Genomic DNA, 72,089 nt, shown 5'->3' on the forward strand with positions numbered 1-72,089 from the left:
TATAGGTCTTTTATGTACATAAAGAAAAAAAGTGTTGGAGAAGAAATAAATGAAAGTAAATATTACTATTTATTTTAAATTAATGTAATATAACTATTCAAATATTAATGGTAACAACATACTGTCTGATAATAACCTCTTAATCAGTAAAATGAGTTTTATAAGGCATAGTGGGGAGGAATTGAGATTTCTCTGTTGTAAGCTACCTGCACTACAGGTAAATCCATGTAATGTTATTCAAAGGTGAAAGGACAGAAGTGTGGAAATTTCTACATTATGAGGCACATGCACTACATGTGAATCTATTTAATATTATTTAAAAGTCTGCTTAGATTAATTGTAAATGTATACTGCAAACTCTAAGGCAACTACTACTAATATGTTAAAAAAGAAGCATAGGTGAAAAAAGAAGCATAGGTGATATTGTAATATCAACTCACCATTGATGTGAATTGAGTAATGTGATTAGTCTAAATATACATATTAAAAGAACAATGAATAGGAAAAAGTTAAGCATAGTAAATGTTATTTCAACTTATATCAGTAATTATTGTAAATGTGAATGGAATGGTCTAAATACACATGTTAAGATGGTGATTGTGATTGTGGATTTTTAAACAATTGCTCAACTATAGGCTTTTTATAAGAAATCTGCTTTAGCTATAAAGACAAAGATAAATTAAAATGAACGAGGTAGAAAATATACATACCGTGTTGATACTAATTGAAAGAAAACTGGAATAATTGTTACATTTAGACAAAACATATTTCAAAGCAAATAAAAAGGCAGGGATAAAGACAGACATTGCATAATGATAAGGCATCCATTCTCCTAAAAGATGTAACATTTCTTAGCATGTATATGTCTATCAAAAGAGTATCAAATTACAAAAGGCAGAGAGAGGTGGAGGAAGATGTTGGAGTAGGAATCTCCAGCGATTATCTCCCCTACCGCCACAGAAACATTAATTTGAACAACTATCCATGCATGAAGTTTTCACGAGAGCTAAGAAAACCAGGTGAGACATTACAGTACCTGGTTTTAGCATAATAATTAGAACAGACAAACTGAAGATGGCAGAAAATACCATTTAATAAGTTTTGCATCACCTGTTCCCCAACCTCAGGCAGTTCAGTTTGGAGAGAAATACTATCTACTTGAGGAAAAGGAGGAAAGCAAGCATAGGACTTTACATTAGAATCCAGTACTGGGTCCACTACAGTAAAGCCCAGCGCTGGGCTAGACCCCTCTGCTCCTGGCACCAGGCCAACATACATGAACAAAGCCTCTAGACCTGCCCCTACATGAGACAAAATTTTGTGGTCCCAGGGCCAGATGGGAACCTGTGGCCCTGGTAAGGCAAACTTGAGATCTGACCCACATGACCACCAGCTGACTGCAGCAGCCTCAGACCCTGAAAAAACCTTGGTGGTGGGAAGACTATAGCAGCTGTGGGTCTTGGGCACACTCCAGTGCTGTGCTGGTCTTGGCAGTCACAGTTTCTGGTGTGACTCAGCACTGCATCAGCCTCAGCAGCCAAAATATTATGGACCCAGCAATTCTAGGCTTTAGGGCACCTCAGGGAACTGCAACTGCTGAAATGGTAATGGATTTAAGGATACCACCAGTCAACCTACATTGAATCACCGGACAAACCTGCTGCTGAAGAAAGTTACCAAACAAAGCCAGGCTGCAAACACTGGATTAGGCAACAATATCAACATGCAGACATTGACATATGGCCACAAGCATCAAGATCAATAAGAAAAACATGATGTCAGCAAATGGACAAAATAAAGCTCCAGTGATGCTGAATGGATTAAAGACTTAAACATAAGACATGAAAATATGAAACAACTAGAAGAAGAGGAAAAAGCAATTTTTTTTTTTTGGATATGACCTCCAGAACACAGGCAGCAAAAGCAAAAATAAATAAGTGAGACTAGATCAAACTAAAAAGCTCTGCACAGCAAAGGAAACAATCAATGGAGTGAAGAGACAACCTAAAGAATGGGAGAAAATATTTGCAAACTGCATCTGACAAAGGGTTAATATCCAATATATGTAAGAAACTCAGGTAACTCAGCAATAAGAAAACAAGTAACCTGATTAAAAAATAAACAAAGTATTTGAATAGAGATTTCTCCATAAAAGGAATACAAATGGCCAACGGGTATATGTAAAAAAGAATCAAAATCACGAATCATCAAAGAAACACAAATAAAAACCACAGGGAGATACCACCTTATACCATTTGAAATGGCTATTATCAAAAAGATGAATGAGAACATAAAGATGTAAAATAAAGGGAGACATTGTACACTGTTGGTGGAAATGTGAGTTGGTACAGCCATTGTGGAAAGCATTATGGAGATTAGTCAAAAAATTAAAAATTGAGCTGCCATATATCCAGCAATTCCACTTTTATGTGTGTGTGTGTATGTGTGTGTGTGTGTGTGTGTGTGTATATATATATATCTCCAAAAGAAATGACATTGGTATATTGAACACATATCTTCATTTCTATATTTATTCCAGCATTATTCACTATATCCAAGGTATGTAATCAACCTAGTTTTCCCTCAACAGATGGGGTATATTGAAAAATATATGGTATATTGATATGGTTTGGCTGTGTCCCTAACCAAATCCCATCTTGAATTCTAACTCCCACAGTTCTCATGTATCATGAAAGGAAGCTGGTGGGAGGTGATTGAATTATGGGGGCAGGTCTTTCCTCCTCTGTTCTCATGATAGTAAGTCTCATGAAATCTGATGGTTATTATAAGGGGGAGTTTTCCTGCACAAGCTCTCTATTTTTTTCCTGCTGCTATCCATGTAAGATGTGACTTGCTTCTCCTTGCCTTCTGCCATGATTATGAGGCTTCCCCCGCCATGTGGAACTCTAAGTCCACTATAAACCTCTTTCTTTTGTAAATTGCCCAGTCTTGGGTATGTCTTTATCAGAAGCATGGAAACAGACTAACACAGTAAATTGGTACCAGGAGAGTGGGGTGCTGCTGAAAAGATACTTGAAAATATGGAAGTGACTGTAGAACTGGGTAACAGGCAGAGGTTGGAACAGTTTGGAGGGCTCAGAAGAAGACAAGAAAATGTGGAAAAGTTTGGAACTTCCTAGACACTTGTTAAATGGCTTTGACCAAAAGCCTGACAGTGATATGGACAATAAAGTCCAGATGGAGGTGGCCTTAGATGGAAATGAGGAACTTGTTGGGAACTGGAGCAAAGATGACTCTTGTTATGTTTTAGCAAAGAGACTGGTGCCATTTTGCCCCTGCCCTAGAGATTTGTGGAACTTTGAACTTGAAAGAGATGATTTAGGGTATCTGGCAGAAGAAATTTCTAAGCAGCAAAGCATTTAAGAGCTAACTTGGGTGATGTTAAAGGCATTCCGTTTTATAAGGAAGCAGAGCATAAAAGTTCCAAAAATTTGCAGCCTGGCAATGTGATAGAAAAGAAAAACCAATTTTCTGAGGAGAAATTCAAACAAGTTGCAGAAATTTGCATAAGTATCAAGGAGCCTAATGTTAATCCCCAAGACAATGGGGAAAACATCTCCAGGACAAGTCAGAGGTCTTCATGGCAGCCCCTCCCATCACAGGCCTGGAGGCCTAGGAGAAAATGGTTTAAGGGCCAGGCCCAGGGTCTCCATGTTGTGTGAAGTCTAGGGACTTGGTGCCCTGCATCACAACCACTCCAGTCATGAATAAAAGGGGCCAAGGTACAGCTCAGGCTGTTTCTTCAGAGGGTGGAAGCCCCAAGCCTTGGCAGCTTTCATGTGGTATTGAGCCTGAGGGTTCACAGAAGTCAATAACAGAGGTTTGGGAACCTCCACCTAGATTTCAGAAGATGTATGGAAAGGTCTGGATGCCCAGGCAACAGTTTGCTGCAGGGGCAGGGCTTGGGCCCTTATGGAGAACCTCTGCTAGGGCAGTGTGGGTAAGAAATGTGGGGTAGGAGCCCCCATGCAGAGTCCCTACTGGGTCACCACCTAGTGGACCTGTGAGAAGAGGGCCACAGTCCTCCAGACCCCAGAATGGTAGATCCAATGATAGCTTGCACTGTGAGCTTGGAAAAGCTGCAGACACTCAATGCCAGCCTGTGAAAGCAGCCAGGAGGGAGGCTATACCCTGCAAAGTCACAGGGGCGGACCTTCCAAAGACCGTGGAAACCCACCTCTTGCATCAGTGTGATCTGGATGTGAGAACTGGAATCAAAGGAGATCATTTTGGAGTTTTAAGGTTTGACTGCCCCTCTCAATTTCAGACTTGCATGGGACCTGTAGCCCCTTTGTTTTGGCCAATGTCTTCCATTTGGAATGGCTGCACTTATCCAATGCCTGTACTCCCATTGTATCTAGGAAGTAACTAGCTTGCTTTCGATTTTACAGGCTCATAGGCAGAAGGGACTTGCCTTGTTTCACGTGAGACATTGGACTGTGAACTTCTGAGTTAATGCTGAAATGAATTAAGACTCTGAAATACTGTTGGGAAGGCACAATTAGTTTTGAAATGTGAGGACATGAGATTAGGGGAAGGATAGTGCCAGAATGATATGGTGGCTGTGTCCCCAACTAAATCTCATCTTGAGTTGTAACTCCCACAATTCCTATGTTTCGTGGGAGGAACCCGGTGGGAGGTGATTGAATTATGGGGGCAGATCTTTCCTGTTCTGTTCTTATAATAGTAAGTCTCACAAGATCTGATGGTTATTATAAAGGGGAGTTTTCCTACACAAGCTCTCTCAAGCTCTCTCTTTTTGCCTACTGCTATCCATGTAAGAAGTGACATGCTCCTCCTTGCCTCCCACCATGACTATGAGGCTTCCACAGCCTTGTAGAACTGTAAGTCCATTATAAACCTCTTTCTTTTGTAAATTGCCCTATCTCAGTTATGTCTTTATCAGCAGCATGAAAACAGGCTAATACATATATACACATACAATAGAATATTATGCAACCTTAAGAAAGGAAATGCTATCATTTGCAACAACGTGGATGAAACTGGAGGATGTTATGCAAATATAATAAGCCAGACACAGAAAGACAAATACTGAATGATCTGACTTATGTGTGGGATCTAAAAAAGTTAAACTTATAGAAGCAGAGGGTAGAATGATGTTTGCTGGGGGTTGAGGGAGTGAGGAAATAGAGGGCTTTTGGTCAAAGGGTACAAAGGTTCATGCAGGATGAATAAGTTCTGGAGATTTAATGTACAGTATGGTGACTATAGTTAATAATACTGTGTTGTATACTAGATATTTGCCAGGAGAATAAATCTTAAATTTTCTGAGCATACTCAGACACAAAGATGGTAGCTATGTGAGGTGATAGGTCTGTTAATTAGCTTGATTGTCATAATCATTTTCCAATGTGTATACCTATCAAATCATCACTTTGTACATTGTAAACAGGTACAATTTTCATTCATTCATTATCCCTAAATAAAGCTGAAAAATAAAAATAGAAATGAGTAGATAAAATTTTACAAAAAATAATTTGGGAGAATTTCTGGGTTCATGCTCGGTCAACAAAAATGGATATTTTTTCTGTATATTAACAAGACTCTTAGAAATTATGATACAAACAATTTCTTATTATAATATCATATACACACATTATTTAGGAGTAAATCTAATAAAGTACACTCATGATCTTGACAAGGGAAGTAACAAAACATTGAGTGATGGTAAGGGCAACCTTAGATAAGCAGAGATGTATCAGTTTGATGGATGAGAAAACAACATGAAAAAGATATTATTTCACTTTTACAACAAATTTAATGCAATTTTAATCAAAGCCTCATTATGAAACCGTATATGTAGAATTATAAAGGTATAAAATATTCTTCAAAAATATAAAAGCATTTATAAAGTACTTTCATTTTAAACCCTTGTAGTTAAAGTAACAGGTGAAGAGAGAGGCAAATTAATCAATATTTTAGATGATAGAACTCAGAAATTGATCAAGGTGTATACAACAATTAAATATATAATAGAATTAACTTTCTGCATCAGTGGGGAAAGAATAAACTTTCAGTATATTATGTTGGGATAAATTGTTTTCCAATTGAAAAAATTACAATATTAGATCTTTACCAAATATCATATGCAAAAATTGATCCCAGACAAATAAAAGAGACAAATAAGAAAACCTTCAAAATTATTAAGAAAAATTATTCAGTAAATTTTTCTATCTATGATAAAATTTCTTAGATAAGGAATAGAAAACCCACAAATAAAGAAGTTACTGAAGTTACTAAAAAACAAATTGAAATGACAACAATATACTTAAACATATTTAGCAAACAAAGTGTTAATATGGAGTATATGGAAACAATCTTTCTGATCCCTAAGTCAAAAATATATAAATATTAAAAATGGGTAAATTACATAAAATTGAATTCAGCAAAAAGGACAACTGAATGTACAATAAACATTGAAAAATTGAAGTTACCTTTTTGCACTGTACATATAGGACAATTTAAATTATAAGCTTAATATTACCAAGAAATGGTGAGCATGTGTTGCAACAGGAAGGTTCATATACTCCTTGTGGAAATATAAAATTGGTATCATAACTTGAAAGAGCTATTTGGGAAAAAAAATGTTAGTTTGTAAATATGCATACCCTAAGGCCTGGAAATTTTATTCATCAAACATGATTGTGAAGAAAAGAATTAACAGGTTAAAATAATAAAATAACTTCTAAAAGATACACAGAAACGATTGTAGAAATCCAAGTTAAACATAGTATGAAGCCCAGAAAGCAGAGAAAATATTGCGATTACAAATTAAATTAATGAAATTAACAATAAAACAAGTGTTGAAGAACATATTCCTGTGGTCAAAAAGAGCCAAATATGATTAATGCAAGTGTGTCTCATGAATTAGGCAAATAATACAAAACAAGATTTAGACTTATTTTTGGAAAATTCTTGCATTTGTAAGACTAATTTTTTATTCCTACAAACAGTTCAGTTGAGAAAAACAGATTGACAGCAAATGATCAAATTCAGTTCTTTTTTTTTCCTTTTATTTTCATTTCTGTAATTTTTAAACACTAGAGGAACCAGATCTACAGATGACTGAGAGAGAAATTTTTGTGAATGAGAAATTACATACAGAGCCAAATGGCACTTATGAAAACAACAACAACAGCAAAACTTTATTTTGCATTTATTTTTATTTTTTTATTATTTATTTATTTATTTATTTTTTTGACAGAGCCTTGCTCTGTTGCCCAGGCTGGAGTGCAGTGGCATGATCTTGGCTCACTGCAAACTCCACCTCCTGGGTTCAAGCAATTCTCTGCCTCAGTCTCCCAAGTAGCTGGGATTACAGGCTCTCTCCACCAAACTTGGTTAATTTTTGTATTTTTAGTAGAGACGGGGTTTCACCACCTTGGCTAGGCTGGTCTTGAACTCCTGAACTCGTGATACACCTGCCTCAGCCTCCCAAAGTGCTGGCATCACAGGCTTGAGCCACTGTGCCTGGCCGATGTTGAGCATTTTTATATGCTGTTGGCTGCTTGTACACCTTGTTTTAGGAAGTATCTGTTCATATTCTTTGCCCATTTTAGGTGGATATTTTTGTTCCTTGCTTGTTGATTTAAGTTCCCTGTGGATTCTTGATATTAGACCTTTATCAGATGCATAGTTTGTGATTATATTCTCCTGTTCTGTAGCCTGTCTGTTTACTGTCAGTAACTTCTTTTGTTGTGCAAAAGCTCTTTAGTTGAATTAGGTGCCACTTATTACCTTTTATTTTTGTTGTAATTGCTCTTGGGGACTTAGCCACAATTTCTTTGCCAAAGCTTGTAAAGAAGATATTTCTTAGGTTTTCTTTTAGCATTTTTATAATTTGAGCTCTTACATTTAAGTCTTTAATCCATTTTGAGTTAATATTCATATATGATAAGAGGTAGGGGTCCAATTCATTATTCTGCATATGACTAGCCAGTTATCCCAGCACCATTTATTGAATAGGCACTCTTCTTGTCAATGCTTATTTCAGTAGTTTTTGTGGAAAATTGAATGGTTGTAGTTGTGTAGGTTTACTTCTGTGTTTTCTATTCTGTTCCACTGGTCTATGTGTCTGTTTTTGTACCTGTACCATGCTCTTTTGTTTACTGTAGCCTTATAGTATGGTTTGAGGCTGGATAGTGTGATGCCTCCAGCTTTGTTCAGCAAACTGAATCCAACAGCATATCAAAAAGTTAATTCACCATGACCAAGTAAGATTTATTTCTGAGATGCAAAGTTAGTTCACCACATGCAAATCAGTAAATGTAATTCACCACATAAACAGAATAAAAAACAAATCTCATACACTTGTCTCAGTAGATGCAAAAACAACCTTCAACAAAATCCAACATGGCTTCATGATAAAAATCCTCAACAGATTAGGCATTGGAGGAATGTACATCAAAGTAACAAGAGACGTATGTGACAAAGCCACTGGCAACATAATACTAAATGGGCAAAAGCGGGAAGCATTGCACTTGAGAACTGGAGCAAGACAAATATGTCCACTCTTACTACTTTTATCCAACATGGTAATGGAAATTCTATCCACACACAGCAATCAGGAAAGAGAAAGAAACAAAGGCCATTCAAATAGGAAAAGAAGTTAAACTATCTGGTTGCTGACAATAAAATTCCATACATAGAAAACCCTAAAGACCATACCAAATGGCTTCTAGGGCTGATTAATAGATTAGGTAAAGGTTCAGGATACAAAATCCATGTAAAAAAATCAGTAGCATTTTTATATACCAGTAACATTATAGCTGAGAGTCAAATCAAGAACATGATCCCATTTACTATAGCCACAAAGAAAATGAAATACCCAGAAATTCATCTAACCAAGGAGGTGAAAGATCTCTACAAAAAAAAAAAAAAAAAAAAAAAAAAGAAACTACAAAACACTGCTGAAAGAAATCAGGGATGACACAAATAAATAAGAAAAATTCTATGGTCGATGTAGTTAAAATGGCCCTACTGCCCAAAGCAATATACAGATTCAGTGCTATCTCAATCAAAATACCAACAGTATTTTTCACAGAATTAGAAAAATCTACTATAAAATTAATTTGGAACCAAAAAAAGAGCTTTAATTAATAAAGCCATCCTAAGCAAACATCTTTTTTAAAAAAAAAAAAAGGAAGGAGAATGAATGGACCTTTGATGAACAGGATGACAGACTATGGCAGAAACAATGTTCCTCACCTTACAACACTAAAAACCCACATTTCCCAACACCCTCTCCCCTTGCATCTCAATGAAACCTTGTGAATATGTTTTGGTGAAGGAAATGTTCTAGAAATGAGGTATTGTGTTCAGAAATTGAGGTTTCTTAGTTGTTTCGGAAAAAAAAAAAAACCTATCTAGACTAATACATAGAGAAACACATAAAACATAAATTTCAAAGAAAATTTAGCAAAACCTAGGCAGAAACATGGAAAACATAGCAAAATGAAAACAGATATTTTAATGTTATTACAAAGTTGAGTACAAGCCTAAAAACATTGAATGGGAATAAAATGTTTATTTTATATTTGAAAGTCACATGAAGCAACTCAGGTATCCCAATATAATTATTTATATACTGAATAATATTTCATCAAAATATAAATATAAATTTATATGCATAGTAGAAAATGACAAAATGCAATCATACATGGAGTGCATTACACAGTTTGCTATATGTTTTTTAAATGAAATTGGTAAACGCAAATGATACAGATTTAGTGACTGAACAATTCTACATTCCACTGAATAGAATTAAATTCTACTTAATTAATGGAATGTTTTATGTGTAAATCTATTTTTCCATTTATCCTTCTAATTGCAAAGTTCCTTTCTGGCATACAGATATCAATTTTGTGAGTTTCTATGAATTGTACTATACAGAAATCTCAATAAATTCTAAAATTCAGATTTAAGAAAGGCCACACATTGGGACCTTAATATGTGTATATTTAAAAATAATGATGTGAATTAAAATGAAATACTCAAATAGATAAAAGATAATATTTTACAAAATTATTTTTTTGGTCAAACAAGAAATTATAACTGTAGTTATAGATAATTGTGAAAAGAAATCCAAGGAGAAAATTAGGTGTCAGATCTTCATCATGGGGTTCAAGTGGTGTTTGCTAAAATATAACTGGCCAAGCCATAAATAGTCACAGTGTTCAGTCAAATATAATTAGCTTCATTTGACTTCACTACAAAATAAAGCAAAAAAAGGAGCTATAATATTTAAACATTAAAGGTAATAATTATAAAGTAGCAATGAGAAAATATTAAAGTATGAATTTAAAAAGATAAAACATAAAATTGACAAATTAAAAATATAAAACCATAGAATTAATTTTTAATATTAACATGTAACTATATGTTAAAATTTCAATTAAAACAGCAATTTCTAGAAAACCTGATAAGTGGAGAAAAGAGATAAAACACATACATACAAATTTTTAACTGTTAAAATATCCACAGATAATGTAAAACCTTAACTAGCTATATGAAACTTTATACCAATAAAGTTAAAAGTCTTGAAATTGATGATGTTTCTAGAAAAAACGTAATTCATGCAAATATTTTCAAGAAATAGAAAAGTTATTATTAATTGCTTTAAATTAAAGTTAGAGAAAAAGGGCCACATTAAAAAATGGTACCCACTCCAGAGGTTTTATAGGAGGTGATTTATTTGAAGGTATTACAGCGTGACTAATTATCACCCATATATGGTGTTATAGGACTCAAAAGGCTATGAGCTCTTTTTGAACTCAACTCATTTTGTAAACATAATATCTCCTTGAAACAAAATGCAAAATATTATTCATTGTTTTAATCTTATTTATACACACAGAAATACTTGCACTTAATAAAATACTACTAATTCAAACACAGAGCTGTAATTAAAGAGCAATTCATTATGAGCTAGTAGGGCTTTTTTAGTTCTTGAAACTTCTACTTATGTAGTTCATCACATCAAGAGAAAAGGAAGCAAAACCATATGATCATCTTGGTAGATTTCAATGAGGCATATGTAAACAGAATTAGTACCTATCCCTCATATAATATAGTTAATGAAAAGCATAAATATTCTTAGATTCATATAATGAATCATATCTATCTAAAATTTACTTATGAAGTAAATACAACTTAAAGATGGAATATAAAATGTTCTTATTAAATTCTAGAGAAACAAGAATATAGTTACTATCATCTCTAAAATTTAACTTTGTAAGTTATATTTATTATAGAAAAAAATAAAAATTCTCAAAAAAGACAACAATGTACTCAAATAATACGGTGTTCAACCTGGAACATTTAAGAAAAATGACTTGACTTTAGTTTCAAATTACAAGATGGTTCATTAACATGGTGAGATTAAAAATCGTTTTAAAATCCCATGCACATATATTTCCTATATAGCTGTTTAATACATAATTAACTAATATTACATTTTAAGTAGAAATAAAAGTCTAAAGTACTGGACGAGACCAGAGGCCAAACTCAGGTTCTGATGGCCGGGCTACCCTGCAGGATCATCAAGAAAACCCAGCGTTTGCTGGCAGAGCCAGTTCCTGGCATCAAAGCAGAACCAGGTGAGAGCAGCGCCCTTTATTTTCATGTGGTCATTGCTGGCCTTCAGGATTCCCCCTTTCAGGGAGGGACTTTTAAACTTGAACTATTACTTGCAGAAGAATACCCAATGGCAGCCCCTGAAGTACGTTTCATGACCAAAATTTATCATCCTAATGTAGACAAGTTGGGAAGAATATGTTTGGATATTTTGAAGGATAAGTGGTCTCCAGCGCTGCAGATCAGCACAGTTCTGCTATCCATTCAGGCCTTGTTAAGTGCTCCCAATCCAGATGATCCATTAGCAAATGATGTAGCGGAGCAGTGGAAGACCAATGAAGTCCAAGCCATAGAAACAGCTAGAGCATGGACTAGGCTATATGCCATGAATAATATTTAAATTGATCCAATTATTAAGTATGCATCACTTCTCCTGTTCTGCCAAGACTTCTTCCTTTTTGTTTGCATTTAATGGACACAGTCTTAGAAACATTACAGAATAAAAAAGCCCAGACATCTTCAGTTATTTGGTGATTAAATGCACATTAGCAAATCTATGTCTTGTCCTGATTCACTGTCATAAAGCATGAGCAGAGGCTAGACGTATGATCTGGATTGTTGTGAAACATTTAAAAGCAGTGGTCCCTCCCCACTTTTATTCATTTCCCCCATCCTGGTTTAAGTATAAAGCACTGTGAATGAAGGTGGTTGTCAGGTTAGCTGCAGGGGTGTGGGTGTTTTTCTTTATTTTCTCTTTTCTTTTCTTTTATTTTCTTTTCTTTTCTTTTCTTTTCTTTTCTTTTCCTTTTCTTTCTTTCTCTCTCTCTCTCTCTCTCTTTCTTTCTTTCTTTGGTGGGAAGGTAGTTTTATTTTAATTTTATGGGCTCCTTTCCCCGCCTTTTTGGTAATCTAATTGGATTGGTTAAAAGCAGCTAATCAGTTCTTTAGAATATGCTCTCTAGCCAAGTCTAACTTTATTTAGACGCTGTAGATGGACAAGCTTGATTGTTTGAACCAAAATGGGAAGATTAAACAAGCATCACAGCGCTTACTAACAACATTGTGACTTTGCTGTCAAGTGTAGAGTCCCCCCTTCAAAAAAACTTGTGACCATTTTGTATGGCTTGTCTGGAAACTTCTGTAAATCTTAGGTTTTAGTAAAATATTTTTTGTTATTCTAAAAAAAGTATAAAGTACCAAGTAATTATAAGAAATATGAAGTACATATAGGAATAAAAATGATTTAATGATAAATGAATTGGATAAATGGAGAAAATTGTTGGAGTTTGGAAAGACTGAATGTAATACAAACATCTGTTAGAAAAAGCAAAAAGCAACGATGGGCAGGGAAAAATTATATGCAACAAATATAGAAGGTAAAGTATACTTAATATATAAAGAGCACTTATCAATAAGAAATAGTTCTTGTCTGTAATAAAAATTCCTCAAGAATACATGTTATATTGCTTTACAACATCCTTATATTATTATTGCCACTGTACAGATAAGAAACTGAGCCACTTTAGAGTTCATTAACATGCCTTAGATTTCCCAGAAATTTATGGTAGTCTAGGTGTCCAAATCCTCATCTGCCTGACTTAAGAGCTCCTCTCTATTGTACTATAAGTCAACATTTGTTAATTTATTAATATTATAACTAAGCCTGATTCTTCCTGTATTTCTGCATTCACTATAAATTAACCATTTTACAGGATAATGCCTCTCTCAACACTACAATCTTTATAATTAATCTATTTATGTAGTCATGCATTTTAATACTTTAGAATCCCAAAGCCCTGCAATAGATTTTTTATATTTTATTTTACAATAGCCATTAATTAAGTTGATCAAATAATTATTTATCGAGTTGCTACTATATGACATATATTGGCCTAGGTTTTAGAAAATTGAACAAAAAATAGACAAAGATCTCTTTCCTCATGAAGTTTTATATTGTAGTGTGAATGAGATAGACAGTAAACATAAGAGGCAAGATCATTGTATAAAACATTAAAAGGACAAAGAGGTGTGGAGAATAATTAGGTAAAAGAATAGATGGTGATGAAGGTCGTTTTTTTTGTGTGTGTGTGTGTGTGTGTGCTCACGCGCTACTTTAAATAGTTTGATTAAGGCAGGCCTAAGTGATATGGAAAATTACTGTAAAAAGATTCAAAGGGTTTGAGGGGGATATCCATGAGGATATCTGGAGTTAGAGCATTTCAGATAGAGGGATCAGGCAGTTCCTGATATGAGAGCATTTCTACCATGATACAAGAAAGAACAAGGCTCATGTGGTTGGAAAAATTTTAAAAAGTGAGTGAGAAGAGAGAGGAATCAAAGATGAGGTTCCAAAGCTAATGGAATTTTAGATCCTGTAGAGCTCTGTAGCACATGGAAGGTACTTGGTCTTCTATTTTGAGTGAAAGTCATTAATCCATCGCATGGTATGAGCTGAGGAATGATATGAACTGACTTAAAACAGAGTCACTCTGGCTGCTGCTTGTGAATCGATTGCCTGGGGGTGTGGGGAGGGGGAAGAAAATGTAGACTTTAGGTGGGTCTCAAAATAATTCAGTGAAAAAACAGAGTAATGATCTAGCTCTAGCCTATAGGTATGGATTGACCCTCAATGAAGTAAAAAAAAAAAAAAAAAAGTCTCTCTCTGTCGCCCAGGCTGGAGTGCAGTGGCGCGATCTCGGCTCACTGCAAGCTCAGCCTCCTGGGTTCATGCCATTCTCCTGCCTCAGCCTCCCGAGTAGCTGGGACTACAGGCACCCACCACCACGCCTGGCTAATTTTTTTTTTTGTATTTTTAGTAGAGACAGAGTTTCACCGTGTTAGCCAGGATGGTCTCTATCTCCTGACCTCGTGATCCGCCCGACTCGGCCTCCCAAAGTGCTGGGATTACAGGCCTGAGCCACCGCCTCCAGCCAAAGCATTGATTTTTTTAATGAGCTGATCTTTTAAAACGGAAGTAAAAAGCCCACATATGCAATTTTATTATAATTTATAACCCAGGTTATCAGTGATAAATCCACACACAATTACCTAAGTATCAGACAAAGTAAAGGTAAAAATAGGCTGTAGTTTAGAAAACTTTCAAATATTAAGAACAATTAGAAGATAATTATTTATTTTACCAAAGAACTATTCTACAAAAGTATTCACTGCCGTATTCCTTGAAAAAGTGAATTTTCTTAGAGGATTTAACTTTTCATCTGACTTATCACAAAAACGGGAAGAAAGGGCAACCAGATGCTTATAAAGTTGTGCCAACCTTGTGGGGGTGAAGAAGTCTTGGAAAAAGTGACAAGAGAGTATTTACGATTTTTCTCTTTCTCAATAACTCACTTTTCTTTCTATCTCCAACCCCAAATCCAAGTAGATAACCCTTTTTAAAGTAACTATTCAGAAGAAGAATAAAACAGAAAGCAGAGAATATGAAATGTTCTTAGCTAGGGTTTTCAAAAAAAATTAAGCTTTTAGGAAATTGATATGCCTATTTTAAAAATATTTATTCTGTTAATGAAACCCTAAATCATATGCCCTATTGCATATGTGGATTTTTTACTTCCATTTTAAAAGAGCAGCTCATTAAAAAAATTAATGCTTTGCCCTGGCACGGTGGCTCACGCCTCTGCCTCCCAAAGTGTTGTGATTACTGGCGTGAGCCACTGTGCCCGGCCAAAAAGAAATTTCTTTATGATTGTTACTTGAGATTATGAAAAAGAAAATTGATAAAATTTACTGTGTTTTCTTCAGATTGATGGCTACTTCCTGTATCTACCCCAAATGACAAAATGTCACTGATTTATATATTTTATGCTCTGTGTAAAAATTTAGTAAATTGCATGTGTCATCTTCCTCTATCCCATTTCCTCTGTCAGGGCTGGGATTTGTTTTCCAAACTACATGTGAATTGTCTTTTTTTTTTTTTTGACGGAATTTCACCCTGTCGCCCAGGCTGTAGAGCAGTGGCGCAATTTTGGCTTGCTAAAACATTCCCCTCCCAAGTTAAAGCGATTCTCTTGCCTCAGCCTCTGGAGTAGCTGGGATTACAGGCGTGCGCCACCATGCCTGGCTAATTTGTGTATTTTTAGTAGAGACAGGTTTCATTGTGTTGGCCAGACTGGTCCCAAACTCAGGTGATCTGCCCACCTCGGCCTCCCAGAGCGCTGGGATTACAGGCATGAGCCACCACATCCGGCCATTTTTAGTTTTAATTAAGTTTTTTTTTTTTTTTCCTAGCCTATTTCTAAACTCTTATCCATTGTGAGAGTTAAAAGTCTCCTCCCATTTCTAATTACATGAAGTCCATAGATACCACATACAAACTAGACTTCTCAAACTCATGCTTTCACCTGTTATTCTGAAAAACCGTGATCCATACCAACCCAAAGGATAACAAAAGTTTTTATGGCTACATTTAAAGCAAATTCAATTTTATTTTTTTAATGTAAAAATTGAGGGAAATATGTGAAACACCTAAAGGCAAGGTCGCTGATTTAGTTGTATACTTTTTTCCTAACTTACACAACATGGCGAACTTAAATAAGATAGGATATACATATATACACACACACATATATATATCTCCATACATATATCTCACATATATATCAAAATAAAAACAGAAACTAGGCAAAATTCATCACAAAATCAGACATGCAGTTTTGTTGTGGTCTTCAATTTCTTTTACATGATTGCATTTTATTACATAAAAATGTATTTCACCAGAAAATTATTGACCTTGTAATGAATATTATTTGAAACTCTAGAAAAAGTGTAGATATTTAGATATTTAGTCACTTTGAAAGCATACTGATAAGGAATACTTTATCATCATTAAGAGACATTAGTACACATATACATGGTTCAAGACCCAGGGCTAAGCATATACTATGTAAAAGACACAAGACGACTCTTATTTTAAAATGCTGGTAAAATAATTTGATGCTAGTTCTAGTGTCAAACTATTCTGATTTTGTCCTTGAGCAAATTAAATAAATTCACTGAACTTCAGTTTCTGTAACAAGTAAAGATAACACTGGCTGCAAGAAGTTACTATGTAAGTAGATAAAGTAATGTATTAAATACATAACTGCTAGCACAGAGTAGGAACTGAAGAACTGATGGCTTCCTTCCCCTTCACTGGGCCTCACCAATCAGTTGAGGAAAGAGAGTATATATACTACATGTAAATAATAAAACATAGCAGTCAGCATAGACAAAGAGTCATGTGAATAGTATTGGTAACTGACAAAACAAGAGTTCAGAGGAAAATTTTTAGGACTGGAGTCAAAAGATGCTTCTTGGGGAACACAGGCTTTGGTCCAGAAATTAAAGGAAAACTATTAGAAAAATAGAAACACAGTTGGTACGATCTTCCAAATGCAACCCATTTATTTAATAGGCAGGACTTGGTGGAGAGCCAAACATGAAAGCTTATTCTTTATCACCACATTTTAATACATAAAACAACTCTGCTAGATCTTCCTTTACTGTCTTCTTGATCTCATGGGGGATTTAATAGTCTTTCCAGCCACATATGTTTAATTAGAATAGTCTCATTTTAGAGGTAGTTATATCTATTTATTTTTTATTTTAATGTTCATAAATTTAGGGGTTTTGATACATAGACACATTGCATAGCAGTGAAGTATGTACTTTTAATATAACCATCATGCAAACAGTGTACATTGTACTAATTAGGTTATTTCTCATCCCTCACATTTCTCCCACCCTTTCACCTTTCCAAGCCTCTATTATTCCTCTCTCTATGTCCATATGTACACAACACTGAGCTTTGATTTGTAAGTGAGAATATGCAACATTTGACAAATTGTTTCTGAATTATTTCACTTAAAACAATGGCCTCTAGTTCCATTTATGTTGCTGCAAAAGACATAATTTCATTCTTTTTTATGGCTGAGTAATATTTCATGATGTGTGTATATATATACATATACATATGCATATACATATATTATATGTGTGTGTGTGTGTATATATGTCTATGTGTGTATATATAAAATTTTCTTTTTCCAAACATCCATTGGATGGACACTTATTTTGATTCCATATCTTTGCTATTGTGAATAGTGTTGTAAACATATGAGTGCCGGTATCTTTTTCATATAATGATTTCTTTTCCTTTAAGTAGATGCCCAGTAGTGAGATTGTTGGGTGGAATGGTAGTTCTATTTTTAGTTCTTAGAAAAATCTCCATACTGTTTTCAATGGATGTACTTCACCACCAACAGTGTATGAGTCTTTCCTTTTATTTTCATCCTCTTCAACATCTGTTATTTTTTGACTTTTTAATTATAGCCAGTCTGACTGGTGTAAATGACATCTCTTTATGATTTTAATTTCCCATTTTTCTCCTAATTAGAGATGTTGAGCATTTTTTGTACATGCTTGTTGGCCATTTGCATGTCTTCTTTTGCAAAGTGTTCTGTTGCGGGAAGTCAGGGACTCCGAACAGAGGGACCGGCTGGAGCCGTGGCAGCGGAACATAAATTGTGAAGATTTCATCTTAATAGGGACATTTATCAGTTCCCAAATAATACTTTAATTATTTCTCATGCCTGTCTTTACTTTAATCTCTTAATCCTGTTATCTTTGTAAGCTGAGGATGTACATCACCTCAGGACCACTGTGATAATTGTGTTAACTGTACAAATTGATTTTAAAACATGTATTTGAACAATATGAAATCAGTGCACCTTGAAAAAAACCAGAATAACAGTGATTTTTATGGAAGAAGGGAGGACAACCATAAGGTCTGACTGCCTGTGGGGTCAGGCAAAAAGAGCCATATTTTTCTTCTTGCAGAGAGCTTATAAACGGACATCCAATTAGGAGAGATATCGCTAAATTCTTTGCCTAGCAAGGAATATTAATATTAATACTTTGGGAAAGGAATGCATTCCTTAGAGGAGGTCTATAAATGGCCACTCTGGGAATGTCTGTCTTGTACAGTTGAGATAAGGACTGAGATACACCCTGGTCTCCTGCAGAACCCTCAGGCTTACTAGGGTTGGGAAGACTCTGTCCTGGTAAATTTGTGGTCAGACCGGTTCTCTGCTCTTGAACCCTGTTTTCTGTTGTTTAAGATGTTTACCAAGGTAATACATGCACTGCTGAACATAGACCCCTATCAGTGGTTCTGCTTTTGCCCTTTGTCCTGTTCCCTCAGAAGCATGTGATCTTTGTTAGACCCTTATTAGTAGTTCTGCTTTTTGTTCTTTGAAGCATGTGACCTTTGTACCTACTCCCTGTTCTTACTCCCCTTCCCCTTTTGAAACCCTTAATAAAAACTTGCTGGTCTGAAACTCAGGCAGGCATCATGGTCCTACCGATATGTGATGTCACCCCTGACAGCCCAGCTGTAAAATTCCTCTCTTTATACTGTCTCTATTTCTCAGCTGGCTGACACTTATGGAAAATAGAAAGAATCTACATTGACATATCAGGGGCGGGTTCCCCCAATAGTGTTCATTCATGTTCTTTACCTACATTTTAATAGGGTCATTTGTTTTGTTGCTGTTATTGTTGCTAAGTATTTTTAGTTCCTTGTAGGTTCTGGATATCAGTCCTCTGTTGGATATATAGTTTACTTTTTTTTTTTCCATTTTGTAGGTGGTCTGTTCACTCTGTTGATTGTTTATTTTTCTATGTAGAAACTTTTTAGTTTAATTAAGTGCCATTTTTCTATTTTCGTTTTTGTTTTATTCACCTTTCAGGTCTTAGTCATGAATTACTAGCCTAGACCAATGTCCAGAATAATTTTTCCTATTTTTTTCTAGAATTTTTATGGTTTCAGGTCTTACATTTAAGTTTTAATCTATGTTTAGTTAATTTTTGTATATGGTGAGATACATAGGTTCAAGTTTTATTCTTTGGGATGTGGCTATTAGATTTTCCCAGCACCATTTATTGAAAAGGGCATCCTTTTTCCCAGTGTATGTTTTTGTCAACTTTGTTGATCAGTTGGCTGTAGGCATGTGGCTTTATTTATAGGTTCTCTATTATGTTCCATTGATCTATGTGTCTAATTGCATACCAGTACAGTAGTGTTTTGGTTACCATTTCCTTGTAGTATAATGTAAAGTCAGGTAATATGATGCCTCCAGCTTCGTTCTTTTTGCTTAAAATTGCTTAGCTATTCAGGCTCTTTTTTGGTCCCATATTAATTTTATGACTTGTTTTCTAATTCTGTGAAAAATGATGTTGGTGTTTTGATAGAAATTGCATTGAATCTATAGATTGCTTTGGGAAGTACGGTCATTTAAAGTATATTAATTCTTCCAATCCATGAGCATAGGATATTTTTCCATTTTTTTGTGTCATCTAAAGTTTCTTTCATGAATGTCTTGTATACTGCCAGAATAAACTTCATAAATGAAAGATAAATAAAGCATTTCCCAGACAAGCAAACACTGAGGGTATTCATCATCACTAGACTGATTCTGAAATAAATGTTCAAAGAAGTTCCAAACATAAAAACAAGATGTCAACAGTCACCATCATAAAAACACACAAAAGTATAAAACTCACAGATCTTATAAAAAATTACACAAATGAAGCTACAGAACAACTAGATAATTAACATTATGACAGGAACAAAACCTCACAAATCAATATTAACTTTGAACATAAATGAATTAAATTCTCCAATTAAAAGGTACAGATTGACAGAATGGATTTTAAAGAAAACATGATCTGACCCTATGCTACTTACAGGAGACACACCTTATTGATGGACACTTATAGAATGAAAGTAAAGAAGAGGGAAGAGATGTTTCATGGAAATAGAAACAAAAAGCAAGCAGAAGCACTGGATTTAAATTGGACTTTAGATCAAATAGAGCTAACAGACATTTATAGAGCATTCTGTATAACAACCATAGGATATACATTCTTCACATTAGCTCATGGAACATTCTCCAAGATGATAAACTATATGTTAGGCCACAAAACAAGTATTAATACATTTCAAACAATCAAAATCATACAAAGTATCTTCTTGGACCACAGTAGAATAAATTTAGAAATCAATTCCAAGAAGTACTCTTGGAAATTATACAAATACATGGAAAATAAACAACATACTCCTGAATGATTTCGTGGTCAATGACAAAATTAAGATGAACATCTAAATTAAAAAATAATAAAATATAATTCATTTGAAATGAATAAAAATGGAGGTACAACATACCAAAACAAGCACAACAAAGAAGTGCTGAGAGGGAAGTTTATAACTTTAAATTCCTACATCGATAAAATAGAAAGATCATAAATTAAAAACCAATATCATACTTCAAGGAACTCAAAACACAAGAATGAAACAAACCCAAGAGAGCAGAAGAAAAGAAATAACAAAGATCAAACCAGAACTAGATAAAATTGAGGACAAAATAAAAAATACAAAAGGTCAGTGAAGGGAAAGTTAATCTTTTGAAAATGTAAATTAAATTGACAGACTGCTAGCTAGACTAACCAAGAAGAGAGAAGATTCAAATAAGCACAAATGAGAAGTGAAAAAGTTGACACTGCAACTGATACCACAAAAATATATAAGATCATCAGAGACTACTATGCATATTTCTATGATTACATTTATTTATTTATTTATTTAATCTAAATGAACACTTCATCGTCATTCATTCAGTTACAATCATTATTCCCTACTCTCCAACCTACATTTATTCTGATGAGAGGTAACATTACTACTCTGGGACCTGTCAATATTTTTCTAGCCTCTCTAGTACCTATAGTGTCCACTTTGTTCATAAGACACAGGAACACTTTCCTACTGTTGGTGAAAGTGAAGCTGGTGCCTGTGAAGTTCTTTCTGCTCGAGGTCTCAGGAGAAGGCTTTAGATTTTTCCAGAAATAATAGAACACCAGTCTCTGTGTCTATCCATATTCCAGGAGACGTGGGTCAAGTTATAAGTGTAACTATCACCACTTTGGTCATATGACATCAGTGAGGGTCTACTGAACCCTCACATTTGGCAGAGGGTAAGGTACCTATGACAAGGAGTAATAAAATGGTATAGTACTCCTTATTATACTAGTAGCCATCTTAAAAGAAATAATTGTTTCCTTTTATGAGTAATTTATTCTGAATGTCTCATTTCTTTTAAATGTTCTATAATGGTCTGTCCATCAATTACCTTCACAATACTTGGTACGTGGCACCCACTATCCTAAGAAGACAGCAAAAATGTCTGCTTTGGTGCTTAAACACATGAGGAAATGAAACAGAATGAATGAGTATTCAGGCATGTCTGATTTCTCTATTTGGGCAATGGAACTATCTCTAAAGTTCTTAATGTGTTATTTATATCATATTTCAAAAAGTTGCTATGGTTCTTTTTCCTGCAAATCTTCTGCTGATTTTTCATTCTTTCTTAGAGTATTTATGGTGTACCTACTATGTGGCAAGCTTGGTCGCCCATGATGGGGCTACAGTAGGGTATCTAGGGTCTCAAAATCAAGTAGGAAAGCAAAATATAAACAAGTCTCTCCCAGAGTAAGGAAGAGGGTGAAAGAAATGCTATGGTAATACAAAATGTAGGTCAATTAAGTCTACTGAAGCAGTCAGAAAAATCTTTGGCACTGAGTAAGACTGACACCTAACATCAAACTTCAAGGAACTGACACTTCTCTTTATGTAATATTACTCTTCTGAAGTTCCTGATATTTCCCTTGATGTGAATAAAAGCTATGTTTTATGAAAAAGTTTCATTCATCATTTTCTCCTTTTTTTTAGGTTTTCATGAGCACGTCATTTTCAAGAATTCCTTTTTTTTCATATTTTTATCTATTTAGTCTATTTATGTTCTCAGTTTTCTATCTTTAATTAGTTCAATTTCTGGGCCTGTAGTGAAGTTAATTATATTGAGAATCTGTGAAACATATGGTTAGAAAAAAAATTGCAGTAACAAGGAGTGGCCTACTCCCCACTGCTGAGTAAAGGCAACTGGTTGAATTTAAGTGTTCAGCAGACAGAAATACCTACTTCATACGTAACAGATAAGATGCTACAAAGAATGTCAAAGGTAGTGGGAAAAAAAATGCAATCACTTGCTACTCAATTCCACGGATTCAAATTTAGGCTTGCAATGTTACTTTGAAGCACATGATATGAAGATTGCAGACTTCCCTTAAAAAAAGCATTTTGAGCAGCTACATTTAGAATAGTCAATAGTACTAACAAGTGAATAGTAAATGAATTCTAGAGAAATTATTTACAAATTGTGATTGTATTCCTAACCGAATGATAAATTCACATGTGTTTGGCAGGGATTCATAAATTATTGCTTCTTTGGTTTGTGGTTAGGGATGGGGCTCAGGCACTTTTTAATTCACTACCTAAGGCTGAGAGCTAGCTTTTATCCCCTGATCTTCTTACAATTCAAACTCTCACTAGTGCCTCCATCTATCATCTACCCCCAAAATACCTCAGACTGATGTTGAGGGCTCTGGCTGGTCTCCAACAAATACTTGGGAGTATAGAAAATAGAGGATGTAGAAATTACAGTGAATTTTAGGAAAAAGTGTTAAAATATTTTATTTAAAAGCCGAAAGTTCTCTGCTATTCAGAACATATTCCAAATGTAAGGTGTTACTCTGATAACACACTGAGTTGAACATAGCGGAATATTTATGATCTGTTGTTTTTCTGCCACTTAGATCAGTCTTGTACATCTGGCAAAGAACAGAAGTTCAAAGCGTGAGAAATTTATTTTATAAACATTCATGGCTAGAATAGTAGAGCCTTGGCTATTCAGGCAGATGACAGGTATTGCTCTGACAGTTCTTGACCATTATTGGTACATGTCAGGCACTGTGCTAAATGATTCTGTACTAGCCTTTTCTCCCACTGCTATGAATGACTATCTAAGACAGGGTAATTTAAGAAGAAAGGGGATTTAATTGACTCATAGTTCAGCAGACTGTACAGGAAACATGGCTTGGAAGCATCAGGAAACTTACAATCATGGTGGATGGCAAAGGGGAAGCAAGCAAGTCTCACCATGGCAGACTAGAAGAGACCGAGAATGAAAGGGGAAGTGCTACTCACTTTCAACCAACTAGGTCTTGTGAGTACTCTATCATGAGACAGCACTAGGGAGATGGTGCTAAAACATTAGAAACCACCCATAATCCAATCACCACCCAACGGGCTCCACTTCCAACACTCAGGATCACAATTCAACATGAGATTTAGGTAGGGACACAAAGCCAAACCATATCAGCTTCACATGGGTTTCTCACTTAATCTCTAACGCAACCCTGTGATTGAGTCAGGGACTGCATTCATTCCCATTTACAGAGGAAGAAAGAGGTTTGGAGTGTGCTGAATATTCTGCTTTCCCCTCCAGGTTCCCACTTCACCCTTCTCCACCTTGCTCTGTGACTGCAAAGGCTGATTACTATGAACTGCATCACCTGGAGCTCTTACTCTATGGTTCAGATTAGGTTTGGCTTATAAGAGGCACCAGATGGAGATTAGAGGCAGGAGGAGTAAGAGGTCAAGATCTTTATTCCATTATTTCCTCCATTCTGGGTGTCGTTTGGTAATGACTGTGTTCCTCTACTGATTGCCACAGGTCCTCCCAAGTGGCTCTCTCCATACATCCATAACCCCTGCAGGATTCTGGTGACTACGCCCTCATCTTGCCCTTTCAGGCCAAAGCATAATGAGGATTTTCTACTGTTTTTAACCAAGGACTTCAACAACATTTTGTGGTAAACACATACTTTATCCAAGCATTTATAAATAATCTTTGTCTTAATTTCCTTTCAAATTTTCTTTTTGAGTGGCATCTGTTTTCTGCTGAAAAAAGATCACACAGCTAGAATATTATCTCACCATTTTATTTAGGTACTTTATTTAGGTGGTAAAAATGTAACAAAATTTACCTTCTTATCCACTTTAAGTCTATAGCTCAGTAGTGTTATGTATATTCTCATTGTTGTGAAACAGACCTCAAGAAGTTAGATTGCAAATCTAAAACTCTATACACATTAAACAACTCTCCTTTTCCCTTTTTCCCCAGCCCTTAGTAACCACAATTCCACTTTGTTTCTATGAATCTGACTACATTAGATAGATACATCAATATTAGTACAACAATGTACTATTTGTCTTTTGTAACCGGATTATTCCACTTAACATAATGTTCTCAAGATCTATTCATGTTGTAGCATGTGACAACATTGCTACATTTTTAAGGTTGACTAACACTCCATTTTATGTAATACAACATTTTGTTTATACATTCTTGAATAACAAGACTGGACATTTGTGTTGCTTGCATCTCTTTGCTATTGTGAATAGTATTGTTTTGAATGTTGGTATACAAATATCTGCTTGAGACTCTTCTTTCAGTTCTTTGGGTTACATACTCAGAAGTGAGATTTCTGGATCATATGTTAATTTTATTTTTAATTTTTCGAAGAACTTCCTTACTTATTTTTCTATGGTGGTTGCAACATTTTCCACAGTGCTACCACAGTGGTAGCAGTATTCCACCAACAGTACAAAAGGGATGCAGTTATTTGACATCATTGCCAACACTTGTCATTTTCTATTTTTTTAACAGTAGCGATTCTAAAGGGTATGAGGTGATACATCTTGTTGGTTTTGATTTATATTTCTCTCATGATCAGTGATGTTGAGCATCTTTTCTTATGCTTGTTGGCCATTCATATATCATTTCTGGAGAAATGTCTATTTGAGTCCTTTGCCCATTTTAAAATCTGGCTACTATTTTGTTGTTGTTGAATTGTAGGAGTCCTTTATATGTTCTACATACTCACTCTTTATCAGATATATGATTTGCAAATATTTTCTCCCATTTCATAAGTTGTTTTTCACTCTGCTAATTGATTTCCTTAATTCACAAGGGCTTCTAAGTTTGATGTAGTCCCATTTGTCTGTTTTGCTTTTGTTGCCTCTGCTTTCAGTGTCATATCCAAGAAATAATTGCCAAATCCAGTGTCATAAAGGTTTCCACCTATGCTGTATTCAAGGAGTGGTACAATCTTAAGTCTTACATTTAGGTTTTTAACCTGTTTTGAGTTCATATTTATATAGGATTAATATGAGTCCTACTTTATTTTTTTTGCATATGTTACCCAGCTTTTCTAACATCACTTGTTAAAGAGACTGTAATTTCTTCATTGAGTGGCCTTGGCAACCTTGCTGAAGATCAATGGACCACACATGTGTGAATTTATTTATAGGATCTCTATTCTATTCCTTTGGAATATTTATATTTCTTTATGCCAGTACCACAGTTTTAATTACTGTAGCTGTGCAATATGATTTGGAATCCAGAAGTATGAAGGCTCCAAATTTGTTATTCTCTTTTCAAAATTGTTTTGGATATTTGGAGTTACTTGATATTTTATGTTAATTTTAAAATTAATCTTTCTGTTTCAGCCAAAAAAATGACATTGGGATTTCAGTTGAGATTGAAGGGCTCCAACTTTGTTATTCTCTTTTCAAAACTGGTTTGGATATTTGGAGTTTATTGATATTTCATGTTAATTTTAAGATTAATCTTTTAATTTTGGCAAAAAAATGACATTGGGATTTTGAGATTGAATTTAAACTATCAATCGCTTTGAATATTATGGACATCATAATAATATTAAGTATTTAAATCAATAGGCATTTTATATCTTTCAATTTATTTGTGTCTTCTTCAATTTATTTCAGCAATGTTTTATTGATTTTAGTGTACAAGTCTTTTATCTCTTTCGTTAGGTTTATTCCTAAGTATTTTATTTTTTATGTGCTATGATAAACATAATGATTTTCTCAATTTTCTTTTCAGATTGTTCACTATTAGTGAATAGAAATACCTTATTTTTGTGTTGATTTTGTTTTCTACAAGTTTGCTGAAATCATTTATTAGTTTTAATCATAATTTTATAAAATTATTAGTTTCTTACATGTAAGATCATGTAGTCTATGAACAAAAAGAATTTTACTTATCCCTTCCCAATTTGGAAGTCATTAATTAAGTAATTAATTAATCAATTTTGTTCACTTGCTCTGGCTAATACTGCCAATACCATGTTAGATAGAAGTGCTGACAGTGGGCACCCTTACCTTGTTATTGGTCTTACAGAAAAAGCTTTTTATATTTCACTATTGAGTGTGACGCTAGTCATAGACTTTTAGTAAATGGGTTTTATTATGTTGAGGTAATTTCCTTCTATTTCTACTTTGCTGAGTATTTTGTTATAAAAGCTTTTTGTTATATCTTGTCAAATGCTTCTTTTCTGCATCACTTGAGAAGGCCATGTGTGTCTTCTATTCTGTTAACATAGTGTATTACATTAATTGATCTTCATAAGATTGAACCATCTTTGCATTCTAGGAATAAATTCCACTTCACCAAGGTATATAATCCTTCTAATGTGCTGTTGAATTTGGTTTGTTAGTATTTCCTTGAAGATTTTTGCATTAATATTCTTTAGGAATATTGGTCTGTAGCTTTCTTTTCTTGTAGTTTAATTGTCTGGCTTTGGTATCAGAATAATTCAGGTCTCATAGAAAAAACTTGGAAGTTTTACCTCCTTTTTTTTTCTTTTTTCCAGGTATCAGGATGAATGGTGTGGTTTCTTTTGTAGAATTCTGCAGAGAAGCCATCTGGTCCTGGATATTGCTGGGAGGTTTTTGATTACTGATTTCATCCCTTTACTCATTATTGGTTTGTTCATATTTTCTATTTATTCATGGTTCAGTCTTGATAGTTTGGGTTTCCAAATTTTTAGATTATCTGATTTATTGGCATACAATTCCTCATATATTCTCTTGTTCGTCTTTTTATTTCTGTGGCACCAGTTGTCATATTCTCCTCTTTTCATTTCAGATTTTAGTTACTTGTGTCAATCAAGAAAAATGACAGAGATGCTACTTAGCCATAAAAAGGAATGAAGTAACCTAGATAGAATTGGAGACTGTTAATCTAAGTGAAGTAACTCAAGAATGGAAAGCCAAACATTGTATGTTCTCAGTCATAAATGGGATCTAAGCTATGAGGACATAAAGGCATAAGAATAATACAGTGGTCTTTGGATACTCAGGTGAAGGGATGTAAGGGGGGTGAGGGATAAGAGTGCACATTGGGTACAGTGTACACTGCTCAGGTGATGGGTGCATCAAAATCTCAGAAATCACTACTAAAGAATTTATTCATGTACAAAAATTAATTAATTAGCTAAAAAATAACTGATCTGCTCTCTGTCACTCTAGATTATATTTGTCTTTTTTGGAGTTCCATATAAATGGAATCATATGATGTACTATTTTGTGTCTGGTTTCTTTCACTCAGTGTAGTTTTATGATTTAACCACGTAGTTACACGTATCATTCCTTGTTATTGTTGAGTATTCCATTGTAGAGATACACCACAATTTGTTTATTTGTTTATCTATTAATAGGCATTTGAGTTGTCTCCAGTTTGGGATTCCTGCAAATAAAGCTGTTAAAAACATTAAAAAAAATGACTGGGAAAAATTTCAATCATTTTAGGAGGTTTATTTGTGAACATTAAGGACGAGCACTGGGGAGAGAGGCCTATACCTTTCTCTGAAGCTGATTTTGAGGGCTCCAAATTTAGAGGGGAAAGGACGGGATATTGAAAAATACACAATTTTCATGTAAGAGGAGAGTGGGGGAAAATATTCATGCCTTCATCTGGTTCAGTGAATCTGCATTTTTACATAAGATAACATAGACAATAGGACAGGGGTAAAAATCAGATATACATTTGTGTCAGGTGGGCAGAGGTATGACACAGAAATTAAAATCTGTCCTTTGAGTTCTGTCCTATGAACCTGTAAAGATAAGCTATCAATTTACATTGCCGTGGTGAATTTTAACAGAAATACTTTAGGGTAAACATCTTGGAGTCCACTAGAAATTTCTTTGTGGGCAAAATATGAGGGAGGTGTGTAGCTTTTAATCTGTAGCCATCTTATTTAGGAACCAAAAGGGAATGCAGGTGTGCATAACCCAGTTTTCAGCTTGACTTTTCCTTTGGCTTAATGAGTTTTGGTCTCAAGATTTATTTTTCTTTCACATTTGAATCTTCTCTCTTTTATTCTTAGTTAATCTAGATAAGAGTTTGTCAACATTGTTGATCTTTTCACAAAACCAACTCTTAGTTTTGTTGATTATTTTCTATTATTTTCCTATTCCCCATTTCATTTATCTTAATTCAAATTACAGGCTAAAACTAATGCTGATGAGAATGTGGAGAAAGGGGAACCCTCGTACATCGTTGGTGGGAATGTAAATTAGTACAACCACTATGGAAAACAATAAATTAGTACTGCCATTATGGAAGTTCTCAAAAACCTAAAACTAGAACTACCATATGATCCAGCAATCCCACAGATAGGCATATATTCAATAGAAAGGAAATCAGTATATCCAAAAGATATTTGCACTCCCACGTTTATTGCAGCACTATTCACAATAATTAAGATAGGGATTCAACCCAAATGTCAATCAATGGATAAATTAATAAAGAAAATGTGGTATATATACACAATGGAATATTACTCAGGCATAAAAAATAATGAAATCCTTTCATTTGGAACAACATGAATGGAACTTTTCACAAATACTTGGGAACTGAAAAAATTGAATTCCTGGAGGTAGAGAGTAAAATCATAGTTATCAGAGGCTAAGAAGGAGAGTGGGGAGGGGGAATAAGGAAGCAATTGCTAATGAATACAAAAATATAGTTAGAAGTTATAAGATCTAGTGTTCAGTAGTAAAATAGGGTGACTGTAGTTAACAGTAATTTATTTTGTATTTTCTCATAACTATAAGAGTGGTATGGCAATGTTTCTAACACAAGTAAATGATAAATGCTTAGGATGGTGAATACCTCAATTCCCTTGACTTAATCATTCACTGCACATCATATGCTTGCATCAAAATATCACATGTGTCCAATAAATGTGCAGAACTAGTATGTGTCCATAATAATTATAAATAAAAATAAATAAATAAATAAAATGTAAAAAAGAAGTTATACAAATGATCAATAAGCACTTAAAGAGATGCTTATCATCAGTAATCATTACAAAAATGAAAATCAAAACTACAATGGGATACCCCCTCACAACCAGTTAGCCTGTCTACTTTTGAAACAAAGTAAGAAGTGTTGGCAAGGATTTGGAGAAACTGGAACTTATGTGCACTACTGGTAGGAATGTAAAATAGTGCAGCCGATGTGGAAAAGAGTATGGCAGTTCCTAAGTTTAAAATAGAATTACAATATAATCCAACAATTCCATTTCTGGGTATGTGCCCAGATGAATTGAAAGCAGGGTCTTGAAGGGATATTTGTACATTTAAGTTCACCACAGCATTATTCACAGTAGGTAAAATGTGGGAGCAACCCAAGTATCCATGGACAGATGAATGTATAAGCAAGATAGGCATATACATGCAATGGAATATTACTCAGCCTTAAAAAAGAATACAATTCTGACATATACTACAACATGCATAAACCTTGAGGACATTATCATGAGTGGAATACACCATGGGAAAAAGAGAAATACTGTGTGATTCCATGTGTATGAGGTACTTAGAGTAGTCAAAATTGTAGAGACAAAAAGCAGAATGGTCACTGTCAGAGGGTAGGGGGAAGGAGGAATCGGGAATTATTGTTTAATAGGTACAGAGTTTCAGTTTTCCAAGATGGAAAGAGTTATAGAAATGGGTGGTGGTGATGCTTGCACAACACTGTGAATGTGTTTTATACTACTGATCTGTATGTTTGAAAATGGTTAAGATGGTAAATTTTATATGTATTTTGCCATAATAAAAATGGGAAATAACACTATGTAATTTTGAGAACCTAAGAAGTAGAAGTGTTCAGAGGAGAAGCTAGAGCAATAGAATTCAAGCAGTAAAAAAAGATAAAATAGAAAAAATAATTTCCTAGCTGATAGCAGATGAGTATATGGAGATTGAAACTACTCCTCAATATTTAGACAAAATTAAGGAAAGAGACTCATACTATGGGATATATTTGCAAAAACATTCATTTTAATGTTAAATTTACAAATCCTACAATATTCAAAGCAGGAAAAAAAGTTTACTGATGAATTCAGAAAATCAGCCTGAATTCAATTTTTTATTCAGAAAAAAACTAAATACGTGAAAAGAATGGAGAAGTGTGTACAATTATTTCAGGGAAAACAATCTATAACCTAAGATTCCTACTCTGCTAACTTGTCATGTATGTAGGAATAAAGCAATGATAATGATATTCTAACTCAGTCGTACTGACCTCCTTACCCTTTTTTTCACCTCATGGCACACATAGAAAATGATGTTTTAATTGCATAATAGGGTAACTAGATATGGCTGCTCATAAGGGACAATTGGCCTAAAGACTCTGGGTGCCCCGATCTATGACTAGTCACCCTAAAATTTTAGGGAATCAATTAATCAGTACACTTGTCATTCATATTTGGTACACTCGTCTGATATGGCACACCAGTTGGGGAACTCTCTTTTAACATATACTAGGATTCATAAAACATACTGCTCATTCAGTCTTCAGTAGAAAATCAGTGTACCTCTACTGAAAGAAAGATGAAAATAGAATGCAAGAATAATAATCTTTTGAAGAAACCAACTGGAGGGACATTCAAACCAATAAATAGAGAGCTGTAAGCATGAACAAGTGCTAGAAATACAAGTACTACATTGACTTCAAAATTCTAAAGCTATTCTTGAAAAAGATTTACATAAATAAAATTTATTATTATAATTTTATTATTTGGGTCTTTAAGTACACATTACATTAACACTGAAAGTACTGTCAACAGGGTGACCAATGCTGGTAAATCAAATGGACAGTTGTCAGGATTTCTATTATCCTTTCTGTAACATTTGTAACTAATATAAAAAAGTTTCAGAAATATTATTTGTTAGAAAAAAATTAAAAATTGTATACATAAGTTTATGAAGTTGAAGATAAAAGAAACTTCTCTGAGCCTGATCCTTAATTTTAATTCTCAAAGATAAACTCTGTTCAAAATTTCTAGTGTATCCTTACAAAGTTATAGATATTATGACATTTGATATATGTCAGATGATACAGAGCATGTACAATGCTACATTTTCATTGGACTATGTATTATGGCCTTTGGCATATTTCACATGACATGTAACATACGTTATATAATTTTTTCCTTTTCTGCAAAAATGGTATATAGTATATACTTCTCTTTGCTCTAGATCTTTGTTTATTTTCTTTTAATATGTATTGGACATATTGTTTATGTCAGCTCTTTTATATCTACATCCCTTTTAATTGTTGCATAGCATTCCATTGAATTGGTGCATGAACATTTGCTAATTTACATGTCAAATACCCTATTATTTGATAATTAAGTAGTTTCAACTTGTTATTTTTAATAATATGGTATTGCAATTTTTTACAAATGCATGCGTAAATATTTGTGCATGTCTTTCTATAGGATAAATTTATAAAATTAGAAGCGATGAGCAGAAGCGTATGAATATTTTAAGTGTTTAGAGATATTCCTGTGTTGTTGTTGGCTAAGATATGCCAATTTAAATTGAACCAACAATGAATGATAGAGTTGGTTTCTTCATATCCTTGCCAATAAGGTAGTTTACTACCTTTTAATTTTTTTTTTAATCTGATAGGCAAACTAAAATATATTCCATAAATTCTTAGTGAAGTTAACTATCGTTTCCTGTTTATTAATTGTTTTTATTTTTTTCTCTGGATATCTTGTTTCCAATTGTTATCTCCCCTGCCTTTTTTTAACCACTTTATCTGTGTGTTCCTCTTCCAAACTTGAAAGAACCATACATATGTTAATAATAACAGGCCTCAGCCTATTAAGGAGTTGAATTTTTTTTCCAGTTACTGTCTTTCGAAACGTTTAGATTATTTCTTGGTACATGAAATTTTTAAATGTTTAGATACTACATTTTATCAATTGCTTTTTCTATGGCTTCTCTCTTCCTGAGGAAGTCCTTCCTCACTCCAAGACTTTAAAAATTCTTCTTTTGCATTTTATCCTTGTGATTTCATAAGTTCACTAACTTTTTCTATCTAAAATCCAACTAGAAGTTTTACTGTTATAAGGAAGTAAAATGGGTCCAGCTTAATTTTTCCTAAGTGATTATCTAGATGTCTCTAAATAATTGAATGGCTCATCTTGTCCTCATTGATATTTACTCTATTTTGATATTTATTCTATGACATTTATTCTATCTTTCTCTATATATGTGTTTATCAACACACACACACACACACACATACACTTATATACAGAGAGAAACATCTAGATCTATTTCCCTCTTCCACTAATATTTCTGTCTATGCTCACAGCAGTAACACTTCATTTAATTTATGATAACTAGTTACAGGTGTTGTACAGGTTATTTCATCACCCAGCTATTAACTTTATTAACCTTAGTATCATTAGTTATTTTTCCTGATCCTCTCCCTCCTGTCATCCTCACCTTCTGATAGGCCCCAGTGTCTGTTGTTCCCCTCTACATGTCCATATGTTTGCATCATTTACTTCCCACTTATAAGTGGGAACATGCAGTATTTGTTTTTTTTTTTTTTTTTTTTTGTACTAGTTTGCTAAGGATAATGGCCTCCAGCTCCATCTATATCTCTGCAAAGGACGTGATCACATTCTTTTTTATGGCTGCATAGTATTCCATGGTGACATGCACCACATTTTCTTTATCCAGTCTATCATTGATGGGCATTGAGATTGATTCCATATCTTTGCTATTGTGAATAGTGTTGCAATGAACACACATGTGCATGTGTCTTTAAAACAGAATTATTTATATTCTTTTAAGTGTATACCCAGTAATGGGATTGCTGAGTAAAATAGTACTTCTGTCTTTAGGTCTTTGAGGAATTGCTTCACTGTCTTCCACAATGGTTGAACTAACTGACACTCTCACATTTTGGGTGGGGCCTTTTTAGCCATGGCTGGAGTTGGAGCAGTTAGGAAGCTGAAAGCAGTGTCCCAAGGTTGTGAAAGGCAGCAGGGCCCTGGGCCTGGCCCAGGAAACCATTCTTCCCTCCTAGGCATCTGGGCCTGTTATGGAAGGGGTTGCTGCAAGGGTTTCTGAAATTCCTTTAAGGTCTTTATCCCATTGTCTTGGCTATTAGCACTTGGTTCCTCTTTACTTTTGCAAATATCTGCAGCTGGCTTGAATTCTGCCCCTGAAAATGGGTTTTTCTTTTACACTACATAGCCTGGTTAAAAATGTTTCAAACTTGTGTGCTCTGCTTCCCTTTTAAATGTAAGTTCCAGATTCAGACCATCATTTTGCTCACATATGTTAGCATATGTCGTTACAAGCAGCCAGGCTATATCTTTAATGCTTTGCTGCTTAGACATTTGTTCCACCAGATACCCTAAATCATCTCTCTCAAGTTCAAAGTTCCATGGATCTCTAGGGCAGAAGTGCAATGCCTCTAACCTCCTTGCTACCACATAACAAAAATAACTTTTGATTCAGTCCCCGATAAATTCCTCATCTCCATCTGAGAGGCCTTCTCAGTCTGGACATCATTGTCCATATCACTATCAGCATTTTGGTCACAACAATGTAACAAGTCTCTAGGAAGTTTCAAACATCCTCTCATTTTCCTGTCTTCTGAGCCCTCCAGACTATTTTAACCTCTGCCCATTACCCAGATCCAATGTCGTTTCCACATTTTCAGGTATCTTTATAACAATACCCCACTCTTGGTACCCATTTTCTGTACTAGTCCTTTCTCACATTGTTATAAAGAACTACCTGAGACTGAGTAATTTATAAAGTAAAAATGTTTAATTGGCTCACGGTTCCACAGGCTGTACAGGAAGCATGGCTTGGGAGGCCTCAGGAAACTTACAAAAATGGCAGATGGTGAAGAAGAAGGAGGCATGTCTTACATGGCCCAGGCAAGGGAAAGAGAGTGAAGGAGGAGGTCCTACACACTTTTAAACAACAAAATATGATGGGAACTCACTATCATGAGTACAGCAAGAGAAAAATCTGCCCCCATGATCCAGTCACCCCCACCAGACCCCTCCTCCAACATTGGGGATTACAATTCAACATGAGATGTGGGCAGGAACAAAAATCCAAACCATGTCACCCCTCCAATGTGACTGGACTTTAGACTGCTCTGAGCATCACAGGGCAAGAGAAATAATGTTATATGGCTCCCAGAGCTAGAATAGAAAAGGCTCTAAAGTTTCTACTAGGATTTCTTGGAACACTTATTTGGTGGAGATTGAGGTCATATATGAAGGCCGATTGCTCTGCAACTACCATGGTGATCTATTGGAAAGTCTCACCTGGGGTCCCAGCCTCAAGTCAGCCTCTAATACCAGTTATATCAGTGAAGCATTTTGAGTGCCCAGTCCAGCTGAGGTTTCAAAGGACTGAAGGTCCTACTGTCATTTGTTTTTGTCAAAGAAAAACTTCTCTAGTTATTACTGGATTGTATTAAAATAAAGAACTATGTGGTTTTTATATTATGGCCATAATAACTTATCATTATATACAATTTATATTCAATTTACGTACTTCAGGAGTATATGTAATTTGTTAACATTTTCTGACTTTTACACAAACTTTAGTCTGTTTTGTATTGCTATAACAAAATACTTGAAGCTGAATAATTTATAAAGAAAAGAAGTATATTCGGCTCACTGTTCTGCAGGCCGTACAAGCAGGGAATGTGCATCTACTTGGCTTCTGGTGAGACTGTACTCATGGTGGAAGGTGAAGTAAAGGCAGGCATGTCACATGGTGAGAGAGAGAGCAAGAGCAAAGAAGGGGGTGCTGCACTCTTATGTAATAGACAGCTCTTGCATGAACTAATACAGTAAGAACTCCATTACCATGGGGAGGTCACCAAGCCATTCATGATGGATCCGCCCCATGACCAAAACACCTGCCACCAAGCCTACTTCTAACATTGAGGGCCACTTTTCAACATGAGATTTGGAGGGGACAAACATCCAAACTATATCAACTTTTTTTTTTTTTTTTTTTTTGAGACAAGTCTCACTCTGTTGCCTAGACTGGAGTGTAGTGGTGCGATCTCTGCTCACTGCAACCTCCACCTCCCAGGGTCAAGCAATTCTCCCACCTCAGCCTCCCAAGTAGCTGGGATTACAGGTGCCTGCCACCATGCCCGGCTAATTTTTGTATTTTTAGTAGAGACGGGGTTTCACTATGTTGGCTAGGCTGGTCTCAAATTCCTGACCCCAAGTGATCTGCCCTCTTTGGCCTCCTGAGGTGCTGGGATTACAGGCATGACCTACCGTGCCCGGCCTCAACTTTTAATTCATATTTTTCTCTTTCCCTTTTTTATTCTCACATACAATCTCAATTTGTTTCTTCCTCTAGGTCTTAGACATGGTCATTTTGACTGGGTTTTAATGTAAATAAATATGTGTTCACTATATTTGGATAGATATTATTCTATATTAACTATATTGAATGTGTTACATTTTGCAAGTTCTCCTAATGTAGATACACATCTACTTATAAAAATCATCATGTATCCTGCCAAAAACAGGTATTTCCATGTAGCAAATGTATGTAGTCTGTATGCTTAGAGCATGAAAATGAAGCCACAGAATTTAAATGAAATGCATCTGATCAGTTGCTCTTCCAATTTGTGAAGAGAATATATATTACTGTTTTGTGGCATAAAGAGAAAGTAACTACCCTTTAAATAATGACAGAAATGTTTCGTGTATAACAAATAAAATAGGACATACGTTTGTGAAAAATTTTCACTAAGCAAAAATAAAAATCATCCTAAATGCAATAATATGGCTGTTTTTCTGTATATCACAGGCATGAGAATAGTTATTCCCTTTTTTCTAAACAATGCAGTAAAAACCGCTAAATGTCAACACAAATTAACAGCAACTGGAGTTAACTCAAAGTCCAGATAGAAAAATTTCAAATTTACTATGCCCCTCTGGAGGAGCTATGTTTTCTTGAACCTCCCATCACTGAGAGTATTATGGAGCCTATTATGTGTAAGCAAAACTCTTATCTGTTGCTTCGCATGGAAGGAAGACAACTTTTATTTACGGAATGCACAGTATGTATCAGGTAAACACTGCACTATATTATATGTTAATATCATTTCATTTTCCTAGTACAATTTTGTGAAGCAAGAGGTGACTTGGATATAAATATTTAGCAGTAATGCAACTAAGCCATCATTTTATTTACATCCATAAAATATTAGCCTTGGAAAATACAGGCAACATATTACTACAAATAATATGTCTTATTATAACTGAAAAATCTGAGGAAAGTAAAGTTTGGGTGGAAGCATGTGTGGTTTGAGAAAAAAAAATCATCCAGGATTTTCTGATATACTCCTTTGAATGAATGTTGCTGTCCTTCCCTTTCTCCTGCCTGCCGTGTCCATTTGAGAATAATGAAGTGGCTGAATTATCTTTTTTTTTTTCTTTTTTTACAAACAAAACAGTTAGAAAATTATAGCAGCTTAGAGAAAGTGATTTGGCCAAAGCACATGCTGCAAGATAATGTCAGGAGCGGGTTTAGAATCCTTGCCACCTCTATGTTCTTTCTTCTAAGACTTGCTAACTTCTCTTCCAAAATGTGCACAGATTAATGCATTTTCAGAAACGCTGGATTTGAGAAATGATGAGACCATCCTTCTATAAGAAAAACTCATTTTGCCTACTATGGAAATTATGTCAGCGCAAGAATTCCATGGCTTCATATATTAGTCACTGTCCCATTTGCAAGATAAAGCCCGGAACACTGGTGCTGGAATGATCATTTGTAATTCAAGGCAAATGAGAGAAATACCATGCATATTGATTATTCCTTCTAAAAAATTAAAGTTGATGGGGAATTTGAGATGGTTGTAACAACCATAGGAATGAAAATTATAACCTGAATTGCTATGTGAACATGGATCAAAGTATTGTTACCACTTGCAGAAATCATTTAGTGGGTGTCCACTCCCGTAAAAATGTATTATTTTTGCTCATTTTGTTGACAGATTGTTGGCATTTATGCAGATGTGGGAAGCAGATATACTTTATTTGATTCCTTAGGACATAGTCATATCTTTTTATTAATTTATTATAGCAGAATATTCAGTATATTTTAATGCAAGCAGAATAGAAAATGAGCTCCTCCCAGTGACTTGTTTCATTTCTAAAAATTATTATGATTAAATTAAATCACTGGCAAAGAACACTATTTGATTTTCTAAGTTAAAGGCAAATATCATAGCTTAGTTGTTATTAAGTATCTTGGCATTCAAATCAGGGCAGATTCAGCTTTCACCAGGAAAAACAGATTCTCTTTTGAGTCAAGTGAGCTACCTAATTAGGTTCTTCATCCAAAGCTGTTTAAAGAATTATTAAACGCATTCATCCCAGTTCTCCCAGCCTACAAGTCAGACTATTGGAAACTCACTGAAGAGAAGATACTGCATTTACTTGGGGCAGGAGATGTTTAATTTTCCTGTGACTTTTATTCATCAATTAGTTATTATGTCCTAATTCTCTTTATCAATATTACTTACTAAACCTTAAGCCTGATCTTTACCTATTGCAATGCACTATTTATTCTGAGCAGTAGGGCCTAACTTTTTTCCTCATAGTGATAGCACCCATTTTTCTCCAACAAATGACAACTATTTTTTCTCTTATAATTCTAATTAATATTTCCTTGAACCATGCGGAAAAGTGACATTGCTTATCTGTTCAAAAATCCAAGTTTATTTTGTAGTTTTTTATCCATTGATCTTAATTTGTGAGTTCTCAAAGGCAATACCTTCAACTTAAATCATGGCCAGAGTTTGCATTATCCTCACTGAACATAAATAAAATCATATGATGTGATGCAAAAAAGGAAAAAAGGGATTAGACAGCAAAGCCCCCATACCAGACCAAAATCGCATGCCCAACAGTGTATGGGTAGAAATATCTTTTGCTTTCATTTTTATTTCAATTGGAGGAAAACAGGCGTACAATCCACTTGGCTTCATTAACTGTGATCTGGATAAAAATTTTTAGCCAATTTTTATTAAGTATCATTTATAAGGGAAAAAGTTTTCTCCATATTACCAAAACACCAGCATGTTTTCCAACAATACATGTTTAAGGAGAACTAAAAATGTATGTGGTGATGACACCTTTATTTCCTTATAGAATAAGTAAAAAAGACTGAAAAATGCTAAAAGCATACACATTCTTATTAAATGAAATTATTATTTAAAAGTTCAACTATAATTGCATGTAGCCTCAGAATAAACAGTAAATTTGCATAAACTCTTTATAAAGGGATTCAGATTCTAGCTTTTGTGCCATCAAAATGGTATTAGCCAACTTGTGACTAGTTAGGACTCCAGTATGTGTACTATGGCCTCAGAAAAGTTGTAGCAATATATTTCGCCATTGAAAATACACAAAATGTCAGTCAAATAAACACCATGTAATTGATTATGCTGTAGATTACTTATCGTGGCATGTAAATCTGGCTTCACATGTGCAATTGTCATTGCTTATGTTAATATTTATGTAGACTTGCCTCAACATCTTTATTTTTCTTTCCACATTTTCTGGAGCTAAATGCAAGGTGATAGGATTGGCTTAGAATTGGTAGATATCTTTATCTCTTCAGAGAGTAGATGTACCAGTTTGGTATAGACAAACATAATGAGACACTATTCTCTTCATCATGCCCTGCCTCCTCCAACCTCTCACAGCTGGAGGCACTGATATATTCCACCAACACACTCAGTCACACATAATCCCTGAGCTAAGAGCAGGTGTGTGCGTGTGTGTGTGTGTGTGTGTGTGTAAAGAGCCACAACAAACTACCAAGTGAGGTCTAGATCTCAACTTTTGCTCTTGATTGAGTATGCAGGTTTTTGTATTCCTGCATGACTACTGTATCAATGGATTCTCTATGATGGCTGGGGTTTTCTTCTATGGTTTATTGGTCAAGTCTTGTAATTCTCAGTCATACTGCAGAATGTTCTAAGCCATCCATACCCACCTGGTTGTAGCCTAACATCTACCCTAGCTCTTATTATCCTTCTTCTAGAAGGCTGGATCCTGCACACTCTCATCACTGTTCCTCATCCTTTCTTGCATTCCTTACACACCAGCAAGGAGCTTGCTGAGGAAAACCTGAAACAACAATGGTTACTGAAACGAGCTCCTATTTATCTTATCATTTGGATGCAATACAATTTGGCCATCCTTTTTGGAGTCTATTCCTATACCCAGGTCAGTTTGTTAAACCCTCACCCCTCTATACACACTCATGGTTACACTTCCCTCCCCCAACCAGCAAGTCCCGGCACTAAACATTTTCTCCTATTTTACAAAGCTGATAAAAACATAATAAAGGTAGACATTAACAATTATGACATCATCCCCCTAATTCCATTCTCTGCTACCCTTGTAAATTTCAATTAAGCTAATAATGAGTCTAAGGTAAACTAAAAATAATATGACATGATTCTTCATGGATTGATCATGCTGTCAGCTATTTCATAGCCAATGAGTTACACTGGGTCTGCACTGCATTAATTATAGTCACAATAAAATTTACTGAGAATGGAGGATGAATATCTTGAGGTCTATGTTCAACCCACTGAACATGCCTGCCTCTCTTCACCCTTGAACACTGCTGCTAATACATTTTTATTCTGAGATACAATACTTTGAAACAAACACTTATATTTAAAATGCCTACTTTGTAATTAGGTAGTCACACACATATAGTTGAAAACAAGATCATAATACTCCATTCAGAAACATATAATTTAAACAAGTAAGGGGTTATATATTATAAGTAACCTTTTGTTTCTTGAAAATCTATTTTTAGTATGCAAATATACAGATGTGCACACGTGTTACTCTCTAATAAGCAAGTTGTGTCATATCTAACGAAAGAGATAAATCTTGTTATAATTGTAGAAAAGAAATTTTCAATGCATATTTATTATGTTTTACTTATATGAACCTTCCACTTTGTTAGGGTCTGCACATATCACCAACATGAATATCATGATACATTTTTTTAAAAAGCAAGACTTTTAAACTACTATGGTAGCAAATGTCTAAGTAATACTTGCTGTTTTAAGATGGGATATCTCAAAAGATTAGCCGGGCGTAGTGGTGCACGACTGTAATCCTAGCTACTCGGGAGGCTGAGGCAGGAGAATCCCTTGAACCCGGGAGGTGGAGGTTGCAGTGAGCTGAGATCACACCATTGTACTACAGCCTGGGTGACAGGGCAAGACTCCGTCTCAGAAAGAAAAAAAAAGAAAAAGTTGGGATATCCACTGAATAGTCCAGATATTTAGATCACCTAAACAAAACAAAAATCTTGCAGTTGGTTATAAAAACTGCTGTCAAATATTCATTTATTATCCAAATTGGAAATGATACAATAACCCAATATTTGTTGGTAGGATGTATTTTTAGCAAGATTATTTCGACATCAGTTAAGTGCTAAATATGTTAACTGGCTTGTACAGGGTACCCTAATTCCTTCATTAATATATTGCAAATTTAATGATCTTGAATATATGCATGCCTATGAAATATAATTATGAATTAGAAACATTTTAATAGAATAAAGCAAATTATGGCTCAATGAGAAATTTCTATGCATGACCTGGAAGTTTAATGAGTTATATTGTAAACCTGTTATTTTGTTTATTTGCTACTAGATGCATGCTCATTATATATATACACACACACACACACACACACATATATATTTGTGTGGGCTTATATTACATATAAAATGCATTAAAGTTTCACACACACCCACACATATATATGCCCGTAATTTCAGAAGCATATATTATTTATATTATTCCATTATTGGTCAGGCCTAAGTAGGCATATCACATATTTTAGCTCATATAATTCTCATAAAATTATATGCACCCAAAAATATTTTCTTTTTACAAACAAATACCCTAAAGTCCAGGATATTTTCATTGCATTATGTGTCAGCATATACTCTATTCATTATTTCACATTTTCACATCAACTGATAGACGCTTTACAAATTTGTTTTTCATTGTGGCAAAATTGTGGTTGAGTCAATGGACAATATCAGCCAAATTAAATTCTTTCATATATTTTATCACATTTTGTACTTATTTGCAGTTGGATAAAAGGTTTCAGATACATTGTCATGACTGGAAGCCAATACCTATGGATATTACTTTTGACAATAGTCAGATTGCTATGCCTCTCCTCTTACATCTTTTAGTTCTTCCCCACAGAGTGGAGTACCACCATTCACAAAAGATAAAGCAGGAAATTGAGAAGAGTAATAACTATTTATTGCTTCTGAAAAGGGTTAATGACCACCTCTAAAATCGCAATGAACAGGATAGAGGTAGAACGAACCCTGGTGTCACCATAGGTTGGGGGACTATTGGGTTGCATATGATTGTTTGGGTTACAAAGAGATGGTGGACATAGATAACTATTCTGACTCAATTCAAAGAATCAAACTTATAGAAGCAGAGAATAGGATGGTGGTTATCAGTGGTTGGGGATGTAGGTAGAAAACGGGAAGATGTTGGTTAAAGGATACATAGTTTTAGTTACACAAAAGAAATAAGTTCTAGAGGCCTATTGTACACCATGGTTACTATAGCAAATAATAATATATTGTATAATTGCAAAATTCTAAGAGAGTAGATTTTAAATGTTCTCATTACAAAAAACATAAATATGTGAAGTAAAGGATATGTTAATTAGCTTATGTCATTTCACAGTGTATACATATATCAAAACAATCTTGTACACTATAAAAATATTTTTTCCATTTTTCTATTAAATATAATTTTAAAAATTTATTAGCTAGCCACAAACATCCCAAAACGAATAAGATACACTAGAACATTTGCTGTAAATTGAGCCAGCTCCTATGCACACCCATCTGTCATTTGGCTACAGATATGCCAAGAGTATTCTACCAAAATGCAAGTGTAAAGTTTGCCAGGTGTAAATTTTAAATCTGATTATAATAGCTAAGCTTTTTCCAATTAGACATGTTTTGTTGTGCATTGCGTGCAAACGTTCTTACTCTTGTATTTTAAAAGTCATTTTCTGTTTATTTGCTTTTATATGAGACCATAAACTTTACAGCACAATATTTCTGTTGAGATTATCTGGCAAAACTATTCATGTGGAAAGTGAGTAGAGCCAAGGGGAAGCACACACCACACATGCTATCCATTGATTAGTATTGGATATGTATAGACATCATCTTGTTTCACATTGAATAAACATAAAGAAAGCTACTTTAGGTCTCCGATAAAACAATATAGAACCAAAGAAACAGAATTTCACCTGAAATATCCAATATGCTTTTTAAAATCATTTAATGCAGGTCTAGAAGTAAAATATTTTAAGAACTCATGGGTATCCTTAATGCATGACAAGAAATCATGTTGTCTATGAAATAACACAAAACCATAACATGCTGCCAAGATATCAGAGATATTTAAGGGGATTTGTTGAAGTTCACACACACACACACACACACACACACACACACACACACACACACACACACAGACAGAGAGAAAGCGGGAGAGAGACAGAGAGAGAAAAGAAGAAGAAGAAGAAGGAGGAGGAGGAGGAGGAGGAGGAAGAGGAGGAGGAGAAGAAGAAGGAAAAGGAGAAGGAGAAGAAGATGATGATAAAAAAGTAATCTTATAATTTTAAAACGTATGTTCAATGCAAGGAAAAGACAAATGGTTATTAGAGATGCTTGAAATACATTGAATAAAAAAACCTAAACATTTTACAGTTTACAAGAAAAAGGGAAAAGAAAAGATAATTAAGTTCATTTCCTTTCGGAGACCCAATTGTTCAGTGTTTTCATCAGTTGTGTAAAAATACTTCATATCCATTCAAGAAAATGCTTATTGTAAAACTTACGTTCTGCAACCTCATTTTCTGATACTTAGAAAATAATAGTTATCTGACCTCAGGGTAAAGGTTAACTTTCTAAGTACATAATTAAATAAAGAGTCCATAAACAATTTTTTTCAGCCATTTTATCCCTTTATAAATCAGTGTAAATCATCTCTTCCCTTTACAGAATCTCCTAGTATTCAATAGGTGACATATCCCTCTTAAGAATCATTGTTCATATTTTGTTGTATTTCTACAAGCTAAGTTTGTATTGAATTGTTCTTCAATAGTTTGTATTATGAAGGCAATGTTTTTTAAAAAAATTTCCAAACTGCATAATTACTTTATTATTAAGCATGCTTTTTGAAACCACGTATTAGATTGGATATTCCTTTGCTCATTTAGGAGTCCTACTTCAATATGTCCACTGCTCAAAAATTACTGATATAAGGAAAAACATAGTGACAGACTGGCCAACTCAATTATTTGGAAATTTTGCAAGCAAGGAAAACAAAAAATAAAAGGCACACACCAAATTAGGGGAAACATGAGTGCACTTATTCTCACTCATTCTCTCTTTCCATTTATCTATATATAAAATTATAGGCCCAAGTAATATTGAGAGAACTCTTACAAAAAATTATAAAGTAAAAAATTCTGGGAGAAAAGTAGGTGACATCCAGTTATCCGTAGGTCATTTATAAAAATGGATTACATCAAATTCTGGTTTCCAATCCAACATACAAGCAGCTTGGAAGTCATCTTTCCCCTCTAACAACAAGTAGAAAGCTCAACAAGCTACAGTAACAACTTTACTTAGATTGGTCAGAGAAGTGAGGTTACAGGGCAAACTGCTGTCCCAAATTGGAGAGACAGACAAGTAAATACAGGGAATCACAACTTACTAGAAAAGAAATCCTCTTCATGATTCTTCAGGACTCTTCATGAGAATCATTACTGGGATAAGAAAACCTCAACTGTAATTGATAAATTTCTGAAGGTTCAGTGTGGGCAAGACTGAGAGTTAAAAACTTCCTGGAGGCTTAGTTGTAAGACAATCCCCACACTTGTGAGTTTTACGTCCAGGAGCTCATACAGATTCTCACAGTGAATATTCGAGAAAAGTCTACTCATGTTTCTGGCAGGAAGAGGAGAAATGCAACCATTTTGAAATACATCAGACCACTCTGTTGTTCTTAATAAGGCCTGCCTTTAATATAAACAATATTACCAGAACATACACTACGTGGAATGTTCATGGAAAGCAAGAGTGAACCTGCAATATAATAATAGTAATAATAATAAAGTACTATGATAGGCCCTATACAAACACTATCAATACATGCTCACTTTATAACTTAATAGTTGATAATATTATTCTCATTTTCTAGAGGAGGCAAATAAAAAGGTTACACGATTTTACAGGGATCACACAGCTTTATAAGAGACAGAGCCAGTGATTCTAAATTCATTGACTACAGAGTTCATACCCTCAACTCTATTACAATAATTATCCTTGGTTACAGCAATGAGTGTTATGATGTGCATTTGAAAATCTCAATTCAATTGACCAATTTCTGATAAAATTACTAACCCTCTCCTACATTCAAAGGCTACTCAAAATAATAATCACGGTAAAAGCTAAAAAGGGGCCAGGCGCAGTGGCTCACGCCTGTAATCCCAACACTTTGGGACGCCGAGGCGGGCAGATCACAAGGTCAGGAGAACGAGACCATCCTGGCCAATTCGGTGGGTCTCTACTAAAAGTACAAAAAATTAGCCGGGCGTGGTGGTGGGCGCCTGTAGGCCCAGCTACTGCAGAGGCTGAGGCAGGAGAACGGCGTGAATCCGGGAGGCAGAGCTTGCAGTAAGCAGAGATCGCGCCACTGCACTCCAGCCTGGGCGACAGTGCAAGATTCTGTCTCAAAAATAAATAAATAAATACATAAATACATAACAAATAATAATGAAAAAAGCTAAAAAGGAGGAAAAAACAAAAGAATATTTTTCCAAAATACTTCATGGTATGTGGCTTAAGAGGTTCATTCTTTCAAATGTCAGATATGAGATCATTTTCATCCTTTTATCCTTGCCTGCCTGTAAACATTGAAATAAAGAAAGGACATGATTTTATTTGATTCTTAAATTTAGATTAATTTTATTTACACAAGTGGATTGAAAAATATAAAATATTCAAATTTCACAGAAAAAAGTCCTACTTTACCCCCACCACATTACCTTAAATATTCCTCCTAAGGTGCCCTGGTACTCTAAATAAATTTCCTAGAGGAATTTGCTGTTTTTGTTGGGTATATAAACTTGTTGATAATTATACTGTGCATTTATATGCATTAACTAGTAGAAAACATAGCATTGTTTTATGTATGCATTTGTTTACATCACATTATATGATTATTCAACTTGTTAGTGTCAATTACAATGTCATTGAGAACTTTCCATTTCATGGAATATCTACTGTGTTTTATATTTTAACTGCTGCAACATATTTTATAGCCTGGATTCTACTAGAAGTTATCTATCATTTCACATGGCAATGGGTGTTTGAATTGTATTATTATTTTTTTTGCTTTATATAATTTTTATTATACTTTCACTTTAGGTTAAAATGTACTCAAAGATAAATGTTAATTTTATCATATTTTTTGTTTTCATTTTTGCTTTTTGTTTTTACTTTTTCCTTTTCCTTTTATTATTTTTTAGTATTTCAATAGTTTTTGGGGTACAGGTAGTTTTTGGTTACACGGATGAGTTCTATAGTGGTAAAGTCTAAGATTTTAGTATAACCATAAGTCTGAGATTTTAGTGAGCCCAACACCCTACACCTATTGGGTACATCACGTTGTACCCAGTATGTAGTTTTTTTATCCCTCACTTTCCTCCCACCCTTCCCCTTCTGAATCTCCAAAGTACATTATACCTCTTTGTATGTCTTTGCATCCTCACAGCTTAGCTCCTGCTTATAAGTGAGCACATATGATATATGCTTTTCCATTCCTGAGTTACTTCACTTAGAATAATGGCATCCAGCCCCATGCAAGTAGCTGCAAAATACATTATTTTGTTACCTTTTATGGCTGAGTAGTATTTCTTGGTGTATATATGCCACAAAATTTTTATCTACTCCTTAGTCAGTAGGCACTTAAGTGGGTTCCATATATTTACAATTGTGATGTGTGCTACTAAAAACATACATGTGCCTGTGTCTTTTTCATAGAACAACTTCTTTTTCTTTGGGTAGATACCCAGCAGTGGGATTCCTGGAATGAACGGTAGATCAACTTTTAGCTCTTTAAGGAATCTCCATACTGTTTTCCATAGAGGTTGTACTACTTTACATTCCGCACCCCCCCGCTCCCCCGGCAGTGTAAATGCATCCCCTTTTCACCAAATCTATACCAACATCTGTTGTTTTTTGAATTTTTAAGTAAGGCTATTTTTGCAGGACTAAAGTAATATCTCATTGTGGTTTTAATTTGCATTCCTCTGATGATTAGTGGTGTTGAGCTTCCTTTCATGTATTTCTTGGCCATTTGTGTGTCTTCTTTTGAGAAATATCTATTTATGTCCTTTGCCCACTTTTTGACAGAATTATTTGCTTTTTCTTCCTGACTTATTTGAATTTCTTATAGATTATAGATTCTAGTCTTTTGTCAGATGCATAGTGTGCAAATATGTTCTCTCATTCTTTGCCTTGTCTGTTTACTCTCCTATTTCTTTTGCTGAATTAGGTCCTACTTATTTTTTAGTTGAATTAGGTCCTGCTTATTTATTTTTGTTTTTCTTGGATTTACTTTTGTGGTCTTAGTCATTAATTATTTGCCTAGGCCAATGTTCAGAACAGTTTTTCCAATGTTATCTTCTAGAATTTCCATGGTTTCAGGTCTTAGATTTAAGTCTTTGATCCATCTTGAATTGTCTTTTTATAAGGTGAGAGATGAGGATTCTAATATTTCAAAATCTTAATGTATTAATCTATATTTTATAATAATTTTAATTTTATTACTATTTTAAAATTTCAACTTTTATTTTAGATTTTTTTTATTGTAGATTTTAGATTCAGGGGATACATATGCAGGTTTGTTACCTGGGTATATCTTGTGATGCTGAGGTTTGGGGTACGATTGATCCTGTAACTCAGGTAAATATTCACATACATATATGTGTGTGTGTGTGTATATATATACATATGTGTATGTGTGTATACATAAATAAACAAGCAAATGAATAAATAAATAGTATAATGCAGACATGCCACTTGCCAGTTTAACATCACCAGACAGGAATTTGAGAAGTAAAGACTGTGTCATAGTATGCAACATTTACACTTATATTGTCTTCCAATATATCAATACTAATTTATAGCATCATTTTAAATGAGAACCCAATTCTCTTTACTTGGTCAATACTTAACATTTATACTTAAAAAAATCAGTCTGAGAGATAAAAATTGAATTTCACTGTTTTTGTTTGCCTACTTGTTTGCTTTTCACTCTGTACTTCTTGGATTACCAGTAAGATTCACCATCTTTCAATTATTCATTTGTATTAGCTTTGGAAAATTGTCTACTCAAATACTTTGTCATTTTTTTCTATTTTAATTTTTTTTTGTAAAATTTACACATCCTTGTAAATGTTAATTCTCATACTTTGTATGTGTTGAAAATATTTTCTTTTGATTTTAAAAATTTCTTTATGCTGTTTTTGTCATATAGAATGCACTTAATCTTGACATAAGAAATTAAACAGTATTGATATTCATAGGTTTTGCCTTTTGAGTCCTGCTTAAGAAAGCTTCAGCATCCAAGATTATGAATATATTCACCATATTTTCTCAAAATTCTCATTACATTTAATAAAATGTAACTTTATTTTTATATTAAATATTTTATCTATCTGAAATAAACATTAGTCAATGATGTAAAGAAAGAAATATTTTTAAAAATAGATAACAATTTGCCTCAACTATATTACCACTAACTAATTTTCTCTGCTAATGTTAAATGCTAATTTATCTTAAACCAAAACCCTACATACATCTAAATCCCTTTACATATAATGTTCTGTTAAATTCAATTGCCTGTATCTATTATTCTCTTCTTAAAAAATTACTATTGTGTTTTACTTTAAGTTTATTATATGTTTTGAGACCTGGGAAGGCTTATTCCTCTCCTCCACTTCTTCTTTCTCAAAATTGGCCTAACTCTTTTTAAAACTGTATATATTTTTAGGTGTGGGAAAAAAACACATAACGTAGTATTTACCATCTTAATCACTTTCAAGTATATAATTGAGTAGTGTTATCTATATGGACCTTCTTGTGCAACCGATCTCCAGAATTTCTTCATCTTGCAAATCTGAAACTTTATACCCAAGAAAGAACTCCCCTTTTCCCCCAGCCCAAGCTCCTCTGTTTCTATTTTTACTACTTTTGATACTTCATGTAAGAGGAATCATACAGCATTTGTCTGGCTTATTTTACTTTTCATAATGTCCTCAAGGTTCATCCTCATTGTGGCATATGACAGAATATCTCTTTCTTTTTCTATTTTTAAATTTTTAGTTTTTGTGGTTACATAGTAGGTTTATCTGTTTCTGAGGTACATAAGACAGATTGCTTTTCAGGATTACTTATAGACATAGAGCACTTTGGCCCTTAGTGGCAAGGTTTGTGGGAATTCAAGTTCATATCCCTACTGGCAGTTCTCCTCTTGCTAGGGCTAATGAAAGTGTTCCCTCAGTGGATGGGTGTCAGCTGAGTTTGGTCCAGTTGTCTTTTCTGCTCTAACAGGACAGCAGGAAGTTGAAATTCAATACCTCACAGTTTCAGTGTTCTCCCTCCCCCAGTGCCCAGAGACCTCCTCTGCACCATGCTGAGCTGCCAGGGAGTGGAGGAGGCATTAAATCTGACACTGCAGAATTTCAAAGGATCATTAGGCATTTCTATTAGCAACTATATGCCAATAAACAGGAAAACGTAGAAGAAATTGACACATTTCTAGACACATACAATGTAACAAGATTGAACCATGAAAAATCCAAAACCTGAGCAGATCAACAACACATAAGAAGAGCCGAACTGTTATAGAAAATCTCCCAGTAAAGAAAAGCCCAGGACCTGATGGCTTCACTGCTGAGTTCTACCAAATCCTACTCAAACTACTTCAAAAAATAGCTATGGTAACCAAAACAGCAAGGTACTGGCATAAAAACAGGCACATAGACCAATGGAACAGAGTAGAAAACCTGGAAACAAATTCACACACCTACAGCGAACTCATTTTTGACAAAGGTGCCAAGAACATACACTGTGGGAAAGACAGTATCTCCAATCAATGGTGCTAGGAAAACTGTATGCAGAAGAATAAAACTAGACCCCTATCTCTCACCATATACAAAAATCATATCAAAATGGATTAAAGACTTAAGTCTAAGACCTCAAATTATGAAAACTATTGCAAGAAAACACTGCCAAAAATCTCCAGAACATTAGTCTGGGCAAAAATTTCTTGAGTAATGCCACACAGGCACAGGCAACCAAAGCAAAAATGAATAAATGGGATCACGTCAAGTTAAAAAGCTCCTGGACAGCAAAGGAAACAACCAACAAATTGAAGAGACAAACCACAGAATGGGAGAGAATATTTGCAAACTACCCACCTGGCAAGGGATTAATAACCAGAAAATATAAGGAGCTCAAACAACTCTATAAGAAACATCTAATAATCTGATTTTAAAAATAGGCAAAATATCCGAATAGACATTCACAAAAGTAAACATACAAATGGCAAAATGACATATAAAAAGATGCTCAACATCACTTGTCATCAGAAAAGTGCAAATCAAAACTACAATGAGATATAATCTCACCCCAGTTAAAATGACTTGCATCTAAAAGTCGGGCAATAACAAACACTGACAAGGGTGTGGAGCAAATGGAACCCTTGTACACAGTTGCTGGGAATGTAAATTGCTACAACCACATGGAGAATAGTTTGGAGGTCCCTCAAAATGATAAAAATTCAGCTACTGTACGATCTAGCAATCCCAATGGTGGTCATATACCCAGAAGAAAGGAAATCAGTATATTGAAGATATATCTGCACTCCTGTGTTTGTTACAGCACTGTTTACAATAGCTAAGATTTTAAAGCAACCTAAATGCCTATCAACAGATGACTAGATAAAGAAAATGTGGTACATATACACAATGTAGTACTATTCAGCCATTAAAAAAAGACTGATATTCTGTTATTTCCAACAACATGGATGGAATAGGAGGTCATTACATTAAGTAAAATAAACCAGGCACAGAAAGACAAACATCACATCTTTTCACTTATTTGCTGGATGTAAATATCAAAACCACTGAAGTCATGCAGATAGAGAGCAGAAACAGGGTGACCATAAGCTGGGAAGGGTAATATGCAGTGGGGGGGGGGGGGGGGTGTGGAGATGGTTAATGTGTATAAAAAATAGTAAGAATGAATAAGACCTACTATCTGATTGCACAACAGGTTGACTATAGTCAATAATAATTTAATTGTACATTTTAAAATAAAGAGTGTAATTGGATTATAAGAGAAAGAATAAATGGTTGAGGGATGGATATCCCATTTTACAAGATGTGATTATTATATATTGCATGTCTGTATCAAAATATCTCATGTAACAGATAGATACATACATCTGTTATGTACCCACAAAAATCGAAATACAAATTTTAAAAATAATTAACTCAAGGAGAGGTTATAACTTTACCAAAACAGCTTTCCCAGTCCAGGAACAAATGTATTTCTCTTCATTCCCTGGTGTATTCATTCATGTTTTTCAGTAAAGTTTTATAGTTGGTTTTTTTTTTTTTTTTTTTTGAGTCACTCTGGCTGCTGCTTGTGAATCGATTCCCTGGGGGTGTCGGGAGGGGGAAGAAAATGTAGACTTTTAGATTAGGTGGGTCTCAAAATAATTCAGTGAAAAAACAGAGTAATGATCTAGCTCTAGCTTATAGGTGTGAATTGACACTCAATGAAGTAAAAAAAAAAAAAAAAAAGACAGAAAGAAAAGAAACTTCCCTTTTTTTTGAGACGGAGTCTGGCTCTGTCGCCCAGGCTGGCACCATGTCGGCTCACTGCAAGCTCCACCTTCTGGGTTCTCGCCATTCTCCTGCCTCAGCTTCCCGAGTACCTGGGACTACAGGACCTGCCACCACGCCCGGTGGTGTATGTTTCTTTGTATGTTTTTAGTAGAGACGGGGTTTCACCGTGTTACCCAGGATGGTCTCCATTTCCTGATCTCGTGATCCGCCCGCCTTGGCCTCCCAAAGTGCTGGGATTACAGGCCTGAGCCACCTTATAGTAATCTCTTTAAAGGCATTGCATTATCTTACTTCCTACATTTCACATTTTTATCTTTATGAATAAAAATGTTAAATATTAAATTGTATAGACTTTTAATCTGTTGATGATTATGCATATAAATAGAAAGATACAGATAAATAGAAAGATATATCTGTCTGGCCAATTGAAAATTAGGTCACTCAATAAGGTTAATAAGATTCATTTATATTATGACGTGTAACTGTAGTTAACTTATTGCATTTGCGTATAAAATTCTGTTGTTTGAATATGGCCACTTATTTCTCTATTCTTCTATCATTGGGCAGTTTGGGTGTTTCCCTTTTTTTCTCTTAAGAATAGTTGTGCTATAAACCTCCTTGCTCATGTCTTACAGTCTACAACTATAAACTTTTATATTGAAAGTACACCTAGAAATGAAATTGCTTGGAATCAGAATGGGTGAATGTTCATCTTTTCAAGTTATTGGCAAGCAATTTCCAGAAGTGGCTTTATCAATTTACACTGCCACCAGCAATGGAAACACTCTGGTAGATCCAAATCCTTATAAATTGGACGTCATTAGTTTATTACTAAATGGTCAGTTTTCCATAACTATATCATCTGTGCTTGGAAAGAATTTTCATTTTTTATTTTGAGCGTGTGGAGTTATCTCTCTGTCTTTGTCTCTGTTTCCTATGTGTGTTTGTGTGTGTACGTGTGTATGAGGTCGAGTTTATCAAATGTTCAAATAGTTTTGATCATTAGTTTGTTTTATGGTCCAGTTTAACTTACCCTACCTTCATTGCTAAGTAAGTTTCTTTCTTTGCCTAGTTTGCTAAAAGTTCTTTTTTTAATAATTTTTTTATTGGGTGTTGCATGCTATCAAGTGCTTGTTATCTGGCTATCTTTTGAAATGATCAAAGACATTTATTCCTGTACGTGATTAATAGAGTAGATTTAATTTTAATAAAGTAAATAAAATTACATTTTATAATAGTAAAATGTTATTTGGTATTTTCTCTGGGAGCTAAATGATGAGAACATATGGACACATAGAGGGAAACAACACACACTGGGGCCTCTCATAGGGTAGGGGTGGGAGGAGGGAGAGGATCAGGAAAAATAAGTAATAGTTACTAGGCTTATAACTTGGGTGATGAAATAATCTGTACAACAAACCCCCATGACACAAGTTTGCCTATGTAACAAACCTGCTCTTGTAGCCCTGAACTTAAAAGTTAAAAAAACACTTTGCATTATGAGATGTTTCTTACTTGGTTATGACGTTGAGACCTAAAAATAAAACCCTAAGTTCCCCAACAGACTTAAAGGAGCTTCTCTTGGCCAAGGTGATCCCCCCAAAAAAACTTAAAAAGTGAGTTTCAGGCTCTGATGGAATGGAAGCTCAGACACACCTCATTATAACCCTTCTTTCTTGCAGTTTAGACACAACTGATCAGCAATAATGGTGGAGATCAGAAGACTGACAGAATGAACTGTTTGTGGCAATAAGATACCTAATTATAAATTAGGCATAAGAGCATGCCAGGTAAGGGTTAAGTCATGCATTTCTACACATAAAGAATTAGCTGTCTTCTGACTGACACAATGTTTTCTTTTTCGGTGTCAGCTACACAAACACTGGCCTTGAGATAAGCAATATTAAAATAATTGCAAGTCATTTACGGTCAGATGCTGATAAACTGACTCCCTGTTTCACAAGCCATAACTACACCTTCGATTGGATAAGAGATTGATTTCAGTAACTTTCTTCAGGTAAGAAACTGTTGACCACAGACTGGTTAGGGCCAGTTTGCAGATGCTGCACACTTGATTGCCTTTGTGTCCCTGCTCCACTTTTTGATGTATAGAACTTAACTGCAATGTATTTAAATATTAAGTCTCCACCCCAAGGTGAACATGGGACCCATTCACCTTTATGAATATTCATAGTTCCTTCTATAACCTGTTGAATATGTGTAATTGGCCAACCTGTTCAGCATAAATCCCTGTTCCACCTTCCCCTTTCTTGAAATGCGTGCCTTTCAGGCTTTACCAGATGCTGTACTTCCCAGCCGGTGGCATGACAAACATTTCGTTAATAAATTTTTATAAGAAATAAAGTATTTCACTGAGTGTCGTGGCTCATATCTGTAATCCCAGCACTATGGGAGGCCAAGGCAGGCAGACTGCTTGAGTCCAGGAGGCAATGGTTGCATTGTGCCATGATTGTGCCACTGCACTCTATCTAGCAGGATGAGAGAGTGAGACCCTGCCTCAAAAAAAAAAAAAAAAAAAAAAAAAAAAGGAAAAGAAAGTCTTCCTTCCAAATGTATAGATGCCAAGATTTTTCAGTCGCAATGTATTTTGTAATACATTGCTGAATTCAGCTTGTTATGCCTTATTTTGGATTTGCTTTTCCTTTTAAGCTAATGAATTTGGCCTATAGCTACCTGTTCATGTGCTGTTCTTTTTATAGGTCTAATATCAAGATTATACTAGTCTCAAAACATGAGTTGAGTAGTCTCACATATTGTTCTTATGCTCTGAAATGGTTTGTAGAAAATGATTGCTTTTGTTGTTGTTCTTTTAAGGATTGGTAGAAATCTGTCTCCCACCTATAGGCCCAGCTAATCAGGAGGCTCAGGCTGGAAAACTGCTTGAGCCTGGGAAGCAAAGGTTGCAGAGAGTTGAGATCGTGTGGACTGCACTTCAACCTGGGCAACAGAGTGAGACCCAGTCTATTAAAAAAAAAGGGGGTGGGGGTGGGCGTGGTGGCTCACTCCTGTAATCCCAGCACTTTGGGAGGCTGAGGCGGGTGGATCACGAGGTCAGGAGTTCAAGAACAGCCTAGCCAAGATGGTGAAATCCCATCTCTACTAAAAGTACAAAAATTAGCCAGGCATGGTGGTGGGCACCTGTAATCCCAGCTACTTGGGAGGCTGAGGCAGAAAATGACTTGAACCCAGTAGGCGGAGATTGCAGTGAGCTGAAATCACGCCACTGCATTCCAGCCTGGGTGACAGAGCGAGACTCCGTCTCAAAAAAACAAAAAACAAAAAAACAAAAAAAACCACATCTGGACATTTTTGTATATTTTGATGAGTGGGGGGTAAGAAAATCTGACTGCCTTTTTGAACTTTGTCTCTGTTTGTATGTCAATGCAGATGTGTTATTTCTCCCTGAGGTTATTTCATTAAATTTTATTTTCTTGTAAAATTTTTACTTTATCTAGATATTCAAATGTAAAATATTATTCACAGTGCTTTCTAATCATTAAATATATATATTTTCTGTATCTGGAATTAAGGATATGTGTGTATTTTCAAGTACGCATTTGTTTTTGTGTATATTTCATTATTGCTAGGCATCGTAGGTAAGAGTTGGAGTTTTCAGTATATGTTCAATTTTCTATCTTAAACATTGTGTATTGTTCATTTTACAAAGATAGCACCATTTTTTCTAAAGTAGATCAATTTGACATTTTAATGGGGTTGCAAACTACTAAGAAGTGAATGTAGCCAATTACATCACGATAAAGGAGTCATTTTCCCTTTGCAGAAGTAATGAGATAATTGTTTTCATGGATACTTAAAATGGCACTGCAGAGTCCTTAGTCTGTGGATCTGGACTCTTTTTTAGGCCATGGGTTCTAGGTGTTTGATAAAAATCTTACTCAGAAAACTTGGTGAGAGACAGGAGCAAAGACCCATAGGTTCATAATCATCTATCTGTGATTAAATTTTATTTTATTGTGTCGATTCAGAACTGATACCTGTGTTGCTGTTCATCAGTTTTGCCTCCAGGGATACTATCTATTGACCATCTCCTTAACTTTCTGCATGTCACAATTCCTTTAATGCCACTGAGACCTTGCCACCCAGTATGAGAATTGCATCAAGAGAGATGCAATTCTGATAAATACCACCATATGACTTTGATTTATTTTTTTGGAATCCTGTTATCCTGTTCTTATCAGTGAGCCTAGTTTTGCAACAGCCCTTCCTATTATCAGCTTTGGCCTACATTTTATACCCTCACTAAACTTCACTCTGGTGCTGGTTACCCCTTCACAGCTGCCGTTCTTATTTCTTTGATAAATATCATATCCCTGTGCCCCACTGAATCATGATCATCTGGTATGTTTTTCCACCTTTCACAGTATATCTAGAATATCTTCTTCTTTGAGCCTTTTAATCTCTCCTTGTATGGCTTCATAGCAATTCTGGAATTTCAGCCTTCTTTTAGGGTGACATTTTAAAATTAATTGTCTATGAGGCTTCTCAGCAGCCTTCCATCACAGTATTCCAGGATCCTTGCATGAATGATAAATTCAGTAACATGGAAGGGTATTCTCAAATTAACAAACTCTCTCTTAGCTAATATTTGGTTCCACTCCTCTGACCCACCACCCTCGGAATCCAGTTCTGTGAATGTCTTACTGGTTCCTGATTATAATAGCAAAAATTCACAAGTTCTGAGATATTTATATAAATTATGTAATCCTTACAGTGAACTTTTCAAAATAGACACAGTTTTCCATTTTACAGATAAAGACACTAAGGTTTAAAATGATAAAATAGCTGGTACAAGGTCATACCCTAAAAGTAAGTGACACGTAACAGACTCAAAAAGTAACAGACAGGTAACAGACTCTGACAGGTAACAGACTCGAAAAGTAACAGACTCAAAAACCCATATTCTCAACATCACTTCTCATAGATTGGATAAAAGGTTTGTTTCTTGGCTTTTTAGTATAATTCTCCAGTCATTATATCATCACTTTAACCATCCGATTACTAAGATTTTTAACTACCAAAATTGAAGTCTCATTAAATGAATCGTTGTCCATACTCTGCTACGAGATAATGACTAGAAGTGAGTATAATGACTAGCTGAAATTTCTGCAGGCAAAGGTGAAAGAATATCTGTTAAATTATTAACTATGACATCAATCATAGCTTTTCACCAAGTGTGTCGCATATAGATCTACCCTTAAAAGGGTGAACTATGTCTAAGTTTGTGTATAAAAAAGCCAAAATAGGTTAGCTATTAAAGACTCATACAGTTGAATGGGGATGAAACCTATAATTTAAAGACCCAGAAGACTAACTTTTATAAGCCCTAAAATACAAAGTTTGAAAGCATAATTTATCCTTAGCTTTTTCTTCCAATACAATTTATACTAAAATGATATTAACATTTGTGGCTTTTGGAAAACCCAGGTCACCAGATCTACCAATGGACCTGGCAAATTATAGTCATTATATGGTAAACTAGAGTTAGAAGTCCTCAGATATAAGCCGGGTTTACAAACTGCTTCCAATCACAGACAAAAATAAAAGACTTGGAAGACCATCTTGAGGTAGAAGACCCAAGAGAAGCCTCATTTTACTAATTACAGTATTGCCATAATGTTATGCCTCCCAAAGCTTTCAAAATAACTACAGACAGCACAAAAACATTCACCTGTGAGAACATTTATTCTAAGCCTGGTATAATCAGCAATTTGTGTAGCTGAAATGGGAAGGGATTTGTTTGAAACGTGGCGTTGAATCCCATAAGTCTGAATATCCAAAACAAGCTAGATCTTGAATTCAGTCTCAAAGTAAAAGGTGCATTTTAACCACGTGCCAGAATAATAAAAACAGATCTGAACTAGAAATACTTGCGCTCTGGCATTGGCTGAGCCACTAACATGGTGTGAGACTTTGGAAAAATCACTTTCACTTTCCAGGGCTTATTTTCTTTATTAGTAAAATGAAATTATCTCAAGTTTTTTTTTGAACTCCAAAATATATGATTGCAAACGAAATAACTGTTGTTTAGTGACATACTAATATTTTCACAGTGTCTTTAAAGTGCTTTGACTGAAATAGTTCCTTCTCAGATGGTTGTGCAGACTCTCCTCAAGTGGAGATTCTTCAAAGAAGGGACTATTTTCCCACATTCTCACAAGTAGGAGAAAGTTCACAACAAGCTAATTGGGCTAGCTTGAAATTCCAAAGATCTGCAAATGGAACAGGTGCAAATGCAACTGGTGATAATTGATGGCTAATTATGCAAGCAATAACACACTCCAGGGTATGGGTTTGTCTGCCAATACATGCATGCCTTTGATATTTTATTAGCCAACAAACATACACCCTGAAGGTTGTATTGTGCAGAAAAAAATGCTTTTGAAAACCCAAAATAGTTTTAAGTAGACTATACAATTTTGAAAACATATTAGCACACTACATACAATAGTTCAATCAGAACCAAGTAGTCAGGCCTAAAGGCAGCAATGCTGAAGAGAATTCCCTTGAGTATACCCCTTCCCCTCTTCACTCACCAGGTCACCATTCCGTCCCCTACCCCTATACTTGCATAATCCAAACAGCCATTTGAAAAAATATCAAATTTGTTGTTTGCTTTTTAGCAATAGACTGTAAAGAATTAAATTAACATTTAGTGATAATTCATAAGGTGATGCTGGGAAAATTTTTTTTTCATAAAGGATCAGTTATGTTTGACCACTAGGTAGTAGAGCAGGTCTTCAAATAATCTTGTTTCATTCAACGTCTTTTTTTAAAACCCTTGATGATAAAATAAAATCAATTTCCAGCCAGGCCCACTGTCTGTATGGAGTTTGCACATTCTCATAATGTCTGTATGAGTTTTCTCTGGGTACTTCATGCCTCTCCCACATTCCAAAGCTGTGCACACCAGGTGAACTGGCATGTCTACATTTTCTGAGTGAGTTAGTGTCGGGGTATGTGTGAGTGCACTCTGCGATGGAATGGCACCCTGGCCAGGACTGGTTCCTGCCATGCACCCTGAACTGCCTGGACAGGCTCTGGCCACCCATGACCCTGAAACAGAATAGGCAGGTTGGAAAATGAATGGCTACATGAATACATTATGGTAAAATAAAAATTTGGAAAGTCTACAATAATCATACAAATGCATGATAATAAATGATGCAGTAAGGAAACAATCAGTGGGCATGTTATATATACATATATATATATATATATTTTGCTGTTGTTGTTGTTGTTGTTGTTGTTGTTTTTTCCTTGAAAGACAGAGTCTCACTCTGTCGCCCAGGCTGCAGTGCAGTGGTGTGATCTCAGCTCACTGCAATCTCCGCCTCCTAGGTTCACACCATTCTCCTGCCTCAGCCTCCCGAGTAGCTGGGATTACAGGTGCCCGCCACCACGCCCGGCTAATATTTTGTATTTTTAGCAGAGACGGGGTTTCACTGTGTTAGCCAGAATGGTCTTAATCTCCTGACCTTGTGATCTGCCTGCCTTGGCCTCCCAAAGTGCTGAGATTACAGGCGTGAGCCACCTGGAATACTTTTAACTGCTTGTTTCCTAACTGAGTGGTGGCAAAAGATGTGCCTTATAATGTTTGCTTAGCAAACACTTATTCTTTTATTTAAACCACCACCACTACAACAATTGTCACTCACTGATTCACCAAAAATTGGGTAAACAATTGTCTTTGTCTTTATTAATATTTCTTAAGTGTATGTATGATATGGTTCGGCTGTGTCCCCACCCAAATCTCAACTTGAATTGTATCTCCCAGAATCCCTGCATGTTGTGCGAGGGACCCGGGGGACACAATTTAATCATATGAGCCCATCTTTCCCATGTTATTCTCCTGACAGTGAATACTTCTCACAATATCTGATGGGTTTATTGGGGGTTTCCACTTTTGCTTCCTCCTTACTTTCTCTTTCTGCCGCCATCTAAGAAGTGCCTTTCACCTCCCGCCATGATTCTGAGGCCTTCCCAGCCTTGTGGAACTGTAAGTCCAATTTTTTGTTGTTGTTGTTGTTGCTGTTCCCAGTCTTGTATATGTCTTTATCAGCAGTGTGAAAATGGACTAATATAGTAAATTGGTACCAGTAGAGTGGGGCATTGCTGAAAAGATACCCAATAATGTGGAATCAACTTTGGAACTGGGTAACAGGAAGAGGGAGAAACATTTTGAAGGGCTCAAAAGAAGACAGGAAAATGTGGGAAAGTTTGGAACTTCCTAGAGACTTGTTGAATGGCTTTGCCCAAAATGCTGATAGTGACATGGACAATAAAATCCAGGCTGAGGTGGTATCAGGTGGAGATGAGGAACTTGTTGGGAACTGAAGCAAAGGTGAGTCTTGTTATGTTTTAGCAAAGAGATTGGCAGCATTTTACCCCTGCCCTAGAGATTTATGGAAGTTTGAACTTGAGAAAGATGATTTACAGTATCTGGCAGAAGAGATTTCTAAGCAGCAAAGCTTTCGAGATGTGACTTGGGTACTGTTAAAGGCATTCAGTTTTAAAAGGGAAACAGAGCATAAAAGTTCAGAAAATTTGCAGCCTGACAATGTAATAGAAAAGAAAACCCCATTTTCTGGGAGAAAGTCAAGACAGCTGCAGAAATTGGCATAAATAGCAAGTTGCCTAATCTTAATCCCCAAGACCATGGGGAAAAATGTCTCTAGGCCATGTCAGAGATCTTCATGGCAGCATCCCCCATCACAGGCCTGGAGGCCAAGGAGGAAAAAGTGGTTTCTTAGGCCAGACCTAGGATCCTCATGCTGTGTGCAGCCTAGGAACTTGGTGCCCTGTGTTTCAGCTGCTCCAGCCATGGCTGAAAAAGGCCAACATAGAGCTCGGGGTATGGCTTCAGAGGGTGGAAGCCCCAAGTCTTGGCAGCTTCCAAGTCGTGTTGAGCCTGCAGGTGCACAGAAGTCAAGAATTGAAGTTTGGGAACCTTCCCCCAGATTTCACAAGATGTATGAAAATGACTGGATCTCCAGGTAAAAGTTTGCTGCAGGGGTGGGGCCTACATGGAGAATAGGATATTTTGTTTGCTTATGTACCCCAAATGCCTAGAACAATACCTGGATTATAGTAGATACTAAATACATATTTATGATTGAGGGGATGGATGTCAGGTGAACTCTGCCTCATGGTATAGGAGTTTCCCAAACACATAAAGGTTGATCGGATTTAGGGAAACCAAAATTTTGACAAATATAAACAGCAGTAGTATTAGTAGTGGAAGTAATTATGTTATACAAATAATAATCATTGGTTTGCCCAGATACCACTGTATTAAAGGTTTCTGCATCTACTCTTTTACATAGCCTATAGGTATTTCCACAGAGACATGTCCAGGAAATTCAATGTAATTTAATTCTCTTAACATTATGTTGAGAAAGAATATATTTTCTTTCTTTTTTATTATTTGTCAAAATTTGTATGACAGAAAAGAGCTGTTTGGTTGGTATGAAATACAAGTATTGCGTAATCCTTCCATGGATCATTAAGGGATAATTACACCTACTGGAAGGAAGCACAGGTGGTAGCTTTCTTCCACAATAATGTACCATTTCATTTTAATAAGCAATTGGCATCTGCCTCTGCCAGGTTCTACTCCATACTAAATGACAATCAGAAATGCAAAAGCATTGGCACCCAGTTTTATATTCCACAATAGAAAAATAATAATCCTGTCATTTATTTTGAAGATACACCTAAGTTTGTTCCATGTGCTTTCTTTTGTCTTATTTTCTGTCATAGGCTCATTGTTAATAAGTTGCTAGTAATAATAAACACCCAATTGGATGCTAACATATTACAACATAACGATAATAAAAAATGTAATGTATTTCACTTTATAGGATGATATTCTAATTCCAGCAGGTGATAAGAAACAATAGCCAATGTATCAACTATGATTATTTCAACCCTTAGTATAACTCCCAGGAAACTTGAATTTGCATTTACTCTATCAGAGAGGCAAACTGTGACTTTCTTTGACCAGATTTTGTCATTGAAAACTCAGATAGGTTTAGTGATGAACAAAAAAGGAATCTTAATGCATAAAACATAGCTTCAGGCCGGGCATGTTGGCTCACGCCTGTAATCCCAGCACTTTGGGAGGCCAAGGCAGATGGATCATTTGAGGTCCGAAGTTCGAAACCAGCCTGGATAACACGGTGAAACCCCGTCTCTACTAAAAACACAAAACAATTAGCCAGGCGTGGTGGCAGATGCCTGTAATCCCAGCTACTTGGGAGGCTGAGGCAGGAGAACTGCTTGAACCTGGGAGGTGGAGATTGCAGTGAGCCGAGATTGTGCCACTGCACTCCAGCCTGGGCGACAGACAGAGCGAGACTCCATCTCAAAAAAAAAAAAACACAACAAAAAACAAAAAACAAAACAACATAGCTTTCATCTGTATGGCAATAAAACAGCTTAACAAATCCTGGACTTAACATGTTGTAAAAATGTCTTCCTGGGTCAATTTGCTACCTCATTTCCCAGGTATAAATGATTCTTCTCCTGACAGAAAGCTGACAATAGGGCTTGGTAAGGAATTTGCTAAGATGCTCATTTATGTAGAGTTAAGGATTATTTAGTACAAGGAAGGAAAACATGAACAAATAGTAGCTGAATTAAATTGTGGATAGACAGGTTAAACGAGAAATCAACTTAAAGGGACCAACTAGAGAGGAAGAATAGTAGAAAAATAGATAGTGAGGAACACCAAGGACAGCAAAGTCTTGAAGGAGATAATGAAAAAAAGAGCAAGGGGAAATCCTTGTGTCTATGAGAAAATCTTGTAGTTACATTTTATTGGGCTCCTCGTACCTCAGGCACTGGAGAGAGGAAGGGAGTCTTTGAAGGTGCTACTCCAGTGATCTTTCTATAGTAATGACTCCAACTTAATACATGCCAAAATATATTTATTAAGCACCCTATATGAGTAGAGTGTTGCATTAAATTTCATTGTTTGTGTCCCCTACTGTATTAGTGTGTTCTCATGCTGCTAATATAGATACACCTGAAACTGGGTGATTTATAAAGGAAACAGATTTAATTGACTCACAGTTCAGCATGGCAGGAGAAGCCTCAGGAAACTTACAATGATGGTAGAAGGGAACGCAAACATGTCCTGACCAGCACGGTGAAACCTTGTCTCAACTAAAATACAATCTGCCGGATGTGGTGGCAGGTGCCTGTAATCCCAGTTGCTTGGGAGACTGAGGCAGGAGAATTGCTTGCACCCAGGAGGCGGAGGTTGCAGTGAGCTAAGATCACACCATTGCACTCTAGCCTGGGTGACAGAGTGAGACCAAAACATACAAAGAAAAAAGGCAGCACAAAACGGGGAAAAAATATTTGCAAACTTTATATCTGATAAAGTATTGATATCTAAAATATGTATCTTCTTTAACTCCATAGGAAAAATAAATAAATAATAAATTATGTTAAAAATTGGCGAAAGACTTAAATAAATATTTCTCCAAAGAAATATTCTCTAAATATTTCTACAAATGGATGAGAGATACATGAAAAGGTGCTTAATATCACTATCTAGAAAATGGAAATAAAAACCACAATGATATTACCTCCTACTCATTAGGATCATTGTCAAAGAAATAAAGGATAACGAGTGTTGCCAAGGATGTGGAGAAATTGGAAAACTTGCACACTGTTAATGGGAATTTAATTTGGTACAGCAGTGATGGAAAACAGTATGAACGTTCCTCAAGAAATTATAAATGAAACTACCTTATGATTCAGCAATCTCACTTCTACATATTTATTCAAAGCAATTAAAATCAGGATCTCAGAGACAAGAAGAAAGACCATCGGGAATACGAAATCATACTCACCTTACTCCCTTCACCTTTGATTGCTGTTCAAGGAAAGGAATAGTTTGCTTTTGATTTATAATTAAGGGGAAAACAGAGAGAGAGAAAAAAAAAAAAAAAAAAAAAGCAACTCCTTCATGAGTTTACTTCCCTTAAAGAGAAAGACTAAGGATAATATATTTCTATTTCATCATTTTATAGATGGTGAAACTGAAGTTCATGTTTTCAACTTTATCTCCAAGGCAGTTATCTTTCCATGGTAAGTACCCCAACTTAACACCCTTTAACACATATTTATTATGCACCCTGTATATACAGAGTGCTGCATGAGACCTAGGGCTTTTAGACAGCTTATCATAAAATGCCTGTTTTCTCTCTCTTTCCAACACCTAGTACAATATCTAATGCATAGTGATACGTTTTTTCAAAATGGTGAGTTGAGGTGTGAGGTATTTGCACAGCTAACTATATGTGAAGACAATTTGTCAAGTGCACCAACACCTTTTCTTTTACTTATTGCATCCTAATTAATACAAATGTAAGTTTCAAATCATCTCCTTTCATCAAAGAATTTAATTGAGTTAGAGCTAATTATCCAAAAACTGAAAGCTGTTGGAAAACATCTAAGAACACACTAAAAGAGAGGGAGTTAGTGTCAAGATGTAATTTGTCATCTTGGGCTAATATGGGAAAAGATGCATTACAGATGAGCTCAAAGGCTTTGAAAAACATACAGATGCCATAAAAAAGAAGGGCAAGGGAAACGTTCTATAACACACCTCTTATATTTTAAGTACACATCTCATGGTGTTAATGTTTTATTTTGCTGGCCTAGATGATTAGCTCATTAAAAATTATAAATTTTGTAGTTTAGAGATGAAGAGAATAAGTAATATCAAAAGTATAAAGACATTGAAGAGCTGTTGTTTGAGTGCCTTCATTGCTCTCCAATATGCTGTTACAATCTCAATGGAGGTCAATGAGGCTTCCATTGTCATTGACTTAAGTGGTCAAAATCACTCTTTCAAACCCATTATTAACTCTAATGTCAAAGAGTCTTTAATCTGCACATCTTCATAGCTGAGACACCTCACAACCAAACTTCTATGTTGGTTTTTTGACTACAGTTTTTCCATTGTGTCAAGTCACACAAGTACAATCCTAGCAGCTTTCCAATGTCAACTAGCAGTCATCTTGGACCTCTCTCACATTATCTAGCAAATTCTTTAACTATGCAAGCGGCATCTCCATCTGGGACACCTGTGCTTGTGTGTATATGTATATGTATATGTGCTTGCATATTTTATTTTGCAATGAATTTTACAGTAAGTCGTATATAGTATCTACAAAATTGCAATATATGATGGCCAAAATGGCTTGGAATTGAACACAGTATGAACATTTTTGCTATAAGCAAATGTAATCAAATCAGCAGGAGATTTCCAATGTTATTTATTCTAAGGAAGCAGTCTTAATTGTTTTTAAACCATTAAATCTTTTCCTCCAAAGAGATTATGGAACACAAATATACTGACTGGATAAAAGTGGATACCATCTAGCCTGAACCATTTATGCACGAGGAAACTAAGTACCAAAGAACGGATGAAATTTATTGAATTTTGCACAGCTAATAAGCGATAAAGCCAGCTCTTAAAGCCAGTGAATCCCATTATAATATGTAAGTTTTAATCCCACTTCTACCACCAGCTGTGTATGATTGGAACAAGTCATTTAAACTCTTGAGTCTCAGTTTTCTTCATTTGCAAAATGAGGATAATAAGGTGCCTATTTTATTATGTTCTTTTGCGAGGATTACATGAAGTGCTGTATGTGAACATTCCTAGTAAATATAATGTATTATACAAGTATTGCTTATTATCACCATCACCATTTGCTGATACTCAGCACAGTGCTTTTTTCCACTATATATGTAGCTTTTGACTTTGTGTATTGATATGGTTAGGCTTTGTGTCCCCACCCAAATCTCATCTTGAATTGTAATCCCCATAATCCCCATAAACTTCACATGTAAAGGGAAAGAACAGGTGGAGGTAATTGAATCATGGTGGTGGCTTCCCCCATGTTGCTTTTGTGATAATGAGCGAGTTCTCAGGATATCTGATGATTATATAAGTGGTTCTCCCCCTGTTTGCTCGGCACTTCTCTTTCCTGCTGCCTTGTGAACAAGTTGCTTTTCTTCCCCGTTGCCTTCTGCCATGATTGTAAGTTTCCTTAGGCATTCCCCAACCATGCTGAACTGTGAGTCAATTAAACCTCTTTTCTTTATAAATTACCCAGTCTCAGGTATGTCTTTTTCAGCAGTGTCATAAGGGATTAATATAGTAAATTGGTACTGAAGTAGTGAGGTGCTGCTGAAAAGATACCCAAAAATATGGAAACAACTTTGGAACTGGGTAACAGACAGAGTTTGGAACAGTTTGGAAGGCTCAGAAGAAGATAGAAAAATGTGGGAGAGTTTGCAACTTCCTAGAGACTTGTTAAATGGGTTTGATGAAGATGCTGATATTTATATGGACAATGAAGTCCAGGCTAAGGTTGGCTTAGTTAGAGATGAATAACTTGTTGGGAACTGGAATAAAGGTGACTCTTGCTATCCCTTATTAAAGAACAGCATTTTGTCCCCAACCTAGAGATCTGTGGAACTTTGAACTTGAGAGAGATGATTTAGGGTATATGGCAGAATAAATTTCTAAGCAGCAAAGCATTCAAGATGTGACTTAAAAGCATTCAGTTTTATATATTCACAAATAGATGACTTGGAATGGGGACTTATGTTTAAAAGGGAAGCAGGGCATAAAAGTTTAGAAAACTTGCAGCCTGATGATGTGATAGAAAAGAAAAACCCATTTTCTGAGGAGAAATTCAAACCAGCTGAAGAAATTTGCATAAGTAATGAGGAGCCAAATGTTAATCACCAAGACAATGGGGAATGTCTCCAGGGCGTGTCAGAGATCTTCACGGCAGCCCCTTCCATAACAGGCCCAGAGGCCTAGGAGGAATAAATTGTTTCCTGGACTGGGCCTAGGGCCTTTCTGCTTTGTGCAGTTTAGAGATTTGATGCCCTGTATCCCAGTGATGGCTAAAAGGGACCAATGTACAGCACAGGCTATTGCTTCAGTGGGTGCAAGCCCCAAGCCTTGCTGGCTTACATAGTGTGTTGGGCCTGCAAGTGCACAGCAGTCAAGAACTGAGGTTTGGTAACCTCTGCCTAGATTTCAGGGGATGTATGGAAATGCCAGGATATCCAGGCAGAAGTTTGCTACAGGGGTAAAGCCCTCATGGAGAACCTGTGCTAGGGCAATGCAGAAGAGAGATGTGGGATTGGAGCTCCCACACAGAGTCTCCACTGGGGCACTGCCTAGTGGAGCTGTGGGAAGAGGGTCACCATTCTCCAGACCCCAGAATGGTATCAATAGATCCACCAACAGCTTTTACTATGCACCTGGAAAAGCTGAAGACACTCAATGCCAGTCTATGAAAACAGCTGGGAGGGGGGCTGTACCCTGCAAAGCCACAGGGTTGGAGCTTTCCAAAGCCATGGGAGCCCACCTTTTGCATCAGCATAACCTGGATGTGGGACATGGAGTCAAAAAAGATCATTTTGAAGCTTTAAGATTTGACTGCCCCACTGGATTTTGGACTTGCATGCGGCCCCCTTTTTTGACCAAGTTCTTCCATTTGGAGTGCATTTATCTAACCAATGCCTCCACCCCCATTGTATCCAGAAAATAACTAACTTGCTTTTGATTTTACAGGCTCATAGGTGGAAGAGACTTTCCTTATCTCAGATGAGACTTTGGATTTAGACTTTTGGGTTAATGCTGGAATTAATTAAGGCTTTGGGGGACTGTTGAGATGGCATAATTGGTTTTGAAATGTGTAAGGAATGATATTTGGGAGGGGCCTGGGGCATGATGATATTGTTTGGCTGTGTCAAATTCTGGAATAATGAAAATAATAGACAAGTATATTTCTGCATGATCTGAAACTTTGGATTGATTTATGAAAGTATTTTTTAGACTTGTGACAGCAATGATTTACCTGAGTAGCTTTTCCATCTTAATTCACAAAAGTCATATATTCTTGAGTTGTACTTAAGGAATCAAATGCTTCTGTGATTAAAAGATGCAACAACTTATAAGTTTACATAATTTTGCTAGAAACTCATGCATTTAAAAGCTTTCCATTTACTGAATTGTTTCTAGAAATGTAAATATATATTTGTATATACATATGCATACATACATAATAATATGCCCAATACTATGCTGTGTTTTTCCTGACAGAAATATAGATAGGTAGATAGATTCATTGAGATTGATTAGAAAATATGAATATATAATGGCCTTAAAATTATTATGAGTCTACTAGTTCAGTACCGGGGGTTACAATTTGAGTTATGCTAAACAAAGTCTAAGCCTTATGTAAAGAAATCAAGTATCAGGGTCTGGATCAGCCCTTTATCCTAACCCTATATTTTTCAAATTAGCAAAGTAACTTGCTTACCATTTCCCTAAAGTCCTTTTTCAACTTATACATCTGGGGCTTGTATTGGTCACACCCTGGAGATTGGTTTAAGGTCTAGTAGACTACATTTCCCTAACCTGAAAATTTTCCTGCTTTTATTAGTATGTGCCCATGTAAAAGAACAAAACAAAACAACAACAACAAAGAAAACAAAGATAATCAAAAAGAAAGAAAACTGAAACATAAATTTTAGTAAATCTCAGTATCAAAGATAACCATTTATTAAAATAAGAATACAGCAGGTGCAATGGCTCACACCTGTAATCCCAGCACTTTGGAAGGCTGAGGTGGGCGGATCACCTGAGGTCTGGTGTTCGAGACCAGCCTGACCAACATGGTGAAACCTCGTCTCTACAAAAAATACAAAATTAGCTGGGCATGATGGTGCATGCCTGTAATCCCAGCTACTCGGGAGGCTGAGGCAGGAGAATCACTTGAACCCAGGAGACAGAGGTTGCAGTGAGCTGAGATCGTGCCATTGCACTCCAGCCTGAGCAACAAGAGTGAAACTCCATCTCCAACATAATAATAATAATAATAATAATAATAGTGCATAAACATCCCAATATTTAACATATTTTTCAAGTAAATGCATTCCATATATATTCATATATACATCAGAGAAAAACTTCAGCCCATATTGTCAGAGTTTTAGAGGATTTTGTTTTTAATTTTTAAGAATGATTTTGTGGTGATCACATTTGTAACTATGCCTCATCATGAATATTCTATTATGTAATTAGTATCAATTCAAAAAAATAAGTTAGTAAGTTAAAAGCTAACTATGTTTGAAATGCTATTGAGGAAAATTAAAAAGCTTCTTGCAGCAATGCATCTCACACTATTTGGAATGGCTCTTCAATAAAAAGAGCAACATACAATGAAAGCATTTGATCATGATGCAAAACTTTGGAGATGTTCACTCTAACCTACTGCTATCACGTTCACCATTTTAAAAATTTTTATAGTTAATTTTTCTTTAACTTTTATTTACATTCAGGGTACATGTGCAGGTTTGTTATATAGGTCAACTTGTGTCATGGGGGTTTGTTGTATAGATCATTTCATCACCCAGATATTAAGCCTAGTACCCATTAGTTATTTTTCCTGATCTGTTTCCTCCTTCAAACCTCTAGCCTCAAATTGGCCCCAGTGTGTGTTGTTCCCCACCATATGTCCATGTGTTCTGATCATTTAGCTCCCACTCGTAGGTGAGAGGGCATGGGGTATTTGGTTTTCTTTCCCTGCATTATTTTACTAAGGATGATGACCTCCAGTTCCATCCATATTCCTCTGAAGGACATTATCTCATTGCCTTTTATGGATGCATAGTACTTCATGGTGTATTTGTACCACATTTTCTTTATCTAGTAAACTATTGATGGACATTTAGGCTGTTTCTATGTCCTTGCAATTGTGAATAGTGCTGCATTGAACATACACATACATGTGTCTTTATAATAGAACAAAAATTTTCCTTTAGGTATATATCCAGTAATGGGATTGTTAGGTAGAATGGTGGTTCTGTCTTCAGGTTTTGAGGAATCACCACACTGCTTTCCACAATGGTTGACTAATTTACACTCTCACCAACAGTATATAAGGGTTCCCTTTTCTCCACAACCTCACCAGCATCTGTACTTTTTTGACTTTTTAATAATAGCCCTTCTCACTGGCATGATATGGTATCTCATTGTGGTTTTGATTTTCATTTCTCTAATGATCAGTGATGTTGAGCTTATTTTCACTTGTTTGTTGGCCATATGTATGTCTTCTTTTGAGAAGCATATTAGTTTGTTTTCACACTGCTGATAAAGACATACCTGAAACTAGAAACACAAAAGAAGTTTAGGACTTGCAATTCTGCATTGCTGGGGAGGCTTCACTATTAGGACGGGAAGTGGAAGCGCTTCTTACATAGCAGTGGCAAGAGAAAAATGAGAAAGAAGCAAACTCCTGATAAACCCATCGGAGCTCATGAGACTTATTCATTATCATGAGAATAGCACGGGAAAGACTGTACCTTATGACTCAGTTACCTCCCCTGGTCCCTTCCACAACATGGCGGAATTTGGGGAGATAAAATTCAAGCTGAGATTTGGGTGGGGTATGAGTCAAACCATATCATTCTGCCCCTGGCCCCTCCAAATCTCATGACCTCACATTTTAAAACCAATCATGCCTTCCTAACAGTTTCCCAAAGTCCTAAGTCATTTCAGTGTTAATCCAAAAATCCACAGTTTAAGGTCTTATCTGAGACAAAGCAAGTCTCTTCTGCCTATGAGCCTGTAAAATCAGCAGCAAGTTAGTTAGTTACTTCCTAGATACAATGAGGGTACAGGTATTGGGTAAATACAGCCATACCAAATTGGAGAAATGGGCTAAAACAAAGGGGTTAGAGGGCTCTTGCAAGTTTCAAATCCAGCAGGGCAGTGAAATTTTAAAGCTCCAAAATGATTTTCTTTGACTCCACGTCTCACATCTAGGTCACGCTGATGCAAGACGTGGGCTCTCATGGTTGGGCAGCTCTGCTCCTGTGGTTTTGCAGGGTACAGCCTCCTTTCTGGCTGCTTTCATGGGAAGGCATTGAATGTCTGTGGCTTTTCCAGATTCATGGGGCAAGCTGTGGGTGGATCTACCATTCTGGGGTCTGGAGGATGGTGGCCCTTTACTCACAACTCCACTAGGCCATGCCCCAGTAGGAACTCTGTGTGGGGGCTCTGACCCCACATTTTCCTTCTTCACTGCCTTAGCAGAGGTTCTCCACGAGGACCCTGCCCCTGCAGCAAACTTTTGCCTGGGCTTTCAGGCATTTTCAAACATCTTCTGAAATCTAGGTGGAGGTTCCCAAACCTCAATTCTTGACTTCTGTGCACCCGCAGGCTCAATACCACATGGAACCTCCAAGGCCTGGGTCTTCCACCCTCTGAAGCCACAGCCCAAGCTCTACACTGGCCCCCTTCAGCCACAGCTGGAGCGGCTGGGACACAAGGCACCAAGTCCCTAGGCTGCACACAGCACAGGGACCCTGGGCCCACCCCATCAAACAACTTTTTCCTCCTGGACCTCTGGAACTGTGATAGGAGGGGTTGCTGTGAAAGTCTCTGACATGTCCTGGGGACGTTTTCTCCATGATCTTGAGGATTAACTTTAGACTCCTTGCTATTTATGCAAATTTCTGCAGCCAGATTGAGTTCCTTCTCAAAAAATGGGTTTTTATTTTCTACTGCATCATCAGACTGTGAATTTTCTGAACTTTTATGCTCTGTTCGTTTTTTAAAATGGAATGCTTTTAGCAGTACCCAAGTCACCTTTTGAATGCTTTGCTGCTTAGAAATTTCTCCTACCAGATATGGTGAGTCATCGCTCTCAAGTTCAAAGTTCCACACATCTCTACAGCAGGGGCAAAATGCCGCTAGTCTCTTTGATAAAATATAACAAGAGTCACCTTTGCTCCAGTTCCCAACAAGTTTCTCATTTCCATCTGAGACCACCTCAGCCTGGACCTCTTTCTTCGTATCACAAAACATTTTTGTCAAAGCCATTCAACAAGTCTCTAGGACATTCCAAACTTTCCCATATTTTCCTGTCTTCTTTTGAGCTCTCCAAACTGTTCCAACCTCTGTCTGTTACCAAGTTTCAAAGTCACTTCTACATTTTTGGGTATCTTTTCAGCAACACCCTGCTCTACTGGTACTAATTTACTGTATTAGTTCATTTTCACACTGCTGATAAAGACATACCAGAAACTAGGAACAAAAAGAGGTCTAATTGGACTTACAGTTCCACGTGGCTCGGGAGGTCTCAGAATCATGATGGGAGTCAAAAGGCACTACTTACGTGTTGGTGGTGAGAGAAAAATGAGGAAGAGGCAGAAGCGGAAACCCCTGA

General features: G+C 35.7%; 1 protein-coding gene across 1 annotated transcript; it reads left to right on the top strand.

Annotated features, from left to right (window-relative positions):
- Positions 1-11,454: 11,454 nt before the first annotated feature.
- Positions 11,455-12,802, top strand: LOC101000633 (ubiquitin-conjugating enzyme E2 N-like). The gene has a single exon (XM_009198383.3). It carries the CDS (start codon positions 11,558-11,560, stop codon positions 12,014-12,016), a length of 459 nt encoding a protein of 152 aa, XP_009196647.1. The 5' UTR covers positions 11,455-11,557; the 3' UTR covers positions 12,017-12,802.
- Positions 12,803-72,089: the final 59,287 nt, after the last annotated feature.

This window comes from Papio anubis, chromosome X (genome assembly GCF_008728515.1).
Source record: "Papio anubis isolate 15944 chromosome X, Panubis1.0, whole genome shotgun sequence".
Classification (NCBI taxonomy): Eukaryota; Metazoa; Chordata; class Mammalia; order Primates; family Cercopithecidae; genus Papio; species Papio anubis.

What these genes read in the sequence shown, in the direction of transcription:
- LOC101000633 (XM_009198383.3), top strand. Translation starts at nt 11,558, where the DNA reads ATGGCCGGGCTACCCTGCAGGATCATCAAGAAAACCCAGCGTTTGCTG.